This window comes from Rhipicephalus microplus, chromosome 3 (genome assembly GCF_043290135.1).
Source record: "Rhipicephalus microplus isolate Deutch F79 chromosome 3, USDA_Rmic, whole genome shotgun sequence".
Taxonomy (NCBI): Eukaryota; Metazoa; Arthropoda; class Arachnida; order Ixodida; family Ixodidae; genus Rhipicephalus; species Rhipicephalus microplus.
In genome coordinates, this window is record NC_134702.1 from 196,510,817 (window position 1) to 196,571,764 (window position 60,948).

At 43.0% G+C, this 60,948-nt stretch overlaps 1 protein-coding gene across 2 annotated transcripts; it reads left to right on the plus strand.

Moving 5' to 3' along the window:
- Nucleotides 1–34,533: 34,533 nt before the first annotated feature.
- Nucleotides 34,534–58,096, plus strand: LOC119169208 (monocarboxylate transporter 9). 2 transcript variants are annotated; one of them, XM_075888575.1, is made up of 5 exons: nucleotides 34,534–34,771; nucleotides 35,191–35,334; nucleotides 39,807–40,694; nucleotides 53,102–53,402; nucleotides 57,954–58,096. In XM_075888575.1, the coding sequence occupies exons 1-4, from the start codon at nucleotides 34,567–34,569 to the stop codon at nucleotides 53,386–53,388; spliced, it is 1,524 nt and encodes a 507-aa protein (XP_075744690.1). In that variant the 5' UTR covers nucleotides 34,534–34,566; the 3' UTR covers nucleotides 53,389–53,402; nucleotides 57,954–58,096. The 2 variants fall into 2 exon arrangements, with proteins under 2 accessions (XP_075744690.1, XP_037276218.2); XM_037420321.2 differs by lacking the exon at nucleotides 57,954–58,096 and having other exon boundaries at nucleotides 53,102–54,429.
- The last annotated feature ends 2,852 nt before the right edge of the window (nucleotides 58,097–60,948 follow it).

Consider the following 60,948-nt stretch of genomic DNA (forward strand, 5'->3'; position numbering starts at 1 on the left):
AAGTCTATCAATCTGCTTCATCAAACTACGTGCAACCATGTGGTCACACGACTTTTGGCAGCTGTTTAACATGCACGCATATGCAACACTTCTTTTCACAAGCTTGGAGTGACCCGAGCTGTAGCTTAACAAACTTTTATCACCTCTAACGTCATATTCCCAGCACATGTGTCCCTCACCTTGCGAAATCATGATGTCTAAAAACTTTATGCCAGAACTTGTGGGCAACTCGTAAGTGAAATCAAGACCACGAAATGTTGTTTTAAACATCGCGACAAAAACTTCGGGTTTTTGAAGCATTACTATATATGTGTGTATTATCTTTATATGGTGGGAATTGCGGGATGTGCATTCAACAGTTCAGCGATCATGTGCTGTAGCCTTTGTGCACCGTAGTTCGCTTCTATTCCTTTGCTGCAGTATGTTATGCGTCTAAAGTTGTATGTATTTTGCCTTCAAAAATATGTATCGTTACGCGCGCTAGTGAGTACTCATGCCTTCCGGATGATTTCAGGCGCAGGGGCCTGTGGAACTCAGCTGCGCGCCACCCGTGCTGAACAAACACACACACACACAAAAAATTCGGCAGATCCTCCCTACTTGGGAATCGACGTTATGCGAAGCATGCGAAGGGAAGGTGACCATGTTGCAACTTTTTTTATTGAGCGACGCGTCATGAACTGACGCGAAACATATGTAGAAATGTTGCACGCACGGAAAAATATGTTGAAGAGTTTCAGATGTTTATATAACCAGTTGTTTTCACTTGCAAAATGATGCCGACTGGAACCTGCGTATTAGCAACACCAGAAGCTCATATGAAGCGCTGAAGCTCGTGAGGATGCTTGCCCTGGACACTGCTACAGAAATAAACAAACAACTTCCGCGCGTGACAACTAACCGAAATTGACGTTGACCCGACGTCAAGCTGTATCAAAGGATCACATGTGTTGTGTTTAAAAACTTGGGTAGGCGGCATTACAATCAATTTTGACGTTTCACGAAGATTATAGCGTCTATTTGAAAAGTAGTTCTGAGACCTGGCCTATATAACTCTTTTGTAAAATGCTTTATTGCCACGCAGTAGGCTTGGGTTCGATTATAGCTGGAACCCCGACATTTATTTTGCATTTGTCAAGTCAACGCTACCGATGTCAGGTATTTCTTAACGCCCACGTGTTGAAATTGTCCATGTGTGTTCTCATCGTTCCTGGGTAGATACTTAGTGTCAATCCCCTATGGCACATACCGGCCCATGGGTATGTCCCACGGTCTGGCAGGAAGTGCTTGACGACGTACGCGGCGCAATTCTGGAATTCATGTCTTGACTAGCGCGTCATATTCGTCGAAAAATCTTACCCTCCCATGATAATGTTAGTGCGGGCCAAGCTAGGGGGTGACCACGAGAGCACTGAAACGTAAGCGGCTAGCTAGATAGACAGATACGCTCAAAGTCAGCAAAGTTCGCTAATTAATGCTTCAAATTTAAAAAAGAACGTGAAGAAAATAAAAAGTGTGCCCTCGGGAGTTTTAGGAGATTTGTTGTAGCCGTTTTGTTATTATCGAGAACAAGCTTACCTACCTACGTTGGCCTATTTAAAATGTTTATTTAGACTGTGCGTAACAAAATTCAGTGGAGGTGCTGCGCATTCGGCGGCCTCGGGTGCTGCATAGGTGTAGCCGCCGCAACTACCACACCTCCTAGAGATCCTCTCAGTAATAGCACATCGGAGCTCGTCATTCTCGGCTGCTGTTGTAGTAGCGGTTGTGGCTATGCATTGCTTGAAGGTTGGCATGCCACCTGCCTAACTTCCTCACGTATCACGTCGGCCAGAGACGAAAGCATTGGAGCGTTCTGGGCAAGGCGCTGCTTCTAGAACTCTTCTCGCACAACATGCAGCACCGGGAACAGCGTGGAAGCGTACTGCTTCCATGCTATTTCTGAAGACTGGTGTCAATAGGTGCAGGGCAGTGATGCTCTCAACCCGGTTGTATATCATTATTCGCTGTGGTGACGTACTTTTCACCATAGTCGCATCGAAACGAAACTAAGCGAGGATGCGTGGCGGGCTCCGAATTAGTCAGGCAGAGAGTTATTCCTTCACGCCTCGCATAAGGTTTGGATCTTCTCGGCGGAATAGGCGAGACATGTCTTTCACATACATGGCCAGACTTTCCTTATTGCGCTCATTTGTTGTCTGTAGCGCAGCTTCGGCTCTCTCTTTGCAGTCGTTATTCGGGAAAGCAGCAAGCAGCTCCCGTCAAAACGCAGCTTCGAGGTTTTCATAACCCGTGCGCTGTCTTCCGTCTCCAAGTAAACACTTCCCACTTTGCGGTCTTCCCCACATTCATTAGCCTTTGCGACTCGCTCAAAGCGTCCAAGCCAGTCCTCTGCGTCAACGTAGCTGTCGTCGTGGAAAGGCTTTGGTAGCAATGGCTGGTTCACTACAATGTCAACTGGAGAGACCTCAGATGTGATGTCGGTTGCCTACTCATTGACAGCCGTTGAGCTTTGAAGGGAAGTCGACAAAGGTGAAAACGTAGGACCCTCACCACGTAGGCATTGGCTGCTGCACTGATGAACAGGCGTCAGCTCGTTGGATTCAGGTCGAAGTGGTTTTAGACTGTGTTCCATCACTCGAGAGGGGCTTGGCATTACACACAACATATCCACCAAATTGGTAACGAAGAGTTCAAAGAACACAATAAATATACCAACGTAGGTAGGGTGAACTTGTGCCCGAGGACTCGCAACTTTTACGACCTATTAGGGGTGTGAGTATACATCTAGCATGGTGGTCGTTGAGATGATCACCCCGAAAGAGACGATACCGAAATGTTCACTTTTAGCGAATACTGCAATTCTTCCCGCTTTGGTGACCATTGAATTTATGTTCTTTTTTAGAAATTAGGAGAGCGTTAACATACTATGTTAAGTAAATAAAGCTGAGTAGCATATTGGGAAAAAAATATGCGCGAAATTGTATCTTATCAGGCAGACAATTTAAGCGCCAGAACTGCAAATGTGAAAGTTGATGTGCTCGTGCAGAAAATGGGTGCTGCATACAATCACGGGCCTTCATTTTATGTCTGCTAAGTTTAATCCTCTTGACCCCTGATAGCTTTTTGGGGCGCTAATTTGAACGGTACGATTAATTTTACTCCAGGTGTATATAGGCTGTGAGCATCGAGGATCGCAGTGAAATCAGTCGACTTTTTTTTCTACTTTTTCTTTACCTTGAGAAACTCAGTTTTGCGGTAATATTTAGACTGTCCGCAACGTTGAAAAACGACCAAAAACGCGTATAACGCTTTTTGAAGCAGGTTCAAAACTTCGATCATTTCTGCACAGTGTTTGGCCGCCACCGCTCAGCGGCGCCACGGTACCTGGAAGTTGCGAATATTAAAACAGCTACAACGATATCTCCTAGCATTCCCAGGGACTCACTTCTTTTCTCAACGTTCTTTTTTGTATGTGTGTTTGTCCAGCCCGGGTCGTTCGCAGCTGGGTCCCGCAAGCTCGTGCACCACAAACCATCTGGAGGGCATAAGCATCAGCTAGAGCACGTTTTGAAGTAATATTGTGTCAATATTATTTATTATCAAAAGTTTCTCGGTAAACACGAAGTACGGACTTCACAATAAACTCTGCATTATGTCATGCATCAGACTCTGACTATGGGAACACCATATGTATAGTAAATATCGTAATTAATTTGTTGCGCAAGGAAAAGTACTTCTGACTTGGCCTCTGAATTAGTGCAAGAGCAATGTTATGCGCAGCATAAGTGCCACATACCTTCTTTAGCAACGGGATAGGTGTAACTTAAGAAAACGCTACTATAACCAAACGCCGCGGCTGCAGAGGTGAAGTTGCATCCGTACTTTGTGTGCATTCAACGCTAACACAGCAGAACACAGAGCAGAAAAAGCTCGGACAAGCCTTTCGCACAAGAAGACAGGAACGGTTTGTTGCCTTCTTGCTCATGCCGCAATCGTCCGCTGTACTAGGACGCTCGGGCTCATGCGAGGAACACACGACGCACATGGTGATGTTTTTGCAAGAACTAGGACTTCAGATGCAATCGCACAGCTATCTCGGCTGTTACGCGAACGGTAAAATGCATCTGGTGTTTTCATATGATTTCTTGATCCGCTATTTGCGGTAATTGCGTTATTTGCTTATTGCTGAATGTTCACTGAGTAATTCATGTTCGTTTGACTAAACGTAAATATTGTTGTTAGGTTTTAAAGTAAACATTTTCTCAGCCGGAAGTTTTGACTGCCCTACATATAACTTATTATGCAAGTTTTTATTTACGCTGATAATAAACGTTTCCTATCGCAAGACTTCGTTGGTATGCGAGGCCACAAAGTGATTAAAGGCGGTGACTTCTCTTACTAATATTACCCAAGAGTTTGGCGCTCGATAAAAGCAAATCACTTCATAATGCACTCGTATACAAAACAAAGTGTAGCATTATAGTGTTCACGCTACCACGTCATGACAAAAATTTTAGCCATCCAGCGTTGATAGTGGTCAGCCGATTACTTTTGCAGATCTTATTTAGGTATATATCAATAGCTTGTATACAATATATACACTGAAACTGAAGCACCTAATTCGTCAATGAGACAATCCATGTTTTCAAGCTGATGGTTTTTAGCACTCACCTTTCTACGGTGACCAGCCATCATGAGCTTTTCTCACCCATCGTCATCGCGGCACCTGCATACTCAAATACAACAGAATCAATTGTACACAAACTACTGATGTACACCGTAATAAAACCGGCCTTAATTGTGAATTTATTGTATACGAACAACTGATCTTCGACACAAACGACTTTCTTAAGAGCTACCATGAATTCCTTCTGCCTCTTTTGTTGCTCCTTCATCTTTCTAGTTTTTACGCATGATTCCTATTTTCGGTAAGTAATCACCTACATTACTGTAATACATTTAGTACACGCCTTGAACAAAGAAGTGGCACATGGGCAACGATGAAACGTGTTTAAAATAAGCATAATTTCCAAAGCGTTTGAATGCTTGATATCGTACGCACCTAATTTATTTCATCCCATGTTATTTGACGCCAAGATGTTCAACGCTATCTCTTTTTGATTTTCGATCTTTATTCTCGCCGTTCTTGGGTAGACGGATACAGCAAACTAGTTGTAGCCGAGAGCCGCGTTCCACGGCCCATCAACCGTACTTCTTTACTACACACGGCTGTGGAAAAGAGCTTTATGACGTTGGACCGGCATGCTATATCTTTTATATTTATGTCAGTCACGTTTGTCAAAAACTGACACACGTGGCTGAGGCAGATTTCGGCAGAGGCCGTGCTAGAAAGATGACCTTGTAATACAATTTTCAATCAAAAGTACAGGTTTCCGCAAATTGTGTTAATACCATGCGTGTTGCTACTTTAAAGGAACAAAAATACGCGCCGTTCGAAGCAAATAAAAAAAGAAGCCATCACTGAATTTCAGGCCCCAAGAAGATGACAGTCTTTTTGTGACCATATTGTTATTGCATATTAAAAACCCTACAGCCGACACACATGGCGCAAAGTGATTAAAAGGGCCGTTTCCACAAAGAAAATTCTAGAGAAGCGTGAAGAACTTGTTTAAATTAGTCATCTTGTCGGCCACAGGGCTGCTATATGTTCCGAGAATCGCCAAAACCTCGAGCGTACAGGAGGGGTCAAAAGTTCTCATGTCACTAATCCTTGTACTTCTGCGGAAGTGTGGCCTGGAAACTTTTCGCCAGCAAGTGCGTGCGTAGATCATGCTGGCCGAATATTTTCGATGCACAAAGGCATCATTATTTTTTAGGTCTATATGTGCGTATAGGCATGAAAAATGACAGGTTGTGCACTTGTTGCGTTCTGTGCTTGTAGAATAATGTACTACACTGCCGACATGGTTGTACGAGTAGCATATTATTACACGCTTTTAGCTAATTATGTTTTCACACGTGCTACATTCTTCATTTCTGATGTCATTAAGCTTCACCCTGAAAAACTGTTTCAGCAACATACATTTCTTCAACCTTCTGACAACAGACACACGGCTCGTTAAATACTTGACCGGCAGTGTGAAGTCACGTTTCCACTTCATGGTATACGAATTCCTTGACGGAGAGATCAGCAACTGAAAAGCGTACGCTTCGTGGCATAGTAGTTTTGCGCCACGCGCTGCGGAATGAGAGGTTGTAGGTTTGACGCCCCACGACGACCCTTAAAAAAAGAGCCAAAGGAGGAAACTAAACTGGAATGAATTTATCGAGTGAGTAGAGTGCGAGTAAGTATAATTTACTTCTAAAACGCTTGCACTCAAACTGGAGCAATGCGTCATCGTAACGTGTACTCAAAAGGGCAGTTTTTTTTTAAAGTTTGAGTCGAATTCTCATCCGTATCAAACTGAGTCCTAATCAATAAGACAGTTTTGATTCAACAATTGTCCTCAAAGCAACCGAGATGATCTCATGCAATCAGTTTCATTTGTGTCCTATAGTTGCTTTGGCTACGTAATCTCGTTGCACGACAAAGGTTTCTTGGATGAGCTCGGACTTATTGAAGCATGACATTGTAAGGCTAAACTCGAATATGCAGAGTAACAGCCGACACAGGTGCTAAACTCGCAAACTCTGTCATTCCAGCTTAAGTCTTTGTCCTTTTTTACGTTGTTTTTACATCCCAAGCTTGAACCGCCAAACATCCCAACTTTATTTCATATTGCCTTTAGTGTTCGTTTTTGAGTTTGGCACCACAGTTTTATGGCCTTTTTTCACGCAAGAATAATATGGTTGAAAAAGAAAAGAAATATGCAAATGCAAATATTGAAAGCTATGGTTTCCTTGAAAAGAAGTGATTTTAAACGGCATGGCATGCTGCGAAATGCTCCCGCGTATGAAGAAATACAGGAGGGGTTGCATCCACAGAGGTTGACTTGTAAATTCTCTTCTCGCCAGTGCTGTCATTGATTTCCGTTGTTGAGCCCACCAATAGAAGAAGTGAAACAGGAGCATGATCGGAAAGGCGCATGAACGCAAAGAGAGAGCTGCTTAAAAGAAGTTGGCTTGTAGACGCTTCACGTTTCCATATGTTTCCCCCCCTCCGTGCGTGGCACAAAACAGGTACAGAACAAGAGCTGCAGCCCTCTTGGAAGCCTTCAAGGCTTGTCTCTTGCGAGAATGATCGCATTAAAACCAACGTTCGCTTGCCAAGAACAGGAACAATGAACCACAAGCTCGGATCTGTTTTTCTCTACTCGGATACTACCTTTCACGTCTCAGCGAAATTATAAAACAGCGGTATTGATAAATTCAATTATTAACACCAATTTTCCACTACATATGAGTACGTTTGCTGCCGCTACCCGCAACACAAGGCAAGAAGGCAATGTCCACTTTAACTTTCCCAATTGTAGGAATATATATGGCGAACGGTTAATTCAGTGCACTGGTGCTAAAATCTGGAACACAATTCCAATGGAAGTAAAACTTGCCCGCAAATTTAATTTCACTTGCAATATACATTTTCCGATCAGTCGTGTTCTTGACCACAGTGGAGATCCTGTCCATAACTTTTTATGTCTCCCCTGGTACACATCTCCCCCTCTCTTGTTTTTTTCTTCTTCTTTCTTCTGATGCAAGTTCATCTGATCTTTATTTTTTAACGCTGCCTTATGCAAAAATGATGCCTATTTTTTTCGGGTGCCCCGTCGTTTGTACTTTTTACACACTGTATGCCATTAGTTCTACTTCATTACTTTTGTTCTTAGGACTTAGCGGCAAATTCTTCTTGATTGACATGTTCGTTTCAATATATGAAATGTACATTGGAAGCTACTCAATTATTAAACTTGTATAAGGATTCATGATCACATATTGTACTCCTCTGCTCCTGACAAGTAAAATTATTCATGTATTACATTGGACCAGTAACTAGCCACTCAGGCTAATGGTCCAATCACATTGTAAGCACTTTTGTATTAAGTTCATTAAATAAACACTGATTGATTGATTGAATGAAAAACGCTACCAACCGTCAAGAATTTTACACCTTTTTCCAGAAACAACCACTCACTTATCATGTCTAGCCATCGCCACTACGCCCGTGCGACGAAAGACAGTACGACTGGAGCGCAAGGATGACGTTAGCTATTGTAAAATATTACTATACCGTACATTCGAATTGTTTTACACCTATTTTTGAAGCTAAGTCAAGTCTGAACTAAAGGTGCGACCTGTTAATGCCAAATGAAGTTCTTCTTCTCAACATTAATGATGGAGGGCTTCATATATTTTAGCTGCAATACTCAACTAAGGTACTAAGGGGACAGGAACACAAGTGGCAAAAAATTGTTGGAATGGGTCCAGCCTTAATAAATATATAAAAGTACGTTTTTCAGCTTCCAATGCAGTCAATAAGGCTCTTTAAAAAGAAAAAAAGAACACCATTCTCTATCACTAGGTGGAAAAAAAAGTTTAATTCTAGTAGGATTTTCTGTGCAGCTAATGAACATAATATTACAAAAATCTACGAAAAAAATACGGAACGAAAACCATCAACTGTGACCTGTGCCACTGGCGAAAGATTTTCTCGGTCTTGTGTTTGAGAATAATGGTTATTTTGAGCTTCTTTGCTAAGATCAAACGCAGCCCACGAACAACTGAGTTTAATAAATATCTAAGGTGGACACCTACTGAAGAAGGTTCGACATTGCATGTGCAAAAACCAACAGAGATAAGCAGGTGCCGGATTCACAAAACCTACTTATGAAAACATTTTTGCGCAAGAGAAATTTTGTTGCATAAGTCGATTCACAAAACGGAAAAAAAACGTCGTAACAGCTCATCGTTATCGCATCGGCCGCTGCAATAAAGCGTGCTGTGATTGCCCGGGAACATGTCAGCGATGGTGATGTAGTTGCTATATTTGCTTACGTCACCGAAAAGTGCTCGTAAGTGAATTCACGAAGCAAAACTGTGCGTAAAAACAGCGTGGCTGAGAGAAAATCTAAAGAGTGGTCCGTACCACTCTTAGGAACAATGTGGCTATTTAGGAGCTGCTGCCACGGGAGTATACTTTGGTGCCCTGACTAGTTTTGAGTTAATTCACGCCCATAAGGGCTGGCTGACGACTGCTGGTGCGTTTTTATTTCTTTCGGTGCTTTGAGTTTCTTGTGTTGTTTCCCTCGTACGCAGTGGATGGTGTTGACAACCACCGTCGTCCAATAAGTTCGAAGTCACAGTAATTGAATAATTCTACTGGGCGTCAATGGCGTAAAATTATGGATGTAAAGATTTGCGGTTGGATGAAAACCAATGTGCTACGTGAATGGTCGGTGCATTCGAATGTGGCACGGCATACGATCAACCTTATTTGTTATGTTGTTGTATTGCGCCCCATCTCATCCAATTAAAAGTACGACTCGAGATCCTTGCCTCATTATTGGAAATTGCCACCAAAGAGGTTAATGGGAGCACATTCCTTGCACGCTATTGGAAATAAAAATGAGAGGAACTTCTTAGTGAGTGGTTCATAAAGCTTGTGCTCTAGTGTACTTCCATTGGCTCGAACTGTCCAATGGGTGTGATCTCTGAAATACAGCTGTCGATACACTTTGGGATGATCTGGAACGGCGCGTACTTTGGAAACCGAAGCGTATTAGGGGTGTGCGTGATTACGCATAGAACTACAAACAAATCAAGCATTTTTACCTTCATTGTTCAGAAACCAATATGGACCGTGATATAATGGCAAGCAGTCAGAATAAATTGACCCTAGTAACTTTGCATGAAACCGGAAATATGCAAACCCTCATGATTCTGGAGCAAATCTTGGCTGAATTCATTCCTGCGACAATTACCAGCCGTTTAACTTGGCGCACGAACATCATTTAGAAGTAGAGCGAGCCTCTCACATGTATTATGTGCGACGCAGCGACCACTTGTCCTGAGAATAAGAGCGTTGCAAAGGTGAATCCCCTGTCGCATGCTCTGATCTAAGCAGACCACAAACGCGAGCAGACGATGGCTTGGCCGACAGGCACAGTTTGTGATTGGTTGTGAAGCAATACCCTCTACATCAGCTCACTCCGTGATTTGCCAAAACACTTCTTTCATCTGGCACGCCGGTCGTGTTCGTCATATCACCACCCTCGCACATTAGAGTAAATTTTGTCACGCCATGAAAATTGCGCAAGTACTTTCTAAGAGCTCTCTTACGTGCTGCTCAGTTATCGAAAACAACATGGCATCGTGAAAAGCATATCGGTCGGTGCGACTTTCAGCAAACGCTTCTCGCATGAGTTACTTAAGCATTCGACCGAATGCGTTGTGATTACGGCAGCTCTTTCGGTGCGTGTAAGCAGTGTGGAAAGCTGCGACAGTGCAATGGTGTACGGTGAAGTGCCGCGAAGCCTGTGCATCGGCGTGGTTATAAGCGGGTATCGGCGGCGGTGTATCGACGGAAGCTAGCAATCGAGAAGCCTAGAATGTGTGTTTGTGCGCCGGTAACAGTTCGCTTGACTTTCCAGTCTCTCTGTTGTGTGCTGTGCGATATTTTGGATTGACAGCACTTTGGCGCGTTACTTGAGTGACCCCAAGTACGTATGGGAACGTATGAACTACGCGCTGTGTTCGGTTCTTGCTTCACCACTGATTAGCCTGTACGCTTCTATTTTCTTGTAAGCAATCTAGTGTTCGGGAGTGAAACGATGTTCGTTGTGAACAGTGGTGTTGTGCTTACGTTCCAAGACTTGTGAAAAAGCTGTGCCCGTGTGGCCAAAAATTGAGACAGCGTTAATAACTCTTTTGCCCTGCGAAGTTGCATCACCTGGAGCATCACCTCATATAATAAGTGTACTGTCTTTGCGCACCAGTGAACTGAATTTTTTTCAAGCAGACTAACAGACAGCTGTATGGGAAATGTGTTGATGTGCAAACTTTGAAGTCTTTTAGAGGAGTGTTTTCAAGGAACGAAATAGGGTCTATAGCCGTCAATATAAACACTGTTTTCACCAAGGAGAGTAGTAGCTTAGAATTGTATTATTCATGTATCGTCTAGAATTTCTTTGCGCTGTGCCTCTTTTCAGCCCAAGTGTCCTAACATGCTTTGATAGTGTGTTGTGAATAAGCCAAGCTATGTAAATAAACAGAGTAATATTGAAGACATGTACGAAATATTGATGCATAGCCCTTTTCTTTAGCATGACATTGTCAAGTGCTTTATTCTTGTGTTTCCTATAAAAACTGCTTCTCATTGGGCAGCAGCAGAAACTATACATCAAACTTTTCCAAGATGGTTCGAGAAACACCGAGTTCAGACATGACAGTGCTGGTGCATTGCTCTTGTAATTTTTTCTGCATATTCAAAATGAGTGTATTAAAATTCTTCTTTTATAGCCATTCATCTTAATATTTACACCGCAGTGTATGTATGTATGTATGTATGTATGTATGTATGTATGTATGTATGTATGTATGTATGTATGTATGTATGTATGTATGTATGTATGTATGTATGGATGTATGTATGTATGTATGTATGTATGTATGTATGTATGTATGTATCTTTTAAATGAGAATTTATCATTGATGAGTAAGTTTGGTAATGATTTCGCTGAATTTGTTTCTGGTTCTTTTTCCTCTGAGCAATTATACGTTTAAATTTCTTTTTTACTGCGTTACAAATATTTTTAGCATAAAAATAATTGTACCGTTACACAAATTATGTGCATCCGAAGAAGTTGTTTCCTTTGCCAACGTACAGTCATGAGCAAGAAACGGGGTAAGGTGGAACCAACGAGCGAAGAGTAGTTTATAGCATAGCTACTCTACACGGCATATCTTGTACACATTGCGTTCGTCGAATATGTCGATTTCAACATATCAATTTTAATCGAAATAAGCAAGCTATCATCCGTGGTTGTATATGTGTGTGATATTTATGCATATTGTAATGCCGGTTGGCAATTACTACTAAGGTCACAAGCCTAGTCAAGCTGAATACACGAATTTTGTCAATGCACCTTTCATCTGCACTGGAACTGTTTTTAATAAAAAGTAATCAAACTTTGGTTTATACATTTATTGTAGTAACAGAAAGCAGAGTATCTCTCTATCACACAAATCAAATTGCCATTGTTCTGTTCCATTCTGCACAATAAGGGACCCTCTTAGCAGAACTGGATTAACTGCTATAGTTCATTTTAACCATTGACAGCGACATTACACTGAAGTGTGCAGCATGACAAATAGCAGGAGAGAAGACACAAACTGATTACTCTGTTAGTGTATTCTCTAACTGTCCCTGCTCCTTGGCCTTGCTGCATGTATCGACGCCCACCAAATTAGCACGAAAACGTGTCCCGACAAAAGCAGTCAACTAGGTCGCAAGCAATTAGCTCGCTGCATGAGTAGATTTTCTTCAAAGTACCGTGACGACTGATCGCTGGTCGAATATTCAAACACATGAAAAGTAATATACCAGGTATGATATTGGTATTTCAGCAATGGGCACTTTTGCGATAAGACAGGATGGAGGAAAAAATTATGAACCCTAAATTATGTAATTCACGAAGGAGTACGGCAAAGCACTTTTGCGTCAAAATGGGAGTGAAAGAAGAAAGCGCAAAAGCCACTTTCTCAAAAAATTAGTACCCGCTGCCATGCATAATCTCAGGCCAGGCAACGTCTTAAAAAAAGTGCTCGGTGATACTGCGGATCGAACCCAGAATCTCCCAGAATGTAGCTGAGCGCTGTAACCGCTCGTCTATTGCAGCAGTGCTTGCATTCATTCTATTGCTGATATTTCTTCGATGCTACGAATGACGCCAAATGCAAAAACGTGCGATGAAACTTGGTCAAAAATAGAAAAATAGTTTTAATGTGTTTGCCCAAGGTTACTAGAAAATAGAAACCGCCACGTGTGGCTGTATAAGCTTGCACTATTTATCTTGTATAATACTGTAATGATATTGGGACAGCCGGCACTAACGAACGGAGTTTGGCAGCAGTGCTCGCAAGCTTCACGTCGCTAACAGATATTCTCTGTACGCAGCTGATCACATTCCTGGGATCGTTATCGCCGCACACTGCAAGCAGTACCACTGACGAGAGCACTATTTCGGACAGCCAAATCGGCGCACATTGTGACGACATACAGTGCAGTTCTACGCCATCTACAAGAAGTGGCTGCGGAACGAATTGCGCCTGCGCGGATGACGTGTCCCCAGAACACGAGCACTTCATAAGTCAGGAAACTTCCGCTCTGACGGCAGTTTGGCAGCAGTGCTCGCAAGCTTCACGTCGCTAACAGATATTCTCTGTACGCAGCTGATCACATTCCTGGGATCGTTATCGCCGCACACTGCAAGCAGTACCACTGACGAGAGCACTATTTCGGACAGCCAAATCGGCGCACATTGTGACGACATACAGTGCAGTTCTACGCCATCTACAAGAAGTGGCTGCGGAACGAATTGCGCCTGCGCGGATGACGTGTCCCCAGAACACGAGCACTTCATAAGTCAGGAAACTTCCGCTCTGACGGCAGTTTGGCAGCAGTGCTCGCAAGCTTCACGTCGCTAACAGATATTCTCTGTACGCAGGTGAGAATTTCACTACTGCACCTAAACTCTGTTATTGCTAGCACTGCTGCCAAGCACCATTGTATACGTCGTGTCAGCTGCTGTTGTCTTGTTGAAGGATGAATAAGGAACTAGACGTATTTCAGCGAGAGATACGGAAGGAACTCCGCGATTTTAAAAAAAGTGTGGACTATTGTAGTGCAGTGTGTGATGACATAAAGCCGCTCTCCGAAGAGATAAGATCGTTACGAAAAGAACTCGCAGATGCGCGAAAGGCAAACGATATTCTCATGATGGAGACGAAGAAATTACGCATGAAAGTTGAGGACCTGGAGGCGTATACCAGAGCAAACAACCTTGAAATCAAGGGCGTGCCCAATGAAGGTGACCCTTCCGAAGTAGTCCAGAATATTTGCTCAGCAGTCGGGGAACCCATCACTTCCACAGATATTGATGTTTGTCACAGAATGGGAACAAAAGATCCCGATGTAAAGAATATCATTGTACGATTTGTTCGCCGGGAGAAACGAGATGCCGTCCTGGCTAAGGCCAAGAGGGCACGTCTTTCTGCTAACAAAATTGGTTTCCAGTCAACCGATCCTATATTTGTCAATCAAAACCTAACCCAGCTTGGGCAACAACTCCTAGGCGCAACCATAGCTAAGAAGCGTGGCGTTGGATGGAAATACGTGTGGACGCGCAATGGAAAAATTTTTGCCAGGAAAACGGAATCATCAGAGGTGCTCAGAATTGCTGAACGCGATGATTTAGAAAAGATGTGCCGCTAGGTATCGAACAGGCACTCTGAATTGATACAGTCTGCTGCGAAATGGCGTTATTTGACAGTTGTCAATACCATGATGCAGACAGTTTTAACAAAGCGGTCACGCATATTGGAAGGCACTTCAGTGCTTTACATTTGAACGTGCGCAGTATTAAAAATAAGGTTTCTGATCTCAGCATGTTCCTCGATTCCTTAGCTATAAAATTCGATGTAATTTTGCTTTCCGAGACATGGCTCGCTCCTAATGACTGTCCTTCACAACTACAGTCTTACAAATACAATGGTGTTACCAGGACTAATAGTCGTGGCGGAGGCGTTGCTTTGTACGTAAAGGACTGTATTCCTCATGATATTATTGATGAGCTAACCTTTTTGACGACTACCGTTGAATGTATTACAATCCGATTACCAAATGTTCTAGTTACTGCAGTGTATCGGCCACCCGCAAGCAGCAAATCTGATTTTCTTGTTATTTTTGAAACCATTATATCTAAGCTTCACTCGTTCCGCGTGCCATTTTTTCTGATGGGTGACGTAAATATGAACATGCTAAGCGATGACGTTGCCACTATACAGTTTGAAACTATTCTGTCCACCTATTGTAGTGAAAACACTATCGGTCTGCCTAGCCGAATCACGGACCATAGCGCCACTCTTCTGGACGTCTGTATCACAAACGTGCCGACGAGTAAGACTTTTACAGGCTTATTTTCACTCGACCTTAGTGACCACTTACCCATTTTTGCTCTTTTTTCCACTGCAACGAATAAGCCTAGGTACAATGAAAAAACAACGTACCGCGTCATCAACCAGCTCACCCTAGAAAAATTTCGTTCTGAAATAACCCATACGGACTGGTCTTTTGTGTACGCTGAGCGAAATTCAGATCACGCATATAGCGCTTTCTCGCGCTATCTGAAAGCATGTTATGACAACAGTTTTCCTATGGTGACATACACAATAATGAAAACGAAAATTCGTAAACCGTGGATCAACAAGAATCTTCACAAAAGAATCAAAACGAAAAACAAAATGTATCATAAGTTTGTCCAAACACGCGACCTAGAGGTGCTGAAAAAATTCAAAACGTATCGCAATAAGCTAAACGCCGACATACGCAAGGCTAAGAAGATTTATTATGAATGCCTATTCGCCAAGATTTATAATGATCCTCGTAAACTGTGGAATGAAGTGAATAACCTGGGACAATTTACCGAAAGTAAAATGCGTATTAATGTCAAAGCCTTCTCCCAAGATATGAGCGACGAAGCAGCTATCACGGCTATGAACGAATATTTTGCCCATTCTGGTGATTATGTGCCTCTTTCAGGACATTGTAAGCAAGAAAGGATTACCCGTAGAACGAGAGAGCCTAACACAATCAGTCTAAGTCCAGTGACACCTTCAGAGGTACACAGCTCGATAATTAGACTACGTAACAATGTCGCAAGAGGCGCTGATGACTTAAGTGCAGCGCCCTTGAAGCACGTTGCGGACCTTATATCGGAGCCCTTGGCTCATATTATTAATTGCATGTTAGTTTCTGGTATTTTCCCCTCAGAACTCAAGCTTGCGCGTGTATGTCCTGTGCACAAAGGCGGTGCTTTGAATGACATTTCTAATTATAGGCCTATCTCTGTTTTACCAGTGCTATCGAAGGTATTTGAGAGTGCCATAAATTGTAGACTAAGGAACTTTCTTTCAAAGTATCAAATAATAAACCCTGCTCAGTATGGTTTCCAGAAAGGAAAGTCCACTGAATTAGCCCTATTAAACGTAAAAGAGGTCATGCTGAACAATTTTGAAAAAAGACTATATACAGTAGGACTGTTCCTTGACCTGAAGAAGGCTTTCGATAGCATAAAACATGACATTCTAGAAGAAAAATTATTTGACTATGGATTGCGTGGCGCTGCTCTTAAACTTATTACGAATTACTTATCTGACAGAAAACAATATGTTACACTCGGAAGCTTAGCGTCAGAAGCAACAGAACTTAAGCAAGGCGTTCCACAAGGTTCTATCTTAGGACCCTTGTTATTTATACTTTATATAGATGATATATGTAATATCCCATACACAGAAAAACTAGTCATGTACGCAGATGACACGAATGCCTTTTTCAGTGCTGATACAGTGGCCGATCTTCAAGTTACTGTAACTAATTATTTAAGACACCTGGAACTGTGGCTCAATGAAAACAAGCTTGACTTAAACGCAAGTAAAACAAAATATGTTATATTTAGGCCTCCTAATAAGCCATGCATTACACTGAATTTCTCCTTTCAGGGCACCACGCTGGAATGTGTTAAAACGCAAAAATTTCTAGGAGTATGGTTTGAGGAAAACATGTCATGGAACACACATATATCAAAACTTGTCTCTGAATTAGGTAAAACTGTTGGCTGCATGTATAAGTTATCAGACCTTGTACCATTATGGCTTAAAAAGGCTATATACTACGCCCATTTCTATTCTCGGTTATCTTACTGCGCACTAGTATGGGCAAAAACGTCTGCTCAGAACCTCAACAAACTAGAGACGTTACAGAAAAAGGTTCTTAGAATATTTGAAAAATTTTATGGGCTTCCTAGCGAACTACGTACTCATCAGCTCTTTATAAATCATGATCTTATTAGAGCAAGTGACCTTTACACATATAAACTAATACTTTATATTCAGAAAAACAAACTTCATCAGCATTCAATTGACAGCTCCTGTCGATACGCTCTCCGAAATCAACTAAGACCAGTTCCCTTTTCTCGCACACGTTACGGAGAATGCCTTCTACACCACCAGATACCAACAATATTGAACAAATTCTTAACCAGTATCGACTTCGAACTGCCTGAACGTATATTCAAGAAACATGTACGAAGTATGTTGTTACACGCATAGGAATTGCTCAAACAGCACTAGCTATCTTTCGTTATCATGTTTTTTACATGTTTTCTTTCCTTTTTGTATAAGAATTGTTGTTTTGCGCATGTGCATACAAGATTTATGCGACCTACGTGAAATTATGTGTGTATTTTGTTCACTAAAAGGAAAAAGTACTAAGCTCTCATTTTGGCTTATGCATGTACAGTGAATTACGCGATATTTTTGTAAAATGCCTGCTGCTCTGGAACGGGTTCTTGGGCTCTCTCAAGATGTCTCCGACATCTTTTCGCCTAAGGACCTCCGACTTGATGTTGTTGGAAATAAACTTGACTTGGCTACCTTCTCATAGTTTGCCAAATATAAATAAAAATAAAATATATACCGGCCGGAGACAACATTAATCAACTATTATGAATTCACTGTCACTAGTGTCCCTTTCACTAGATGAATACTCAGTTTGTTTCCATTATCGTTATTTATTGAAGATTTGGCTCATTAACACACAACTTTCCTAATTAGCATGGATTTTCTCACATCTAAAGACAGTCGCAATTCATCTCGCTTTCTGTGTGGCTGTCGCTCCCATAAAATGCGTACTCCACTTTTTTATGCTCTCCAAGCATCCGACGCTGCTTTGCGGAAACTATTCTTGACGTTTGCTGGGCCAGAAAATTGTAATATTATCTATCAATTTCAAGCTTTCGTGGAGACGAAACAAGAGTCTCACTCTCTATTTCTTTTTTCGTCCTTTTTGCACGTGTGATAACGTCTCTCGACTTTAGGACTCGTATACATGTCCCTTGCTTTGTTTTCTCCCTCGAACACCGCGGGACGAAGTATTTGCACCATGTTTTGTGAAAAGCATTAGCACTGAAACAGCTCCGGCGAGTCTCCCTCGTTTTACGTAGACACATATCTAAGCGTAAGCGTGCACGTTCTCACATTCCGGCTTTATATTAATGCTGTGGTGCATGGAACTAGCAAAATTTCGCTCACAATTTTATATTGTCTATTACTGCACACTTCGTCCACAGGCACAACAGCTGCTCCTGTGTCTTGTCATAAGAATATTGCAAGAAAGGCAACCTTTTACATCTAAGTACAAAACACCCTTACGATCACCAATATACGGTGCTAGATTACACCGGATTAGTTGAGTAGCAGGGCAGCTTCATTACATGTAAGGTAACTGGTCGCGTTAAATAGGGGAAGATATTTGAGGCACATTTTCAGACATTGCTTGCATCGTTTTATGCGTGGTTGCATTGTTGTGGTGCACCTAGAGTGTTGTTTACTTTTATTTGGCGAGATAGTTCATTAAGCCATCGAGCAATTTCTTTTTTAGCTACAGTCGTTGATGAAAGGTGAGTGCTTGGCTTTGCACAGCACACCAAATCGTCTATTGCAACGTACGCGGCATCCCGTAAGCGCTGTAGCAGACGCTCGAGGAGCTGAAACCTAGATGCCGCAAATTATTGGCTATTATCGTATACTCTCAAGGCTAGGCGCTTTGCGTGCTACACTTTGATATTATCGGCACATACTTCTTTTTTCTTTATCGTTTCATTGACTATCGTGTGTCCTACTCGCCCTCGTAAGTACCGAATAAATTAAATTCATACCCGCGCTATAGTAATCCCTCCTGATAAGAGAATTTTTGGCTAAAGAAATGCGTAGCCAAGAGAAAGCTTTGTGAATTTTGCCCCAGATTACCAGCGATCGAGGTCAGTGCTCGTCTTTTTCGCTAAGCTCTGAATTTTACATAATTTATATGGCACTTCTTAATCTAGCAAACCGTTTCACCTTCACCGATCAGGTATATACATACATATTTTTTTTTTGGTTACTACAACCGCTAACAGCATGCTCAAATTCCAAATAGTATCACCTACCTTACCGAGCAGAGCTACAGGTCAAGGGAAAATTGGCAGCAGTGTGCGTGATTTTCATTAAAAAAATGCCAGGCCTGCGTGGAAAGTCCGGCACAGTCACAGCGGAAGCTCGAGAAGCGGCCTTTCAGAGACTTTCAAAACACTCATTGGGTAACTACTGCAGGCATGCTTGCCTGATACCCACTAGGGCATTAATAATAATGTTTTTGAAGTTGGCCTGCATTCACTATGCTATTTTTGTCATTCTTCTGAGAAGCGTGGTCCCCGCTGCGGTGGTCTAGTGGCTAAGGTACTCGGCTACTCACCCGCAGGTCGTGGGATCAAATGTCGGCTCCGGTCGCTGCATTTCCTATGGAGGAGGAAATGTTGTAGGCCCGTGTGCTCAGATTTGGGTGCATGTTAAAGAACCCCAAGCGGTCGAAATTTCCGAAGCCCTCCACTACGGCGTCTCTTATAATCACATGGTGGTTTTTGTACGTTGAACCCCACATATCAATCTGAGAAGCGTGGTATCCGCTAAACACTTGCAAGGAAGTTTCTGCCAATTGTTTGAGCGGTGGCTGCCGACAATGAGGAATTATGGCTAAAGTGGGTATGCGCCACATTTAATAACGGAACACGAACAAGCTTTTGTGATGGGTCGGAGCGTTGGCCGGCCCACTCATTACGCTATTCGCATTGTGCGGCGACTCGTTGTTCTTTCGCTATTTTAAACCACTTCATAAGTTCTATTACCGCGATTGCTTTCCTGACATCAAGCCTGCCTATAAGCCCCGCCGCGGTGGTCTAGTGGCTAAGGTACTCGGCTGCTGACCCGCAGGTCGCAGGTTCGAATCCCGGCTTCGGCGGCTGCATTTCTGATGGAGGCGGAAATGTTGTAGGCCCGTGTGCTCAGATTTGGGCGCACGTTAAAGAACCCCAGGTGGTCAAAATTTCCGGAGCCCTCCATTACGGCGTCTCTCATAATCATATGGTGGTTTTGGGACGTTAAACCCCACATATCAATCAAGCCTGCCTATAAGAAAGTTTGCAAATCTGTCATAAGCATCGGTGTAGCTCAATGGTAGAATACTGGACACACCCAGCGGACGCCAATTCGAGCCCCACTGTGTCATTGTTGGTAGGTGTTTTCTTATTTCGCATGATGTCGTTACGGACATCGGCGGCGGCGCTGAAAAACTGCGCGTAACCCGAGTTGTGATCTCTTAACAGGTTTCGCTGTGAAAACCAGGGCACAATAGGAGCAACGTAGGGCAAGGCAGCGTTGAAGGTGAGAAACATAGGTGTGCGCAGGGCTCTCGTAGAGGGGGGGTGGCGAAAGTTCATCACATCACCCGCCTACCTATCAAGTCAAAAAAAAGGAAATGTTTTGCGCCTTTCCCCTTATAAGGCCACTAGGTCGACAACGTTCCTTATTCAATGAATGAAGCAGGTTCTGCGCCCCCTTTTCAGGTGACTGAGGAGCCTATGATCAGGGAACCTTTTGTGGAAGAATAAAGATGTTGTCTCCTGTTTTACAGAAGATAGGTGGCTAACAAATGCAATAATGAGGTCAACGTGATGCTGTTCTTGAATAAGTAGTTTTGAATCGACCTAATCACATGTTTACATTTACACATTCATGTTTGAGTAGAAGGGGCAGAGGCATGTAGGGCAGAGAAACGATGGCTTGATAATAAACCAAATACCTACGTAAGAGAGCAAAAAAAAAGAGAAGGAGAGACACCTTATCTCTAGTAAGGCCACTTCAGTCGTCCTCATAGAATGGCCTGGCTTTACAAACACGAAGATATGCGTTCTCGTGTACCTTGCGGCGCGTATCTCTATATCCTGCCGCCACCACTGGCAGTTACACAAACACTGTGGCGCAAAACGCTCCCCCAAAATCGGTGGCTTGTATAGATATTTATTCACCAGCATTAGCAATTATTGACGTCCGGAATACCAGTGCACGCGTGTTTGACAGGAAGATTTATGAAAGAGGCCCTCTGTTGAGGAAAATAACACTGCAAAAAAGAATTTTTGTCATAACTTCACTGACACACACATCCACGTCGGCTATACTGCAGTTATATTTGTCACCCACGCAACGTAACGTGTCTGATAGCCACAAATTATTTTGGAGCCATTTGGTAAGGAATGCTCCAGCGTCTATTCTGAAACCAGAGACAGCGGGGATCGGCGAACGTCTCACGTGCCATTCCCAATATTCACACGTATTCATCTATGGGGATTAAATATATCCGACCTGTAGTAGTTTCTTGCGTGCTTCTGGAGCATAACGAAGTAAGGCGTAAGGAGAACGAAGCCAAATCTCACAAAGAACAGGGGAAAATGTTTATACCTACTTGTCAATATATGAATGTGGGACATCACGTTGCACTGCGGAAATTCTTAGGCATCATTTAGGAGAAAGAAACAAGGTTTACTCAGCAAAGTGCGCTTATTCGCATGTGAAAGTTCCGGTTAATTTACAAAGAAAGTGCAGCACGTGGGAAGTAAAGATGACAAATGAATGTTTGAATTATACACAGAATCAAATCATGTCGCACTTTATAAGCGTTGTGACAATGCGTTGCACTATGTACGATGACAAAATACTTCTGGCTTACTGATGACAAATATCTGTTGCTTTTAGACATTATTCATGCTTACCCAAAAAAATTACTTTCGTTGGTTAAATGAGCGCTTGTGTGCACCATACAGAAAACTCGGCTTAAACATTGTGTAGTGTGGTGTGCAGCAGAAACGTACGATTGCGCTACAAAATATCAGTGCAAGAAGAACGCGCACCGTCGCGTAAGTTGACCGCAAGCTGATTCGCTTTATTCTCCGTAAACCAAGATTGATAGTGAATCTGAACCTGAATGTGTGAATGAGTCATCATTCTAGACATGCATGCACAAACGCATTACTCAGGAGAAGAAACGAGTGGAAAAACTGCTCAGTCGATCGATTTGTGGGGTTTAACGTCCCAATACTAGCATATGAATATGAGAGACGCCATAGTGGAGGGCTCCGAAAACTTCAACCGCCTGGTGTTTTTTAACGTGCACCCAAATCTGAGTACACGGACCTACAACATTTCCGCCTTTATCGGAAATGCAGCCGCCACTGCCGGGATTCGATCCCGCGACCTGCGGGTTAGCAGCCGAGTACCTTAGCCACTAGACCACCATGGCAGGGCAAAACTGCTCAGTCTCGTCTGGACGACGTTCTCTTCACCTACGCATCCATCGGCACTGTGGTAGGCCCACAGACATACAAAACAGCATATGCTAACAATAACTCTAAAAAAATGCCAGGCCTGCGTGGAAGGCACAGCACAGTCACAGCAAGAGCTAGAACTGCGGCCTTTCGGAGCCTTGTTCTTGTTCACCTATTGACCGCGGCACATACCCACAATAGGGGATTGGCCATGAATCGAGTCGTTTTAAAAATTATTGTTCCCATTTGAAATAATGGAGATATAATAAAAAGATTCCGATCACCTAGGAAAGTGCGGTGCTTGATTTAATCATACAAGTATTCAAATAAAAAACGAATTCATTTTTGAAATATTGCAATTCTTATATGTATATAATTTTGTACACGTTAGGATGATCAAAGAGGTTAATTAGCCAACCCATTAGTTCCATCAATATAGTGCTGGACAGCTGCGCATAATGTCGCATTAGAGAACCCAGAAATTTAACCTCCAAAAGACAAAATGACAGGCACAGATAAGTCCACATAGCAATGCCACGTAAAGGTATTTCTAAAAGTGTTTTTCATAATGCGGTAAACTGGCTGCAGGTCAAAAAGAAATGATCTATTGTTTCAAGTTCTTCACAGAACGCGCACAGTGGCGAAGGTGCCTGAGCAGACCTGTGTTTATACAAATTTAGATATGGTACCCGGCAACGCATTCTTCTGATAGCTACGTCTTGTTTACGAGTGCGGCAAAAGTCTCTTCGCCAGAGATATAATAAATGACGATATTCGGTAGAATTTGTTAGCGCTGTACCTCTAGAGACTTCCATAAGCGTACGACTGTGGAATCAAGGAGCAGTCACATAAGCGGATGATGGACAGTGCGGTAGATTCGGTTCGCTAATTGACAACTTAGCTAAGGAATCGGCTATTTCATTTAGAACTAGGCCTTTATTTGCAGGCATCCAAACTAATCAGACTTTAGAAAGAGCCTTTTATAAACACCCATTGGGTAGCTGTTGCAAGCATACTTGCTTGATGCCCACTGCGGCAATAATATTAAAATTTTATGGTAGTAAACCGGCATTCGATGTACTATTTTTCGTTTTCATTCCGAGATGTGTAGTATTTTCTTAAGTATTGCGAGAAATTTTGTGCCAGTTGTTCATGCTGTGGCTGACGACAATGAGAAATTATGCCAAAATTGGGTATGCACCACAGCTAATAGCTGAACAAAAACAAGCTTTTGTGAGGGGTTGGAGCATTGGACGACCAGCTCGTTACGCTATCAGCATTGTACGATGACTGCTAGTTCTTTCGCTGTTTTAAAATGCTTTATGAATCGTTAAAACGCAATTGCTTTCACAACGTAACAAGCCTGCCTGAGGCAAGTTTGCCAACAAGTCTTAAGCACCGGCGTGTTTCATAAGTAGAGTACAGGGCTGTCACCCAGCGAAACCGGGTTCATGCTTCACTGTGTCATTAGTATTCTGGTTTTTTTTTCTAATTTTCCTCGATGTGGTTACGGACACCGGCGGTGGCGGAGGCGGCGGACAACTAAGGGGTCGCGCAAGCCGAGATGTGACCTCATAACAGCTTTCACTGTAAAACTCGGAACAAACAGCGGAAAATTCGGCGCGCAGTAAAATAACAGAACTACAAATACACCCTTTCTTATAATACAGAAGTTGCCAGTTTTACAAAAAAAGAGAAATAAAACTAGGTTATGAGGTAATGCACACAATACTGAAAAGTTTCAAAGAGAGAGATAGAGAAAAAAATTACAGCATATCCACGGAGTGGATGATGATGATTGGGGCAAAGCGTCGGTAAGTCCATCCGTGCTTCCGTCCGTCCATTCGTTGCCGCTTCCGTTCGTCCATCCGTCCGTCCATGCGTTCGTACGTCCGTGTGCCCTTCCGTCCATCCGTCCGTCCGTTTGTCCACCTGTCTGCTTGTCTGTCTGTCCGTGCGTCCGTGCGTCCGTGCGTCCATTGAGAGGCGGTTACGCACAATGACAATGGGAGACGCACGAGCCACGCCATAAAGAGCTTCGCCTTTAAAACACGCGATTGCAGTCGCACGATTGTCTGCCTCTCTCTTTTCTTCCGTACGTGTGACTTAATATTGTTTTTGTAAAACTAACCTTTTAATATTGTAATTTTTTTCAAGCAATGCCCTCTCGTGTCGGACAATTTGCATTTTCAGCGTATCCCCTGTGACGCCTACCCGAGAGAGGTGTTCACTTCAAACGACGATCGTATGATGCCTTCAGGAGGTTTGCCCCTAATATGCAACGAAAGACAGGGAGGTTAAATAGATTCACAGCCGGCTTGCTACGTTCCACTGCGGGAAGCTATTAAGGGATAATTGTGATAGAAGAGTGAGGTGAAAAATACGCATGAGCACGAGTACGCTTGGGAGAGCATTTGCACTTCACAGGTGGTCACTCAGGTTTGTTGTGTTCAGGTACTGCAATAGTGCTTTAGCCCCTTTCTGTGCTATCAATCGCACACCCAAGGTCCTAGAGTCTTCTGCACAGAAAATGGTCTTGAGTCCACCAGGTTTAAAAACATTCGGAGTGGGAATCATAAGGTGTCGTAGCGAGCGCAGCTGTACATGATCTGTTCGATGGTCTCTTCAAATCTGAAAGAGTCACATGGAGAGTTGTCTGTAATACCGACACAAAACGAATATGCCTTTGTGAACGCAACACTCTACCAAAAGCGAAATAATAGTGTCGTATCGTAGCGGGGAAAGTGTGATGGTATCTGTTGGTCGAGTAAACATAATGTTCATGTAAGGGACAGCTTGGGAAGCTGGTGGACGATAAGAACATTCGTGTAAGATCTCGAGCCAGCAAATAAAATTTTCTCACTGTATCAGTATTCGACAGAGGAATCGGAACAACACTGGTTGCTTCACAGACTGAGTGGTTTGCACCATCCGCTAATTGATTGCCAGTAATACGGATACGTCCGGTAGCCACTGATATCTAATATCATCTCTTCTTGTTAGAGTTTGATGGTGGCAATGTCTCACTTTATGCACCAATTGCTCATGAGTCCTCTTGCGCAGTGCAAACTGGAAAGCAGTTATAGGAGTAGTAGTAGTTTTCAAGCAGGTTGCTTTTTCGGAAAGCAGGAATAAATAAGTACTGCAACAAAATTACCACAAAGTTGCTAAATGATGTTCAAAATGATGGTGGTGGGGAGGATGAGACTCGATTCCATACAGGCCGCGAGCAAGCAGCTTAGCTGCCAGGCTGTAGCTACGTTGTCAACTAACTTTCAAGGCATCGAACAACCAAGGGGATTGCGACTACTGAATAAGGCGTTTTTACAGTGTACTCTAAACGACCATCTGTTCGGTGGCGTTGTGATGCCAAAAAACTCCTATCTGCAGAGAAAACATTGAGGAAATGTAACCGCTCTACTGCGTGGCTTGTTTTGTTATTCTCTTACCTCCCACATATAGACGAATGAGTAATGCATTTTATGGCCACGAAAAAATAATTGTTATTTTAAACAGGTGCCGTATTTGTCAGTTACAGCACCCCTTGCATTACCCTGACGACAGCAGGAGGTCAAACGACACTTTTTTTCATTTTCTTCTCTTTTGATTGCATTGATTCAGGCCCGAACGTCCAGTGCACCTCACGTTGTTTCTCGCTAACTCCGTGTTGGGAGGGATTGCGCGACTCACAAGGTTGTGCGTTGCCTACACGATCAGCCCACGTCTGATCAAGCGACATAGAGTTCATCGTGTGACGACGCAAGATAGTGCTGAATGAATGCTCAAAGCAATTTTTCGTCGTCAGTGCGTACCAGCAAGCCCAAATTTCAACAGGGCATAAATGCATCATGTGACGTCACATCCTGATGATGTAATAATGTCGTCACAAGTTACCTTCTTCCTCGACCTGATCACTATGTCGCAAGGCGACGTTATTACGTGATGACAATTTTTAAATCAGTAGTGTTCACACTAACGCCACCGCAGGCATGGATCGTGATTTTCGGCGTTTAATGGGGCACTTAAGTCCTTCACCTTAAGTTAAAGTCAAACGGCTCAACAATGAGAGCCACTCATTGCGGCTCTAGTGACACTAACACATCATGCGCGCAACGTAGGAATTTGCATGACCTTCGTTTTAAATACCTGCCGAACATTCCCTTAGAAACAAAAGGGCATCCTTGCCTCACACAACTTTCAGGCACACAACATGCTGCGTGACACCCCCGGCACAGCTTCCAGCGCGAGGTCTACGGCAATTATGGCACGACCGCTTATCAGGTAGGCTGGTTGTTAACAGCCTACCGCGTTACACATCCGCGTCACGAGACCCTTGTCATCACCTGTCCACAGAGGCAGCCCCTACTGGCCTTGCGGCGTCTTACGAAAACGTACGTACTTTTCTACCATGTCCGTACTTTTGCAGCATTTAAGTTATTCAGACTTATCTAATAAAATAAATTCAAATGAATAGGTCAAATGAGCTAACTTAGAATTTTGGTGTGGTTATTGCGCATTTATTACAGAAAAAACTTGGAGTACGCTTGAGCTACGCGTTCAAGAGTAGAATACTATAGCGCAATCGGGCCCCGTGCGTTTCGCCTACTCAAATCCTAGCTTAGCTTCGGTTTGCGGTGCATACCTCAACCATGCCCTATGAAAACGAATCATTGTGCGTGGAACATTGAGTGTTTCAAGCTGTCTTGCAATGCCCACTGCAAGTACGATGAGGTGCGTAATACTCCAACATTCTTTCGTTTGGTATACTTTGGAAAAAACCCACCACACGACCACAGGGCACCAAGCGAGACTGCGCAGCTACTCAATTTGTCAATCTTTTTGCAGATTTTATGATATAAGTCTGACCGCATTGCAATTGGTGCCCCTTCAGAACAATCACTCGCGTTTATTTACATGTTCTGACGCCTGGCACCATTGAAGGCTTTTGTCACGCAATCAAACTGCGTTAGGGAGACTCTTTCCAGTACATGTCTTTCAAACAATGTTTTTTTTCTTTCGAAGCATTTTGTAGCAGTACCGTGGCTTTGTGGCGAAATATCAGATATTTCTGCTTTTGTCGCAGAAGGTCAGCGCTCAATTGTCACTCGAGTGGAAACTTTTTAATGCGGTAGCGTTAAAACACCTGTTTCGCCGAAATTCTAGCGTCGGCATCCCTGGTTGTGAGCGCAAAGTCATCTTATGCATGACCGAAAAATCGAGAAAGATGCAAATAAAATATGCAAATAATAAAACAAACCTGAAGCCGAATAGGGACAGAACAAAGGTTGTTTGGGTTTGCGCGGCAAGCGGATATTCTTGCACACGGCCAAGCATCTGTTTCGGAAAACAACGAAAAGAACTTCCTCTTCTTGGAAATGCAGTGAAAGTAGCTTTCATGCTTCACAAACACACGCGTCCTGTATACATGCTTCACAATGTAACTTGAAGTGTTGCAATAATAGTGCGTGGTACAAACGTGCGTTACCAACGAACCTAAAATATATGTGATTACAATTTTGGCCCAGTGGTTAAAAGCGGGTACCCCAATACAAAAGGCACTACACCTATTCCCTTACGAGCATAGCAAATTCGAAAAGGTTTCATGCACTCAGTGTTTGAAGTATGCGCTAGGAACTGGGGGTTGCTATGGCGTTCAACGCTTAAAAGCGAAGCTTTAGAGTCGTCTAACGTTTTTTTTCTTTACTTTATATGAAGATATGATATTTTTTTACTGAATTAGACACAGAGAGCGGAAAGGTAGATTCTAAATTTAACCAGCAGGAAACGAAAAACGTACCACAACATCGGAAGGGTGCAGCTCTTCAAGATCAGTAGCAGCGCACTTGTAGTTGTAAAAGAGTGCGTCTACTTAGGACAAGTAGTAAGCACGGAGCCGAACCTCGTGATTGAAGTAACTAGAACAATGAGAATGGGGTGGAGCACATTCATCAAGAATTCTGAAATAATGACTGGTAGATTGCCAGTATCTCTTAAGAGGTAAGGGGATAACTGCTGAATCTTGCCGATGCTTACCTATGGAGCAGAAATTTGGAGGATTACAAAAATGGTTCAACTTAAGTTGAGGACGACGCAGCGAGTAACGGAATGAGATTGATAGGTGTAACCATAAGGACAAGAAGAGAGCAGAGTGTATCAGAAAACAGCCGAATATTAAGGACATCATAGTCGAAAACAAGGAGAAGCAATGGTCATGGGTAGGGTACGTGCACGGTGCCAGGATAACGGCTGGTCATTAAAGGAAACTGACTGGATTCCAAGAGAAGTCAAGCGGGTTAAATGTAGATAGAAAATAAGGTGGGCAGATGAGATTAAGAAGTTTGCGGGTATAACGTCGCTGCAGCAAGCGCAAGACCGAGTTTACTGGTGGAACACGGGAGAGGCCTTTGTCCTGCAGTAGCTGTAGACCGGCTGATCATGATTATGATGATTTTTTGTGCCCAACCAACTATACTGACACCGGAATTTTTGAGAAACTAGCAGTATTAATCTATCACGTTATAATACCGCGTCCATGCATGTGATGTTCTCGAATGTCCGTATCGTGCATATAATACCTCAGAATGAGAAGGTGAAGCAAGAAACAAAAATTAACAATATTGCAATGCGTGCCACATAGGCGACTGCTATGCTCGAAGTGACTTAGCGTCGATTGTCTGTGACTGCACGATGAACAACAACAAAAATCTCCTTTTGAATTCGCTGTACTTCCCTCCGAAGGATCATTAAACAATAGGAGCGTATATCTCGCGTACAAAGGGTATGGTTCCCTGGGGCGGTTTATGACAGAGAGAAATATACCTAGCGGTTATCGCTTGTGTGGCCCTCTTCGCGCAGCCACCACCATCGTCACTGCTTCGACGAAATAGGTCACACGGTCAATTCTACGGTCCTTTGCACTCGAAACATTAGGCAACACTGCACTGCGCTGGCAGGGGCGCACAAGTGGGCACGTTGAGCTGTTCTTTTTTTTATTTTGCGTAAGTATATAGTAAGCGGCAAAAAACTAATGCCTTATGCCTCATGCCTTATGCCTAATAAAGCCAAAACACCCCAATAAAATATTTTGCAAACGAATCTACAACATTTTTCCTGAAATATTTTTCCAAGCTTTGTTGCTTCAAAAGTAGTATGATCAATCGTGCCCCATAAGGCTAATAAGCAGAACAAATTGTTAATATACCATAAACTTTATATGCGTCGTAAAGGGCGTAGGCATATAATTCTTAGGCTCGGGCCCCATGAATATTGGCATAGCCTATTGCTAGACTGCCAGTAGACCACCACTGACATGAGCCTATGGACATCGTTGTTCTCAAGAACACTCGTCAACGATATCGCGAACAACACTATTAATTGTGATTGCTACTGTGGTGTGGCATATACACTAATTCAACCGAACTATTGCAACGGCGTCCTATCTCGGACAAAACAATGAATGAATTCGTTAGATGGGTGTCTGAGTGCCATTTTTTTTACAAAAAGTTGCCTGCCTCCGCTTTAGCGTGCCAACTCGTTGATGTTAAGCACGCAAACCATCACCTACTATGATAATGATCACTGTCAAACTGGGCATCGTGCTCATCGTTAACGTTTTTGTCTGTTACTATGTCTCCGCGCACTCAATCTTCCTGGTGCCAGCTCCCGTAAGCAATTCTTAGACCAAAAACGGCACAGCGAAGAATGGTCGTAATAGCATGTAATGACGTTCACGGGGATGAAGACGCACGCAGAAGGGGGCTTATTAGAGTGCTCGTCAAATGAGTATTCATGCATTGGATTGTCTTACGGGACTGCTCATAGACTACAGAAGCATGCGATGATTTCTGCTCAGTTTTAATGCTTCACTTTCACTTTCACAGTGCTAACATCGGTATAAATTAGGTTTTCTTTGCCTATTCAAGCAACAGGTGTCGTTTTCACACTGTTTATTTATTAGGGCGAGTTTTAGATGTGTGTACTTTATGGTATTGTAGCCTTATTCGCCAGGTGCAAAATTGCATTCACTACGGGAGCTAAATGCACTTGTTAATACATTGTCCTACACCTAAATAAATACAAGTGACAGTTGTTCTAACGAAGGTATAAAAAACAGTGCTTGCTGCTTTGAACTATTGTGTGGTAATATAGCATGCGTTCAAAGCAAATAAAGTGGACGAAAAACAACGTTAAAAGCTTATGTGTGCACGTGCCAGGCAGGAAATGTGTGTTGTTTTTCGCTCATTGTGATTCATTTGAACTTATATATAGATAATCACACTGCACTAACGAACATCGTCCCCATATGAGTTTTCTCACTCTGAAGTCCGTTACACTCAATTAACTTAGGCAGAACTGCAATTCGGCCTAGTTGGAACATATACATCTTGAATTTTTTGAGCAAGCGCACAAGGACGCAGAAAGGAAAACAAACGGGCGCAACTGGGTGCCCACTTGTCTTCTTTTCTGTGTCCCTGCGTGCTTGCGCAAAAATTTCAAGAATGAATAACTTGTTTATAACTGGTGTCCTTATGAAGAATTTCTCTTACTCTATACTTGATTTCTTTAGAAAGCAAGCGAGAATTTATTGCCAACTTTTAGAAACATCACCAAAATAAGATATTACCAATAATAATATTGATATTTACTATTCTTACGCTTCGAGTTTGACATCCCAAAACCAACATAATATTGTAAGGGACTTCGTGATGAAGGGCTCCGCAAGTTCGATCACTCAGTATTCTTTAACGTGCAATGACGACGCACAACACACGGACCTCAACTATTTTGCCTCCACCTAATTGCCACTGACCTGGTCGGAATGGAACCCACGACATCCAGGTGAGAGCAGTCGAGCATTATAACCATTGGTGCACCTTGGCGGACCTTGCAATCTTGACGTTGCTCGTACAGCAAAAGCGATAGAAAATGAGAGTTATGGGCGAAAGAGAGTGTGGTGTTAAGGCAGGTGGGATAGCATACGAATCTTATTTCTTTATACCTGCTGGTAAGTAGCAAAATAATAGAAAAGGCTACTAGTCAATAACGGTTCCAACGACTGAGCAAGCCGATAACTCTGGAAGCTTTCTGTGAATTCCTAGGCCAGCATTCTTGGAACACCACGCTTTATAGTGTTGCTGCTCGCGTTTCCTCAAACAACCAAGAAGCCACTCACTTTGTACGCCCACCTCTGTTTGCTTTGATACTTGCGCGGGCCTTGTGAAAGGCAGCGTTCGGAATCACCGTGTGATGTGTGCGCGCTTGACCGAGCTCGAAGACAGCATGCTTGTAAAGTTCAATGCTTACATAGTATATTGATCCGATAGCTCTACGGATATTCGTTAAAAGTTTTTGATCCGTGCTGCGGATCACTTTTGAAGCAAAACGGTTAATTTTTCCCTATCAGCCCTAAAAAGACTGAACTTTATCCAATTCAGTTAACGACTTTTGCTCACACCTGTGTGTTGAATATTGTTACGGAGAGATCTGAGATAAAGACGCTTGAGACAAAGGTGAAGAGAATTTGGCTGGTGCGCACACACACACTGTGGCGTTGCTGCACGCCAAAGTGACCGTCATCGAAGACAGCGGTGTGTGCCTTCCCCTAAACTGGCCTCCCTCGAACATTGAGATAGCTGGAAACGAAGAGGTTGTCGCCACCGCTAAGGCAGCACACTACTCTGAACTATCACCAAGGCGGTATCCTAGTCGAACTTCTCCTGAAAATGACTGCACATTCCTACAGCGAGCCACCCTGGCACTCGGGTGGCATGCGGCAAGCCCCCGTTATCCGTTCCCGAGACCAGCTTGTACAAGTACGAGCGTCGGTTGTTGGTTCGCCTGCGTACCAGCAGCGCCTGGCCTGCGGCACTGATGTATTCCGCAAGTCGCTCTTCATCACCCGAATGCCGAAGATGCGACGACGACGAAATGCTCCAGCATACTATTTGCTCCGATCCTGACCTGGTTATAGAGCGCTGCGTGCTGGTGAGCCGTGATCGCTTCCTCAGTCGTCTGGGACAACAGTGAATGACATCCTTTTTGTCACGCGCTTAAAGACGCAAGCCTTCCGAGCCTTCCTCGAGTTATATGCGTCTTTGGACCTAGCCACCTTATATACTAACGCTTTCGCTTCGTCCTACTGACTGTACTGACAAGACGTTCTCTTGCTATGTATTTCGCCTTTTCTTTCCCTCCTCTCATCGTATCATCTTTACTTCGCCCTCCACCCAGCTCTAAAGGCACTGAGCCGTGCACCCTCAACGAGAGGCAGAAAATAGCATCCTTTTTATCTCTTACTCTTTCATTAACCTCTCTCTAACATGAACTATTTTTTTTCATTCGCAATACAATTGTCGCTGGATAACGAGAACTTTTTGTACCACTCGTATTTCGCATCGTCATTTCTCCTTAGTTTTTGAAAGCACGTGAACAATATCAGCACTAAAGATTGTAGCCTATCAGGATTTCACGCTTCTTGGCTGCACGCTGTCATCGCCGCTTGGGCAGTTGTAGACACAAAAATTGAAGCTTGATCGGTTGATTGTGCAGGATATTCATGTGATACAACTAAGAACAAATGGACGGTTGCATAGCAAAGTAGTGCTGGAGCAAATCACGAGTGATAATTTGCGTGCATTGCTCTTTCGTTATTCGTATTTTAGCTTTTTTACTGTATTAACATAGGAAGCCTGTTATACCACGGTGGCACGGGCAGAGGCACTTTAATTTATGTTCTTTTATCACTGCCTCACCATAATTTTTTTGTATTAACATAGGAGGTCCCGCCTGCTGTTTACTACCTTGGGACCTACTCCTGCATACTTACTCACAATGTACATTTCTGATGCTAATAAAGAAACATTGATTGATTGATTGATTGGTTGATTGAAATCGAGAGCATGTACTCTGTAGGCGTCACAGGAACTACTGTCTGCGTCCCAGTAGTGCGCCAAGATGGACGAGCAATATCAGAAAAGAGTACTGCATTCTTTTTTTTAGTTTGGGAGCCTGGTGAGCGGTTCTTTCATGCGGCAGCAACACCACGAACATACGGTGCATGCGCGGGACTGATTGTGTAGTCACCCGTAACAGCAAGCAACCCCTACCCAATCTTATGCTGTTTCACAAGGCACTACAGTAATGCGGTGAAAGCACCTTAGGAAGTGCTTTTTCACACGATTGATAAAAAACAGAATATCTTAGAGGCTGTGTTGCTTTTATTTTCTTATCGCGGTGTTGCGAGGGCTGTTTTTACAGCGGTTTGCTCAAAATTGAAGACTCTCATGGACACTGAACAGTTGCCGCGTCCTCAAAAATCGTGCATGCTGAGCTTGCCAGCCCTAGCTCGTTCGCCAAAGGTGTACACCCTTCCTTTCTTGGTCCTCGCATTGGGGCCTCCAAGATTGGCAGCACAAACTAGGAGGATAGCACATACACCTGGTGGCTAATCCTGACCACGACATGAGTTCGTGTTCCTGGCAAAGTGGCAGCGCAGTGTGAATGCTGGGGTTTGGGCTCCCGTGGCCGCTCGTGATTGCAATGCCTTCCGCAGCAGCGTGCGTTGAACCTGTTCGAACCTGCATGGTAGCTTGGAAGTATGGCAGTTTGAGCTAGTTGCATGACATGACGGTAGTAGTAGTGCGAGAACAGAACGTTGACAAAGTGTCTTTCTTGTCCTTTTGTCATCGTTTTGTTTTCAGGCTATAACTGCCGTCATGCATGGTAGCGTACCCTCGTATCGAGCGTGATGGGTGAAAAATGGTGCGCAACAACCGTACTTCTTTACAATACAGCCTAATGGGCCTTGAACAAAACCCCAGAAAAATCGTTATCACCTCAAACTCATAAGCCGTCATCGTACTAACGAGGTTCTTGTATAATTGGCTTAGCTACGACAACCTTGTAACGCCTTGGTGCAGGTGCTCTGAATTGTTAGCGGTACATTTTGAGGCAGTTTCAATGCATGCTACGCATAGGGGTTCTCTTTGCGCTCTAACTCTGATTGGCAAATAGTGCGTCAAAGCAGACGCCGCGCACAATAAATGGGGAACGTGATCAAAAGCTGCTTTAACGAGGAGGCGGCATGCATGACGTGAAAGTGATGTGTGTATTGTCTCGCAGCCTTAGTATGTACTAAAATATCGATCTACATTTTAGGGTGCCATCAAAAGACGAACGCAGAGCCAGTCAGCCAAACATGGCAGTCAAGGCAGCAGCAGCTCCGCGGGGCGTGGACCAGTGCTGGTACGTGGCTATCATCTGCGCCATGACCACATTCCTCACTTCTGCCACCATACGGTCATCGGGCTTTCTTTACATCGGAATCATGAGAGAATTCCAAGCAGACCATGGTCAAGCAGCTTGGCCAATTTGCCTCATGGGAGCCATGGCCAATATGGCTGGTGAGGGATTTGAAATGTGTCTTTTCGAATATACAATGAGGCAAGCGAATGATGGTCTGTAGTTAAAAATAAACAATGTTTAATTGTACTTAAATCACCATATATATCGACAATTTGCCTACCTATCAGGAGGGATAAAAGTTATATGGTGGCTATGTAAAGGTACGTTTTAGCCAAGTGATGATAAAAATTTTCTTGGTTTGATACTGTGACGCAAGTGGAAGGCGCTGCACCACTGGCCTCCCCTATAGTGTCGTCTTCCGTATGCTCGGTTGCATGCAAGCATTAACACTGTTCATAGTGTTAATGGTAACGTAAAGTTGCCATAGTGAATGATCCGCAATCAGGTTATACCTTCTTGATAGTTATCTTTATAGACTAGTCTATGGATGATTCATCACTATATTTCATTTCTGCAGGACTCGTGGCAGGACCGCTCAGCCAGAAATACACACCGCCACCGGTCATGTTCGCAGGCAGCATAATAATGGCTGGAGGAATCATTGCCTCAAGTTTCGCACCGAGCATAATATGGATTGCTGTGACTCAGGGAATAGTTTTTGGTAAGAATTCAAATGACTCGCACTCTGAATAGTGAAGCGAGGAGCAGTCACTGTCAGAATCTGTTATTTCAGAATATCATCATGGAATTGAGAAGGCAGTAGGTTTCCGATTTGTAGCATATATTTCAATTACATATTGTTTATTTGGGCACATATAAGTATGGCGGAATAGGGAGTTTTAGGGAATGTATATAGACAATCGCATTGCATTAGTCTTTCATTGGAGTGTTCTAAATGATTTCTCCTTACGGAAGTTATCTCTGACTGTTTTTATGCTGCTTAACTATTGGACACTACAGGTGCATCACGCAATTTGTTACTACTTACAAGTGCTGCTCATGGTAAGGCTTACAATGTTACTCGGGTTTCCCGCACGTGCACCTTTTTATTAGAGGCAACTATTGTACAGTCCTCGTCAAATAATACAGTGTGCCCGAGATACAGTGACCACCTACTGTGATGCCCACTCGTTGTAATCCTAGATACGTAATACAGGGTTTTATCATTGATTGAGCACTGATCAAAAAATCTTTACACATCAACCTCACATTGGAGCGAAGCGCCACAGCTGATCATTGCGCTTTAAGTCAAGTGCGTGCAGGCTTTGAATAGTGTTGCAATGCTTGTGAGACATTCAGTCATGGTGGTGGAAATACAGGAGGCTGGTTACAGCATTTTTCATGAGACATACCAGTCTCACACCAGGTCTAATATAAGTATCATCATCATAGATTGAACGTGGGGATCCCATGATAATTTACATGAATTAAGGCAACATCCACGAACAAACGAGTTCAGTTCACGAAACGCTTCCAACGGCTCTATCCCTGCTTACTGCTAACTGCTCCTACACAGCAGTATAGCTCATATACACACGACCACAATTATAACAACCGGTAAATCACTTACGAACTCGATGAGTAAACATGCCCAACGCAGAAACGTTGTGGAAGCAGTGCAAAAGAAAATTACATCATTTTAGCCCTCACAGAAGTCTCCTTAGTAGAACTGGTCGCATATGCTTGTTCTTTGTTTTACTCCCGAAGCATCGATTCCGAGGAATAAACCACACTCTACTAGTGACGCTAAGGAGACAAAAATTAGGAAGAACCAAATACTGGAAAGCGATTTAATGCATGAGCTGTACATACAGTGCACGGAAGATATCAAGACATCACAACATTTCGCCTCAGCCAATTGAAAACACAAGATCTCATTGGCTGTGGATTATCGAGAGTATATAGAGTGTTGAAAAAGTGTACGCTTAGGAAATAACGCTTTAAGCTTCACAGCTTACCTATAGAGAACGAAAAGAAAACTGATTCTAAGACAAGATTGAAAACAACGCTGTTAACAGTGATTCATTGAATACGCTCCAATTATTCATATCCAAAGCTATTTAAATGAAAATAATTATTTATTCGGGCCTTGAAGCGCCTCTTTAGTCTGTAGAGGACATACCCGGTGGCTTGCAGACATGCTATGAACTATATGCCAAATCTGCCAAACGTGTGCGCTTAGCGTTGTTTAAACGCGGAAAGCATTGTTGCCCTTTGCCAAGCTGTATTTTTCAAAATGAGATTTATGATCACCCCCTGACGGAGTTTCTTGAGCATGGTGTTGAACACCAGAAAATTGAGAGCAGTCTGATAACCAGCAGCTGATATCATTTGAGAGCGAAATTTGCACTGGAGGTGCTTCTTGCTGCAGGGTGCGGTCACGTGGTGCCACAACGCTCCATAAGAATGTAACATTATACAGTAGGTGCACTCACACATGGGAATCGCAAGATAAGGGAACATTCGTGCTTGGTAACTTACGCTCATGGTGGTGACGCTCGCTGACGTAGCTTCTTTTCCTCGAGACACCCCTCTACAGTGTGTGATAGATCACGCTCGTCCGGACGACATAAAAGAGAAAGTGCTTAAAGCGCACAACAGATCCCAGCAATTCTTTTCGGGCTCGATGGCTTCGAGAAATCGCCGCGGCAATCAATTGGAGAGTCAGTAACTACAACAATAAATGACACAATGATTACAGCAACACTGTTGCGTAAAGGTGCTTTCTCAACATATGCTAATGTTTCGGAATGAATTATGAGATGGAGAGCGTATTCACTTCCCAAAATAAATGATAGGGGCTGATTTAGTTTTATTTAGGTGAACATTAAAGAAATGCAGCTGGTTGAAAATCCCACCTTCATCCATTACAGCGATGCACAACACATCATAGTTTAGGAATGAGAAACCTACAAAATTATTATCTTACTGTTTGTCATTCACTTACTACAATATCTTTATTTGCAATCTTTACTATAAGTCCACCACCTTCTGACCACTTACCATTTTCTGACAAACGAAACTAATTGGTAACATTGCGTATTTATGAATTTCCGCTAGCTCATTTTCTACATGTTATCTTTTATTGTAGCATCTAACCTGCAGAATACTTCACAATGAAGCCATATGAATATGTTGAGTAAACAAGTGCATGGGCGTAGCGATCTCGCTTATATACATGGTTTAACAAGATTAGCGTTAGTGAAGCTCAAATGAAACAAATAAAAATTGCTAAATTATACAATAAACCCAAAATATACGCCAAGCTCTCCTTTTCGTCACGATGATGTGCAATCATCTGATCGTTTCAGATTATAAACAACCCCAAGCAGCTTCCTAATTTTTCAATAGGACTTGTTACCGATGTGAATCTATTTATTTACACATGTGATTATTTGCACGTGGCTGTTTCGTAAGGTTTCGATGCTTTAACACGCATTGTGTGTAGCGGCAAAAATCAGGTGTTACTTTGCATTGTTGTTAGAGCTCATAAGTAGTTTAAATGTCAGCTAAGAGACGTGACATAGTTCGTTAGCCTGAGCAACCGTGCTGTATCAATGTGCTGCTGTTACGGTCATACATTTTACTAATAACGACAACGCCTTCCTGTTTTATAGATACTTTATATAAGGAGATCTTAGCACACAAGGAGCCGGCGACTCCTCCCCTTGAGTGAAAGTTGAACAAATGTATCAAAGGAAAAATAGCAAGCAGTACACGGGAAATAAAACAGCCGAGCACGTATATGCAAAAACACACTCATACGCGCATATCAAACACCGACAAAAAGATAAGAAATGTTTGAAAGTAAAAAAAATGTATGTCATACTTTCTCTAGTTAACATTCAATCCAACTGGCACAATGTAGTAGCAACCTCATGTGGTCCTTATGAACATGTATATAATACTGCGCATAATAAGTATGTCATACGTTACACAAATGAACGTTTGTTATTTACTAGTACTTGTTAGCGATTCCGCCGTCTTTAAAAATTCCTTTAACGCTTTTGGTGAGTACGTCTCTAACGCAAGCCTTCATTGAATTTCGAGAACTTACCTCATCAAGAGCCCGCAGTGAGCATAAATTTGAAAGTCTACTAAGTAATCCCTGTGTTCATTTAGATCAATGTTCTATCCACTGCTGTGTGAGGCACCTGTGCTCTCACATGCGACTGCTGTTTTAAGCGCTGTGAGTGAAGCATGAGAGAGAGTGATATGGTATGGAGAAAAATAGAGAAGTTAACCGGTGAACAAGTACTTGGTCTGCTACCATACACTGGGGATGGTGAAATGAGAGACAGAAAAGTAACGAAAATGAAATGAGAGAGATAGAAGTAAAGAGAGACTGAGAGAGAGAGAAAAAGAGAGAGAGAAAGAGACGGATGCGAAAACACCACGCACTAGAACGTCACAACCGTTTGACGAAGCGAGCTGGTGGCAGAAACTTCAACGGGGTCTTCATCGCACTTAGGCGTGAAGCTCGATCTTTCCGGCATTCTAAAATTAATTTTTCGGAAAGTGGCTTGTTGTCGAGGCCTGCAAACGCTGATGACAGAGACTGTCTCGAAAACGTGTATATGATAGCGCATTAGAAACATGTAAACGGGTTATGAGAAGACTAAGCAACAGCTGTTGCGCTTGCAATCACACAAACATCAAGATGAACTCACTTTCGGAAGTCTTGTGCTTCATGTGCATATTATCTACTTGTTTGCTTATTATTGTTGGTTACGGCTAGTTAGCTTGAACGTTTACTATAGCACCCCGAAGGTAAGCCGAATGTTTTGACTGAAATGAAAAACACATATTCGAAATTTGACGTTTCTTATCGTGTCTGGCTAATTCTTCAATAAAAAATAAGCCGTATACCAGCTGCTTGGCATTTACAACCTTACTTTCATGCCTTATCCAAACAGGTTTCCTTTTCTGTCACTCTTCTTTGATTTCTTAGTTGAACATGCAAACGCCCATTGATTATCTCTGAAATATATTCTTCATTCATGCATGGCGACATGTATTTGTTTTCTTTGATGGTTGTCAGCATAATAAAAAAACGGCCTGCCATCGGTCTTGCAATCACCCTTGGGCAAACGCATGCTTATATAACGTATATTTCCTTTGCATGTCCTCAAGGCATAGGATCAGGCCTGGTGTTCATGACTCTTCCTGTCTTCATCAACCAGTACTTCGACAAGTACAGGGGCTTCGCACTCGGCATCACTTACACTGGCTCCACGAGCTCGGCCTTTGTGTTTCCGCGGCTGTTGCTGTACCTGGAGAAGACCTACAACTTCCGGAGCAGCATTATGATTTTCGGCGCTATTGTCGGTCACGTGATCCCCATTAGCCTCCTCCTGAAAGAGCCGCCGTGGATTCGCCGCAAACGTGTTGAAGACAAACTGGCTTCCAAGTACGCCAAAGAAGTGTTTACAATTGAGAAAGAAGTCATCAGAGAGAGATCGAACATGACCCAGAACGGCATGCTTCCGAGTAACACAGAAGACGTTAACGCCAAACCGAAACCAAAAAGACACGTTAATCCTTGGAGTCTCCGACATGGATTCACGGTGCTCAAGAGTCCCATGTTTTACGTGGTGACGTTGACGTATATTTTGTTTGGTTACAACTTTGACGTGTTCATGGCCACGATTGTTGACTTTGCCATTGACAGGGGCACGTCGTTGGAAGCAGCCGTGGGACTTATACCACTTTTCTCCATGACTGACACGTTCGGACGCCTGTGCATCCCGCTGCTGGCAGACAGAGGGTACGTGACGCGCAGTACTCTGGCCATGTTCACTTACCTGTGGTTGGCCATAGTGCTTCAAGTGTTTCCACTTGTGCATGGCTACTACCAGCTCCTGGCCGCCTGTCTGTGCCTTTCTATGGCGATTGGGTGCGGCGTCACCATGTATCCGACTCTTATGGCTGACTACATGGGCATTCAGAGGCTTCCCATCAGCTATGGTATCGTCGGTACGGTTGCCGGTCCGTTGTTTATCATGAAGCCACTTTTCATAGGTAGGTATATTTGTGTTTTATATGGTCCTTTGTTGACTAAACGATTTCCATAAAAAAGAAGAAACTGTTTTAATGAACCCAAGTGCTACTTCTAGAACCCTTAATAAAATTCGCCTTGAGTTAATAGAAAAAGAGTGAATAATGAAAATATTTTAATATATTCTTCCAAGCCATTCGCCGGAATTCATCATCCTCGCTCTGGCAGGTTTCTTGACCGCATAATTTGATCTTAAACTCTAGGGTCTTCATTATGTCTCATGCTTTATTACCATATAGGAATTACACCGGTATTAAAATACGAATATGTAATGTAGTGATTCACTGCTACCTTTTTTCTTGGTCCTTTTTTCTTTACAAGTGCAGTAAATGAATGAACGTTGTGCCAGCAATGTTAAAATCGCCTATCGGTTTGAGCACAGTATTGTCGGCGACGAGAAAAAGTGACGTTAACAAAGAAGTGAAATTTGAGGATTTCTAAGGATACCAAGCTTCGACAGTTCAGGTGTACATCTTGCAAAAAGTTACTAATCTTTTTTCCATTAATTATAAACCCACTGATCAACGGTTCATAGAGTTCACTCACTTAAATTGTGAAAGAACACTGCAAGGAAATGTACATAAGAACAACTGATGCCGTTGTATACTTACGGGATCGGATTTTCTTACTAGGCAATCATTTACATGGTCGTTGATTAGTCAAGCGCAGCAACTAATGGTGATTCAGAGTGCTGGAAACATTCTTACGCAAAGAATTTCGAAGTTACTGAATAGGCTTTTTGTTCGGCGCTATCTAGCAGTTGACTACTTTTATATTATATTTGAAAACACTGACCACTCCCTTTAAGACTATTATGGCTTACGCTAAATATGGGTTTTTTTACTCGCTTCGTCGACTGTAGTGAGCTTGTTCAGACGATGCAAGACGAAAGCTTTTTATTTAATGAGTTAACAGCATTGTGTTAGCCTTCATCGAAAAATGTCACTTACCTTTTCAAATAGGTCATGTAGTGCTTTGAGGCGCACTTCGCAATATAAAGGGGCATATAAAGTAGGCACGAGGTATGCAGGTATGGGGCGTAAAATGATGACCTAAGTGCTGCCAATTTCTTTCCGTGTTTCTTTCTACGCATCAAGGTGTTTCGTAGTGCATTTAGCTGCGTAGGCTAAATAACGAAAACTTTTTCTCATGCTTCCACATCAATCTTTCTAATTTGCTCAAGCGTGTTTGAAAAAATTGTACATGTCTTGTGCACACATGAATTTTAAATGCTACTTGGAGCGGACTAAAACATCTAGAACTTAATATTTCATATTTTCATTGAGAACGCAGTTCATTGTACTTTAGTATAAAGATATCAGTATTCTTTTCAATATTCCACCTAGTACATATATTAATCTAAGCTTAGTTTTGAGTATTGATTCACCAACCTAAACTTCATTCAGGTTACGCCGACTTCACTTGTTATGCTTAGCGTGGAACCAACCCATCTAAGATCTCAATAATTTTCGAAGAAACCGCGAGTTAGACTGTTTAGAGACTTTAATAATAACTCTTGTTAGTTTGCTGTTTTCCAAAAGTTTTAGCCTGAATATCACTTTACGACATGAGGTTGCGAAAGTTGTACTACAAAAAGCAGTTTTTCCTCAGCGTTCGTACAAAAAATATGTATCGTTCAAGCCTCCTTGAGCGACTGAAATATAAACAAATGGGTCCTCCTACTACGAATGCACAGTGCTATAATAACACATCAATGTTATTTAGGTTTTTTGTGTTTCTATGCATTATAGAGCGGATATGAATAAGCAAGATGGCTTTCAACTGAACAATACTAAATTGATAAATAACTTCAGTGGCTGAAGTCATGTATTTTGGCGATTTTTTAATGAAGTACCTACCTGAAGGAAACGCTGATTGCCATGTTTGTGTATTTTTTATGATGGCTTTATCTAGATGGTTTAGTGATATTCCGGTACCAACGCTACCATAATAATACACAGCTATGGCAATTATTGTTTACATCAGATAATTTAATAAAAGGAGTATGGAGCAGAAGTTGCGTCAAATAAATACGGAAATTTCAAAACTTATATTTCGATTAAACATGCAGGTATGATGCCCGATAAAGTGATGAAAAATAAAATCGCCTTTCACCATTGCTAAACATACACACTTTGCAGACAGCGAAGTATAGTAGCAAAAGTACGTGCGAATTGTCGAAAGAAATATCTTGAGAAGGCAAGGTACTAGAATGTCATTGTTTGCTTTATGAATTAACCAATAACTACGACCTAAAGCAAAGGCGTACAGTGAGTATGGGTGCCGAATTTTACCATATAGTGTTCTGTCAACGCCACCACTGTATTTCAGGGATGAGGTTCGTAAACCAGCAATACTGCAGTGGAATGCCAGGGGACTGAGATCGCGCATTGGTGACTTTCGTCGATTTGTGTACGTCAATATGCTTCCCGTAATCATCTTCTGTAAGCCGAAATTATCGAGTGCAATACGACTCTCGGGATACAAACCTTTTATGTCGTCTACTGTTACTGAAAGCAGCAAGGTTCTGGCGTACATTCGCCGAGACCTCACTTACATCGTTCAACCTGTACCACCTCATGACGGAAACCAAACTTATGCTTAAGAGTAAAAAAGAGGAGGCTCAACATCACTGTGGTTGGCGCATATTCATCACCATCAAGCCGTTTCGATCAAAAAAGACTACGAGACATCATAGCGTTAACTCCTGACCTGTGTGTTATCATTGGGGATTTTAATGCTCATCATACATTAAGGGGAAGTCAGAATACCAACATGAAGGGCAGAAGCTTGGTGTCTTTTGCCTCCGACAACCAACTTTGGTTACTGAACGATGGCAGTCCTACATTTTTACGTGGCTCCAAATACAGTAGCTGTCTCGACTTGGCTTTTGTTTCGTGAAGCCTAGTGAAACATACTGAATGGTTCACGGACATAGAAACGCACGGGAGTGATCACATTCCAACATACCTCAAGATCAGAGAATTATCGCCTCGTAAAGTGCGCGACATGGTTAAAAGAGAGGACTGGAAAAAATTTCAGTTTCGTATGGAAGACCAATGCCAAGAACACCTATCCGATTTAGACGAGACCATCAAGAGCACTGTAAAAGAGACTGTGTGTACGATTCCATGCCCTGTAAGAATCATGGACATCGACATAGAGCTGGAGCAGCTTCAAGCCTCGCGACGACGAGCTGAAAGAAGGTACCGGCGCAAGAAGGACATAGAAGATTTACGGACTGCTAGAAGTATGCAGAAGAAGATCAAACGTCGGTTGGACAAGCTAGAATTCCACCGCTGGATTACTTTCTGCGAGTCACTCGACCCTCGTAAGCCTTTATCGCAGATATGGAGGACGGTTAGAGGTTTGCGGTCATCGCCCATTCAGAAGTCACCATTCCATACCTTAGCCCTTCACCAAAATCGACCAGATGTGGACGTTGCTGAAGAGTTCTGTGCCGGATTATCAGGGCAAACTACAGCCATCAGCAGCTCACCACTTTCTAGCAGTTGTCCGCCACTACGTGATTCCTGTATGGACTTCCTGTTCACCATTCAGGAGTTCAAAGCAGCACTCGCTTCTTGCAAACGTACCTCCGCACCAGGACCTGACGGAATCTACTACAGAGCCCTGTGTCATCTGGGTGAGCGCGCGAGAATAGCTCTACTTCAGCTATATAATGATTGTTGGCTACAGGGTACTGTCCCCTTAAGTTGGAAAACTAGTCGTCTAGTACCATTACTAAAACCTGGCAAATCATCATTGGAACTCTCCTCCTATCGCCCGATCGCATTGGCGAGTTGCGTGGGTAAAATGATGGAGAGAATGATTCTCGGTTGACTCGAGTGGTACTTGGAGTATCATGAGATCTACCCAAATGCCATGGCTGGCTTTCGACGTGGTCGATCATCGATCGATAGCAACATCGATCTAATCACGTACGTTGAACACGAGAAAGGCCATAAGCGTCTTTGCGCCTCTCTGTTTGTTGACGTCAAAGGAGCCTATTATAACGTTACACATGAAGCCGTCCTTACCGCACTAGAAGAGATTGGAGTGGGTGGCCGAATGTTTAAGTGGATATGCAGTTATCTCCAAATGCGATTCTATTTTGTGAGTACAGAGACTGCGAACACGTCTACACATTTCATTTGTCGTGGCGTCCCTAATGGTGGTGTACTGAGCCCCGTGCTATTCATTATAACACTAATCGCTCTCCGTATGCACCTACCAAACAATAATTATCTATCAACATACGATGATGACATCTGCATCTGGACATCTGCGGTACCTCGCCTGCAGTTACGAGCGAGAATACAGAGAGCTGCTACTGCAACTGCTTTGTATCTACGCAATCGCAGCCTGGAAATTTCCTCCGGAAAGTGCGCTCTTCTGGCATTTACGCGCAAACCTATGTCGAATTACAGTGTGTCGCCCCGCCGCGGTGGTCTAGTGGCTAAGGTACTCGGCTGCTGACCCGCAGGGCGCGGGTTCGAATCCTGGCTGCGGCGGCTGCATTTCCAATGGAGGCGGAAATGTTGTAGGCCCGTGTGCTCAGATTTGGGCGCACGTTAAAGAACCCCAGGTGGTCTAAATTTCCGGAGCCCTCCACTACGGCGTCTCTCATAATCATATAGTGGTTTTGGGACGTTAAACCCCACATATCTATCAATCAATTACAGTGTGTCAATTAACGGTCTAAATATACTATATCGTAGATCTCACAAATTTCTGGGTGTCATAGTCGACAGAGACATATCATGGAGCCCTCATGTGTCGTATTTGAAAAAGCGATTGACAGGCATATACCATCTTTTCAAGTTTCTCGCTGGAAAGACTTGGGCAATGCAGCCTAATGCTGTGTTACGACTGCACAGGGTGCTTTTTCTTGGCTTTTTACGATACAGTCTGCCTGCATTATCAAACGCCAGCAAAACAAGTCGACGCATGATCCAAAGCGTTCAGACACAAGCGCTTCGACTTCGAATATGTCTAGGTCTGCCTCAGGGTATCTCAACAATAGCGACTATAGCTATAGACAAAGACCACCTCGTGCAGACCCATATTGAAATTGAAGCTTTGAGGACACATAAGGCATGTGGGCCGGACTCCCCATCACCACCTAGCCTCTCTGCCAGTGGATAGACCTCATACTTCCTTTTGTCGAACAATAACTACACATGGTGACTCCCTACCAACTGATTTTACTCCCGCGGCGAGACCTTCAATTCCTCCATGGTGCCTTAAACAGCCAGTCATCAATCTGACAATACCAGGCATCCAGAAAAAAAACGAGATTTCTCAATACCAGCCCTCAAGCAGCTCGCCTTTCTTCTGCTGTACCAGAAGTACCAAGACTGCACCCATGTCTACACCGACGGCTCCGTACTTCCAAACAGCTCTACTGCGGCGGTCGTTATTCCAACGCACGCCACAACCATCAAATTCAGGACAGCTCATGCAACCACAACAACGGCAGCAGAGCTTGCAGCGCTTCGCGCTGCGCTGCGTTTCATTAACGACCAAAGCACGCAACGGTGGTTGATTTTATGCAACTGCAAGGCGGAATTGCAGTCACTTTTGTCAATTCTACGCCGTGGTCAACACGAGCAGTTGGTATTTTAAACAGCGGAAGTGCTACACCATATAACATAGAAAGGGCACCACGTTATACTTCAGTGGTTGCCAAGCCACTGAGGAATTATTGGTAACGAATGAGCTGATCAAGCTGCCCGTTCAGCCCATACAGAAGACAACGACCAGTCAATACCTCTCTCAAGGACGGACGCTGCTAGGAGGCCCCGCATGCTTGCTCGCCAACGCTTCATGGCTCTTTGAAATGAGCCTCTCTTTAGGCATCCAAGAATACGATGCGTTGATCCAACGTTAAGCATGCAGCTTCCAACAAAAAAATGGCAGCATATCCACGGAGTGAATGATGGAGAGTGGGGCGAAGCATTCGTCCATCCATGCGTCCGTTTGTGTGACCGTCCATGCGTCTGTTCATGCGCCCGTCCCTGCGTTCGTTCATGCATACGCCCCTGCGTCTGTTCATGCGTCCATCCATGCATCTGTCTGTGTGTCCGTTCGTCCATCTATTCAACACTCCAAATCCCACCTTCTCGCATCTTTTTATCATATATTCTCATATAGAAGCATTGCCATTCAGTGGACATTCCAAGGACTAAACGAGAGGTGGCACACGCACACTTTCTTACGGCTTGCGCTTCGGGTCTACTTCCCAACTTCAACCACCTTGAGTTCATGGTATATACTAGTTCACTGTATTCATGGCACTGCGGCCCAATGCTTGCTAAACCTTTCTAAAACCAAGGAGGTTACGCCCAGCGAGTATAACGTAGCAACCTTTTCCTGTCAGATAGTGCTCAATGTACATGCCAGTGGCTGCTAATGTGAAACGAGAGACAGGAGGATTCAGCTTATAATTTCTTACGGCTTGCGCTTCGTATCTGCTTCCCCCCTTTAACCACCTCGAATTCTTTCATGGTATATACTAGTTAATTGTATTCATGGCCCTGCGGCTCAACGCTCACTAAACCTTTCCAAAACTAAGGAGGTTACACCAAGCGAGTATATTGTAGCAACCCTTTCTTGTCCGATAGTGCTTAATGCACATGCCAATAGCTGCTAATGGGTATCGCAGCGTGCGCGTTGACTAAAAACCGAATGCTCCTGTCTCTCATTCCCCATTAGCAGCCATTTGCATGTACATTGAGCACTATTTTTTATTGTTAAACAACGCACAGAATAAATCTTTCACCGGCACCACCTTGGAGGTCAAATGTTATACCTATTTCGTGTATGTGCCACCGGTGGTTACATACTACGAGGGACGCAAAAGCCATGCCATAAGGAGCTTCGCCCCTAAAAATTCGACGAGGCGATGCTACTGCTCTGTGCAGACTATGGTTGGGAGTCGCGTTTACCCGTGCGTACGCGTTCCGCATTCGTATGGCCGAATCCGCTGACTGTGCACACTGCGGAGATAAACAATTCGACCTTTCCTGTGTGACTGCTCGAAATATAACCTGGAAAGACAACACTTTTCTAATAAACTGAACAGGTTAGATGACCAGCCGCTGCCACAAGAAAGTATACTGCGCCATCGTCATGACTCATCGTCACAGAAGAAACTGGGGCTTCTTACGAACTACTTGACTATCGGAACGCCTCTAGAAGAAACTGGGGCTTCTTACGAACTACTAGACTATCGGAACGCCTCTTAGTGGACTTATTTGGTGTGTGCGTGTGTCTCGGTGTTTTTCTCTTATTTATTTTTTATCTCTCTCTTTCTCTTTCAATCCCCTATTCCCCAACCCCAGTCTAGGGTAGCATACCGGATACTAGCATGTGGTTAACCTCCCTGCCTTCCTTTTTTCTCGTTTTCTTCTCTCTCTCTCCTTTATTTCTTTCAATGCCAGTACAAACACGTGCTTTTCAACTGGAGCCATCGGTCCACCTTAGTTAAGGGAGAGGTGATGCGATGCTACATGATGAGTGGAGCTGCTTCCACCACATGTGCATCCGAGCGCTTTCCCCCATAGATGCGATAGATGTATCTCCTGCTCCAACACCATCGGTCTGTCGGATTTGTTCCTTTGTGCTCCTTCTTTGCGACTCGAAGCAATGCCGCCGCATCACACAGCAGCGCTTCCAATGACGCTTCCCCATCGATTGCCCGCAAGGCTCTGTGAACGGTGATACGCTAACTCAAAACATCGTATCTATCGTAGAGCCAGCCTGACCCTCAATAATGTGAACACAAAAAATACAAGATGCCACCTCACGGACCTGTACACAACTAAGCAAAGAATCCCTTCATATGATTTCCGTCAAGAGGTACTCCATAAGGAGCTCTCTCTCCCATAACCGTAAAGAACACGTGAAGGCTAGGTGATGTGTGAGAACAGGAAAGGTCTGGAGGTTAGGTTGGAGTACAGCTAGATCAGGCGCATTTGGCTAAAATAGAGGAGGCATACGTTTTGTACAATCCTCAAATAAAAAATTATGCCCGAGGGCTAAAGTTTGTCATATGTAATTTTTGTTAACTGAATTCCTTAGGGTTATATTACTTGACGGTTCATAACAGATCTAAGAGTCAACAATTGCAGTGTTGCTTTTTGAAGTGTGACAGTATTCTTTCACTACGGGATATTCAAAATGTTCGGCGCTATATGCAGACAATTTCTCAAACTCAATTCATTGTTTGTTTGTTTTGTAGAGCGCAAAAGTGAAACCAGTCGAATATCGGAGCCCTTCAAGTTCTAGTTGCTGATTCTTTTTCTTAGTTCTGTGTTGACTTCCAAATGCTTCGTTCACTGCTAAGGCAACGAAGAAACCCTGGCGATGCCGCAAACAAGGCTGCAATTTGTACTTGAACTTACCAGTTAGCCGAATGGACAAAAATATTTGAGAGGCTCGAACTTCTTTATTCAGCAAGATAGACTCTGTGTTTTGGTTTGAAAATGACCAGCGCAGCCAAAGTTCTCTTCAAGATCAATGCCTATTGCTATTTATTTCCTGTCCGGCGAAATCAGCTAGCCCTACCGAACATTGTATTTGCGATACACCTATTCTCAAACAGATGGCTGGCGTTCACGTGCACGACAGTACATGATATATCAACATTGATTTGTCTTGTTGATTATTGATGAAAAGAAGGATTTACGGATGATAACATGTGTAAACGGAGCCACAAACTGTGCTACAAGTGCAGTCACTGATTTACCGCATTTGCGGTAAATCAGTCCTCCACGCGAGACCCGATCACAGAGGTTCGCATAGCCACGGCTTTGCAAGCTCTGCAATTGTTTGATAAGCGTGCACTGCGAAGACGATGTGTGTTACGGAGCTTGAATAGAGGTGGCACTGTTTGTTCAGTAGACATAGGGCGCCTCAATACCAGCGTTCCTTGTACAGGATGGTGAGACTCATTGTCCGCTCGGCTTGCATATTGATATAAATCGTGAAGCTATTGTTGTGTGGAACGGGGCCGTATTAGATCTGGCAGTGTACATGAGTACGGCCTCTCTATGAGAGCGTTCCTTGAAGAACGCGTAAGGACATTAGGTCTAAAAGAACAGGTATCGTGTTGTGGGATGTTGCCCCATATTGGTTCAAGCACTGGACGCTGTCAATATTCTATACGAAAGAACGCTGCCATGGAGCCATCCTACGTGGATCGTAGTACTCGTCTTTTAGCTGAGCGCGGGTATTTGTATGCCTGTAGGCTGTTTTCATTAGCACGTGACGTCCGATAATATACTTCTCCGTGACATGGGCAAAAGAAAGAACGCAAGATTTCAAAAAAAAATACGTCACTTAACGGACACACATATCGTTAAAAAACCCATACCTATAATACTGATTTCCGTGCGATAGATTATGATGAAAGGCATTATAAGTCACTAGTGTGCAATAAATGCGCATGAATTGGGTCGCTCTATAAAGAGCCGGAACACGAGATCAGTATTTTTGTTTGGTTTGCGGTGCACTGATCATGCACATGTTGATACCTTACGTGGTTTAAAACTTAGACCACATGCTATTGCCAAGTGTGTAGATATGTGCGGCTTAGTAAATGGTTCGAGGAAGGCAGCAAAGCGTTGCTGGGGTCCCTAAGAAACAACGTCGCTTAAGTGTATATATATATATATATATATATATATATATATATATATATATATATATATATATATATATATATATATATATATATATATATATATATATATATGTATATATATATACATATATATATATATATATATATATATATATATATATATATATATATATATATATATATATATATATATATATGGGAAAGAAGAGCATCGAACGCGTTATTCGAAGGTCGTAGGTTCGATTCCTGCTCACGGCTGGTTATTTTTTCATCCACTTTCCTTTCTTCCTATTTACATTCCTTGGCACTACTGTTTGTTAGAAATCTTATATATATATATATTTATATATATATATATATATATGACACGTGTATGTAATTACATTGGCAAGTACGATTGAGATGTAATGATGTGCAAGTTTATTTAAATGTTTTCAGGAAGTTATCCTCTGTAATGAACGCTTTTCTTTAGTGCCAAATTCAGATCAGAAACACCCACTGCTTTAGAATAGCACGGCAGCTATGCAAAGCCTTGCGCCTCATGCGGTTGCTTTCTGCGTGAGTTTTGAACAACGCAGAGCTCCCATATTTCGTTCTTGTCAATTTCTGGCAGAACATTATGGTCACTGACCTCTCAGTGCTGGATGACAAAATAAACAGCCGTAATCTCTTGGTCCGAAAGCTCCACCAACGACTGCGGCTCAGTCATTCCCTGGCCTCTATACTCTAGCAGACATTTCCAAGACGACGCCCAACACAAAATGGTTGACACGCCTAGTTTTTCTGGAGCACCAAGCATTATGAGGGTCATTCGAAAAACATAAGAATGTGAGAAAAATGTTTAAAAAATTCACAAAAAAAGAAGCACAAAAACATTGCCCAGAAGTACTAAAAATTTATATGAAATTTTGCAAACCATATCACTTAATGGCGCATGTGCTGAGAAGATATGCAAACTCTTTGTCTGTGACATGCGTCGAGGCTTTACTTACCCATGCTTCATCCATTCGTTTAACAAAGAAAGCTTCTATCGCTAGCTATCTGTGATCTATGTTTCGACGAAATTTTTGTATCGGCATTTCTACTACAAAATAGTAGTAATACTACTGTATGAACACAAACTATCGCATACTTTGAGCGATGTCGCTTACAGGTAAGGGAAAAAATTAGCCTTCCTGGCTCCTTAAAAACTTTCTAGAATTTTTGCATTGGTTTGAAGAAAAATGAAGCAAACAACAAGGAAAGATATGTAATCAATCACTCTTCCACCTTTGTGCCCTGCGAGCACGGTATAGTACACCAGATTCCTCTTGCATATGGTCGGCCATACATGGGGCAGAGCGGCCGCTGTATTGATGTGAGCTTAAAAGAGCACAGAAATTCACTCAAGAATGCGAACGCTTCGCATTTGGCATCGCACTGCAGCACGTGTGTCTGTTCACCTCTTTTCACCGACATAGAAATTATTCAAAACATGGATCTCATATAACTGCGGAAGTGGTAGTAGTTTTCTATGTTAAACGAACGGATAAAGAATATGTCAGTGAGACACTGATGTATCTCACAGAAAAACAGTTCGCATATCTTCTCAATACATGTGTCGATAGGTGATACTTGTAACTTTCAATTCCTTTTGCGGAATTGTGATACAAAAGGTTGATAAAGTTTTTTTTTCATCGTTTTGTATTTTTGTGATTTTTAGCACGTTCTTGTGTTCTTCAAATAAAACTTTCATTTGCGAGTGAGCACTCTTCTCCGTCCGTTACGTCTTCCGTCTTCCTCGATTTGGCACTGCAATAAAAAATGCATCCGTGCCAAGTAGCTCAACTTTCTATACTACTGCAATTTATTTCATGTACACTGGACTATGTTCAATGTAATAACCCTTACGTTTCAATTAGGGTAACACTGCTTCTAAGGTGTCAATAACGGCCTGTAGAGCTAGGACAGTCGTGTCACAGCCTAGACAAGAAAGGTCCCCACCGGACCTTACTGCACTGTTTGGAATGTTGCATCCACCACCTGGACACGCATGTAAGGCCTACCTTGCTTTGAAAAATGAGTATCCCCTACTCATATTGCATGCTATAACAGATATCCTTTCAAGTGGTATGATATAACAAATATTTTCGACTGGTATGCTATAACAATTGATATGCTATAACAGATACCGTTTCAAGTGGTGCGACTTTTATTCCATGAAGGAATTGGACACCCAAATGCAGCTTTCAGTTTTTGTGAGGATCGGGAAAAATAAGTTTCTAGATCAATAATAAACATATTCTAAACAAGCTTTTTTTGCTACAACTGCTTTTTAACTGTTGAATACTCTAGTATATATATTTAAGCAGCGGTTAAGACATCACAGGGATTCGTCATATACATGTGTTTTAATGAAGCAATCCGATTTTCATTCAGGGTATGACAGCGAAACTGCACACTTGCTTTATCAACGCAGTGAATAATTCGCTACTTCGCTGTGTCAGTTCGAAGCTAAAAAGTGTGGGCCTAATTTTTTTTTGCCGTGGTGGCTGCATTTACATGACGCTCAAGTGCAGAAACACCCTAAAACATGGTGACAACGATTGTTAAAACATGTGGTAAACCAAATGGCTCATCTGCTCGAAATTACCCGGCTTGCTTGTTAGTGTTTTCTTCTTGTTAACTTGATATTTTTTAGTAAAACACGGAACTAAATATTGCATATTGCGTCACCTGCAGGCTATTTCCGAGACAACGTAGGTGCCTACGACAACATGTACAGATTCCTATCGTGTGGCCTTTTCGTGGTGGGCTTCATTTGGATAGCCGTGTGCCTGAGCGAGGGCCGCAAGCGCAAGGCGTGGCAGCCACCTGCAGAGGGAGCGACAGAAGCCTTCGTTGTTGCTGGTCATGCCATCTACTGTAACCCTGGCTTTGTGGTCATGGAACCTGGTTGCAGCGAAGAAGAATACACAGCATCGAGCACGCCAAAACCGACTCTGGAGTGCCATAGTGGTTCATCATGAGACTTCACGGATTTGTAGGTCCTCTAAAACAAGTGAACTCCTATCCCCTTAAGTGCCTAAATGTTCGTTAAGAAAAGAGCGACTGCATACGGGAGCATGGGAAAGCCGAGAAATACGGGTTGTTAAATAATTTATTCAATACTGGGAACTCGTTCCCTAGGAACCTTTACGCTTACATATCGGCTACATAGATGTCGTTCAAGCAACACGACTGTTCATGACCTTGTGAAAGCATGATTGCCGTTCCCCTGCGACATACGCAATTCAGTCCAGCGCATATTTGGTCAAAGATATACAGGAGCACACTTACAAAAAGCGCATACTATTAGTGTTTGAAACTTCGGCCATGGCACGGCCTTCGTCAAATTTGTTCAAAATGCAAGCCTCAAGTCACTTTAAGGGGCACCAGCCTGAGACCACACTGAAGCTATACCATTAGTAAACAAGTAAAAAACTACAATATAAATATACTACGGGGGTAGATCATACGCAAGAAAAAGCCCTCAAAATGATGAGGTATTGACTGAAGAAGTCACGAGGGTTGAAGTATATAGTACCGTACAGTGCTGGACTGTGGCATCTCCCTTTGTACGCTACGTATTGTTGATATTACGCACCTTATAGTTTCAACATTCTGACTTTCACGGGCAGTGCGCGTTCTTTCACCTGTTTTTAAACACCACTGTATTGATTACTTGTACAGAAACAATGATAACTACAAACAGGGGCCTAAGTCTATAAATTCTAGAGTGTTTTCTATACGAAGACATATTATTTTGTTTACTGTCAGATCGCTGAAGTAATTACTCATCGATGTACTGCAGTTGTTTTTCAACCTTTGTCGTTCTACGAGACTCAGTGTTTGTGTATTTTCATGATAAGCCTTCTTGCTCACGAATATATCTGTGGCAGACACGAAAAGTTTGCCTACATACGGGAATCTACCACAAAGCTATCGGAGTGGTCATACTGCATCGCGTACACGAGAGACAACTTTTCAAGACACTTATCTACAAAATAAAGCTGAGATATTGTATTGGGCGTGCGCTAAACATCACTTTTTTTCTACGGTTCTGGCATTTCAAAAAGCTATTGACAACTTTTGGTTTTCGTGAAATCCAGTCTTGTTAAATGCTGTCGCCAAGAAGTTGAATTTCCGAAACACCAAACTTAGATATTCAAGCGTCGCACTGTCATGAAAGGAGCAGAAAAAGACAGATTTTGAGGCTGCTTTCATGACATTGATTAGTCTGATAGTGTTCCTGTTTGTTTTCTCCCCACACAAAAATATTGTCTATGTACACGTGTACATTAGTAAGGCCCTCAAATACCAGACTCATCATTCATTCAAAAATTCAGGCGTTGAAGCAATACCGAAGGGCAATTGAAGGTAGTGGTACCCATCAAAAGGAGTATCAAAAGCGTAGATCTAGGACTGTTTGTCAAATTGAATCTGTTGAAAGCTAGAATATGTGCTCAAGCAGCTAAATATTGTGACGCCATCTAATGCTCCTTCAATATCTTCACGCTTTTGGAGGTGGAACTGAAAGTGCTCTGTTTTTGTGTGCTTGTTGATTTTCTTGGGGTCCATGCAAATACCAATTCTGCCGATTTTATTTTTTTGCACAGTAACCAAACGACAGTAACCATTGGAACACCAGTGTTCTGTTGGCGTGAGAGACATAAAAACAGCAGTAACACCTCTGACCCTATTGCATTCAGTTAGCAGAAGTTTGGGTATATCCGAGCATATGGGTCATGAAAGCTTGAATATTGATTTTCGGTATTTGTTCTCAATTCCTGGTGGCGTGATGATTAAGAGATTGAAGCTTTCTAGAACATAGGCCTGACATTTTTCATGCTTTCCTGAAGACACCGAACACTTCAGTGCGTGCAGTACATTCTCTGGTGGTTTGGGTGAACTGATGCAGGCTGGGCAATATCTGGATGCAGAATTACGCAATAGTGTCTTAGGAATATTTCTCAGTAGCTGTATTTCTGTATCGCGATACATTTACAAATTGTATTTGTGTCCTTGTATTTAAATATTTCTATGATGTAATAATTGCGTTGAGATACAGTGCTGCACGTGGGCATCTCGTTACTTTTTTTGTAGCGACAAATCACACGTACCTGCAAAGAGAAATGGATATTTTTTGTGCTAGGCAAAGCGAAAGCAGCACTGGTATGCTAATCAAGAACAGTGGCAAACATTGGCCAGTCTATTATCATGTATTATAGCACTGGTGTGCAGTTGCGGCCACTGTTAGAAAGAATGTGGCACCCGTAGCCGCTCTCTTCGGGTCACCACGAGGGCGCCGCGCGAAGTATTTAGGCTTGAGCGCCACCAACGCCAGAGGCGGAGTTCACTGCGCGTCGTCTGCTACAATGCGTCCCACTTCGCACGCGTGCAATCTAGGTTTCACCGCTCGAAGCGAAATGGGAGGCACCGTAGCCGACGACGCGCCGCTAACTTAGCCGGTGGCGCTGACTGCGCTTGCGCCGCAATAGTTCGCATGGCGGCCGTAGTGCCGCTCCGATGAGCGTGGTCACCCGATTCTCGTTCCCTGTAACCATGCCCGCGACAGCACATATATAGATTGGAGTATGTAACGATGGGTATGCAGAGGTGTTACTGACAAACTGAACATTATCGGTAGGTAACTCATGGGATCCGGACCTACAAGCAGAGGTGTTGACATAGAGGTGCGCGGAATATGTATTGCATTTTTCTCCGTTTGCCCCACCGCTGAGGTCTACTGGTTAGAGTACACGGCTGCTGACCCGTAGGTTTCGGATGGAACCCCGGCATCGGCTGAAGCATTTTTGATAATGGCAAAAGTGCTGTAGATCCGGGTGCTCTGATATGGGTGCACAATAAATAACCTCAGGTGGTCGAAATTTCTGCAGCCTTCCACCATGGCATTCCTCATATATATGTGGAGATTTTCAGACGTTAAACCCTACATATCAACCAATCATTCAATTTTTATGCATTTTATCTGCATGCTGTCCTTTTGTTGCCAATTGAAAGGGGCAAAATACGCGTCAAGCTGCAGCTGTATAGCTTTTTGTACTTGGGATTTCATTATCTTAGCTGTTGGCTGTAACGAAAGCAAAATGCCGAATAAACTTCAAATATGAAGACAGAAGTGGTACAGCCAGAATGCTTTTGAGAGGAGGACGGGGGTTACTTTACATGTTTTTGTGAGCTTTGCATTCAGATTCACAATTAGAAAAAAACATTCCGGGCTTTCAGTCTCCCTCACCTTTGGATACACCATTGAAATAGATGACTTTCTTCAGGCGAGTTGTTAGGTATGGGCATATACTGTCGTGGTTGCTAATATTATCAGCCTATTGCAATATTTTTCGCAGGCAGACAACATAAAATGGTTGCGGAAGGAATTCGTTCTTTTCCCAGCCACTTTCCTGTTAAGAAGGAGTAAATAATCAGCCTAAAGTTACCATGCCTATCTATCAGCTGCATTCTTCACAAGTAGTGAACAGCTACAGACCAGGTAGAAAAGTTCAGATTGAAAAACATTCCAATAATATTGGACGTGTGAGGCGCCGTCAAGACTTAGTGTGCGGAGTGGCTCGAGCTTTGAATTTTTATGGAGACGAGACTCCAAAGTTTTTCGCTATGATGATGTTTGCACTCCTCTTACCGTCGAAAAACTGAATTCATCTGGCGTCACCAGTGACTTCTGTTTTTCTCGGCGTATTGTAAAAACTTTATTAAGGGGCTGACATGAGGCACCGAAATTGGGCATCTCTGGCAGCTTTTATATCAATCCTAACGCACTGCGCGTTTTCGAGCACCTGAAACGCTGAGGTTAAAAAAAAAACTTGATGAGTTCTTGACGCAGAAAACACGTAATAGCAGGAAACAAGATAAAAAACGGTTTAAGATAAGGCTTAGCCGCACGTTCAGAAAGTGTAGCGCACAGTGCATGCGACATGCGGCAGGAGGTTCTGGTGTCCGTTGCTACGTGATGCAAGGGAAGCAGGAAGTGAGAACACTCCGGCATCACTGCTCTCCTTTAGTTTACGAAACTATTCCGGGATAAATCTGCTTTAGTGCAACATACAGGTGTTTCGCCAGGCGATGCTTAGCTCACCCAGATATAACCTGCTCTCCCGTCACCTCGAATGCTCGTGACAAGCGAATAATCGAAGCCTAAGATGGGTTTGTGGGCTGATAAGGACGAGCGTCACTGATTCAGAGGACATCATCGCACTACGCCAACATATGATTGATTTGTGGGGTTTAACGTCCCAAAACCACCATTTGATTATGAGAGACGCCGTAGTGGAGGACTCCGGAAATTTTGACCACCTGGGGTTCTTTAACGTGCACCCAAATCTGAGTACACGGGCCTACAACATTTCCGCCTCCACCGGAAATGCAGCCGCCGCAGCCAGGAATCGAACCCGCGACCTGCGGGTCAGCAGCCGAGTACCTTAGCCACTAGACCACCGCGGCGGGGCACTACGCCAACATATGTTAGGTGCTAAGAAAACCTGAAAATGTTGTATTTTTCGTTTTTCTAAACTATAAGGTTCAAGTCACGCTGCAGAAGAACTATCGGAACCACACATTGACTTGCGATGCACACTCACAACTAAAGATCAAAGACACTGAAGCGAGCATCATGTTCAGCAGCTACAGAACTGATCCGTCAAGTTTTTTTTAATAAAGAGAAGGAGGAAATATAAAATTGCTCTTACGTTTTGAATTCTATAAAAAGACTTCTGTCCATAACTTCTGCTCACAATGGAGATGGTTTTTGCTTATTTTATTTCCTGAAAACTGCTTTCTTGAAAATTGTGCTCTTTTAAGTGTCTCTCTCTTCAGTGGTCATTTAGTATATTCTAACAAAGGAAGACAACAGTTCGCAAGAAGTTTAGAATTGCATTCATCGAGGTACGGCTTTTTCTTTAGAGATTTTTTTTTTCAATAGAGAACGTGATAGGGCTGAGGAGCCAATTGTCTGATATGTGTTGTGGAAAAACAAACAATTCATTTATTTGATCCGCTCAAGAAAAACCATGAAAATATTTTCAGGCGGGCTTGCTAAAACCGACAACATATACCTTCAACCCACTCGTTTTAGGTATTCTCAAGTTTGGTCTTGAAATCAAGAAATATTTTAGTCTCTACTGAGAGAACGCTAGTAGTGAAAATGAAATATTTTTGGCGCACTTCGAACGGTTTTGGGATTAAGATTTGCAGTTTTGTGCATTTGAAATAAGCAAAGATAGGATATAAAAAACCTAAATTCATAGTGGACATGCATCTGCTATTGTTCATACAATGAGGCGATCACTACAGCTATACTTCGCTTAAATTTCCAGCACTGTCGTTCTTGGTATTGTTTTATGACACCTTGTTAATCAGTGTTCTAGCTACTCTATTTAGTATATTTGAGGCATTCGTATTTGCAATGTCAACAGAAACAACTTTCGCGGTATTTTCAAGTAGCATCTGCGTATAGCAGGATTCTCTTGGTTTCCTGGGGCTGAACTCACGAAGCTTTCTCTTGGCTACGCATTTTCTTAGCCAATAATTCTCTTATCTGGAGGGATTACTATAGCGCCGGTGTGACTTTAATTTATTCAGCACTTAACAGGGAGAGGAGGGCACACGATAGCCGATGAAACAACGAAGAAAGAAAGAAGTGTGTGCCCATACTATCAAGGTAGTACGCAAAGCGTCTAAAATCAAGAGTGTACGATAAAAGCCAATGATTTGCTGCATCTAAGTTCAAGATTGGTGAGCGTCTGCTACAGCACTTACAGGATGCCACGTACGTTGTAATAGACGTTTTTGTGTGCTGTGCAAAACCAAGCTCTCGCCTTTCATCAACCACTGTAGCTAAAAAGGAAATAGCTCGATGGCTTAAGGCCATCGACCAATCCACACACTATCTCGCCAAGCACAAGTAAGCAAAACTCCCGGTGCATTACATCAATAAAACCACACATGAATCGATGCATGCAATGTTTGAAAATGTGCCCCAAATGTCTTCCCCTGTGTAACGTGATCAGTTACCTTACGTTTTGATGAAGCTGCGCTGCTACTCAACCGATCCGGTGTAATCGAGCGCGCTATGGTGTTGAACGTAAGGTTGTTTTGTACCGAGACGTAAAAAGTTGTCTTCTTACAATATCCTTATTACAAGACACAGGAGCAACTTTTGTGCCTGCGGACAAATTGTGCACAAATGGAGAACAGCAGAAATCAAATGAAATTGTGAGTGGAATTTCGCTGGTTGCATGCACCGCAGCATTTTTATAAAGCCAAAATAAGAGAACGTGCACGGCTTACGCTTAGATATGTGTCTACGTTAAACGAGGGAGACTCATCGGGAGGTGTTTCAGTGCTAATGCTTTTCACAAAACACGGTGCAAATATTTCGTCCAGCATTGTTGGGGTTAGTAAACAAAGGAAGGGACGTGTATACGAGTCTTGAAGTCGAGAGACGTTATTTCACGTGCGAAAAAGACAAAGAGAGAGAGAGAGAGAGAGAGAGAGAGAGGCTCTAGTTTCGTCTCCACGAAAGCTTGATATCGAAATAATAACTATTAAAGACAATTTTCTCGCCCAGCAGACGTCAGGGAAAGTGTCCGCAAAGCAGCTTTGGGTGCTTGGAGAGCATAAAAAAGTGGAGTACGTGTTTTATGGGAGCTACAGCCACACAGAAAGCGAGATGAAGTGTGACTGTCTTTAGATGTGAGAATCAATGCTAATTAGGCGAGTTGTGAGTTAATTAACCAAATCTTCCTTGAATAACTCTAATGGAAACAAACTGAGTTTTTATCTAGTGAAAGTCACACTAGTGACAGTGAATTCATATTAGTTTACTATCTTTGTCACAAGCCGATATATATTTTTATTTTTTATTGATATTTGTCAAACTATGAGAAAGTAGCGTACGTTAGTGTCGGCTATCCCAACACTATGACAGTAATCTACAAGACGATTAGTGCACGGTTATACAGCCACACGTGGCGGTTTTTATCTTCTAGTAACCTTGGGCAGACGCATTCGAACAATTTTTTCTATTTTCGACCAAGTTTAACCGGACGTTTTTGCATTTGGCGTCTTTCGAAGCATTGACGATACATCAGCAATAGGGCAAACCAAGCACGGCTGCAGTGGACAAACGATTACAGCACTCAGCTGCAATCTAGGAGGTACTGTGTTTGATCCGCAGTGTCACCGAGCACTTTTTTAAGAGGTTGCCCGGCCTGAGATTATGCGTGATGACGGGTACTAATTTTCTGAGAAGGTGGCTTTCGCGCTTTCTTCTTTCACTCCCATTTTGACGCAAAAGCGCTGTGCCATGCTCTTTCATAAATAACATAATTCAGGATTCGTAATTTTCCCCTCCATCCTCTCTTATCGCAAAAGTGCCCAGGGCTTAAATACCAATATCATACCTGGTATACTACTTTCTACGTGTTTGGACATTCGACCAGTGATCACTCGTCACAGTGTTTTGAAGACAATCTACACATGCAGCGAGCCAATCGCTTGCGTCCAAGTTGACT

Excerpts from the sequence above, each read along its gene's own strand:
- LOC119169208 (XM_075888575.1), top strand. The coding sequence starts at position 34,567 with ATGGCAGTCAAGGCAGCAGCAGCTCCGCGGGGCGTGGACCAGTGCTGG. Across the intron at positions 34,772-35,190 it reads AGCCATGGCCAATATGGCTG|GACTCGTGGCAGGACCGCTC; the intron begins GTGAGGGATTTG and ends TCATTTCTGCAG. Across the intron at positions 40,695-53,101 it reads CATGAAGCCACTTTTCATAG|GCTATTTCCGAGACAACGTA; the intron begins GTAGGTATATTT and ends CGTCACCTGCAG.